Source organism: Wasmannia auropunctata, unplaced genomic scaffold (genome assembly GCF_000956235.1).
Source record: "Wasmannia auropunctata unplaced genomic scaffold, wasmannia.A_1.0 LD336057.1, whole genome shotgun sequence".
Lineage (NCBI taxonomy): Eukaryota > Metazoa > Arthropoda > Insecta > Hymenoptera > Formicidae > Wasmannia > Wasmannia auropunctata.
Window position 1 is genome coordinate 1,435,309 of NW_012026833.1, and position 53,632 is coordinate 1,488,940.

Here is a 53,632-nt window from a genome sequence, read left to right on the forward strand (position 1 = left end):
AAATGCATCTATATATGCATGCGGACCCGAGACGCGTGTGCGTATATATACGTGTGTGTGCGCGCGCGAGGGCGCAATTCACTCGTACGTTAACTCCGCGACCGCGTGCTCGCGCCGAAAGGCGCGCGCGTGTGCGGCCCACTACGCGCGCGTGTGTAGGTGCGTGCCCGCGTTTCAGAACGTGCGTGCATGGAGTGCCGGGGCGTGTATTCGTGCGTGTATGCCGCGCTCGAGAAGAGCGAGGGTGTCCCGGGTAGGGGAAACTAAACGCGTGTCTTCGGTTTTGGTTTTAGTTTCGTGGCAGTCGCTGCCGACGACGACGCCGACGACGACGACGATCGCACGCGATCATATAACGACGACGACGACGACGACGATCGACGACGTTGTCGAGCCTCCTCGAACGGTACCGATCTCGCCGTAGACGCGAGAGAACATGACGCCGTCGTTCTTATCAACGGTATCGTTTCCTCGATTAAATCGCGAGAGCGTGCACACGCGCGCGCCGAAGTGAGTGAACGAGTGAGATCCTTCGCAGCTTCGTAAGGTACCAGCTGCAAGTGCGGCTGAAACTAAATCCGAGAGTACGTGTCAGTGTCTCCGGTGTGTCGCACCGATTGCACCCCTGTGTGTAACGGAGGATTATCCCGAGAGATAAAGATTTATTGTCGGAGTAACGTCGGCGCACGTGCTCCGTTTTCCCCCGTTTTCGAAATACTCGAATAGAATTTGCGCGCGGCTCTCTGTGTGATGCGAGATTTAAATCTCCCTCGTATCGCGAGTGTGGTGCTATCGGACAGACCGTAAGTACTTTTCCCTCGAGCGCCGTTTCGCAAGTATCAACACGACGAGGTCTTCGCAAGTGCCATTTGTGGAGCTTCGCTGGCTAATGAAATAAATTTGCTCGTTGAGAGGCTAAAGTGTTAATTATTGGCGAATGCTCCCTTTCGAGAATCTGGAGTATTTCTCCTTTAATCTAAATCTTATTCTCCAGATTTTTACTCGGTTTAAGAGACTCCATTAATGATACATATATATTCTCCGAGAATATTCGATTTCTCGTAACACAAAATTCAAGACATCAGGCAACGAGATGGGATACAGACGATAATCATTAACGCTGCTAACAGAAAAGCGTGAAAGTGATGCGCGGTAGTGCCACCTGACTGCGTCTCTAAATTAAAACCGCGCGGCGCGCAAAAGGAGGACCACCTACCAAGAATAACATCAGAAGAGAAGTGAGGGGGGAGGTGAGGACCAGTGGTAAAAAGCGGCGTGTAAGAGGCACGCGTCCGAGACGTAGGATCAAAGTTGAAATTCTTCGAGAGGGCGGCGAAGGAGGAGGAGAAGAAGGAAGACGCGCGCGTACGGTCTCGGAGGAAGTCAAAGCGGACGAAGAGGACGACGACCAGATCGAATGGGAGAGTATCGACGGGAAGAAACGATCGTGCGGAAAGAAGGGGAGAACACAAAGGAAGAGGGGGGAAAAACGCGCCGACTGGTTTTGCTAATCAAAAGATTTCGAGACACGCGTCCGGCTTAATAACGAGCGAGGCGAGGAGGAAGAGCGGGCGTGAAAGGACTCGTCGGAGGATCTCCGGACTCGTGAATTGTGTCGCTGGCGCCTGTGTGCTTTTTGTACTCCCGGACTGAATAGGACTGACAAAGAATAAGGGATCCATCCTCAAATAAATGAATAAACATTATTGAACTGCCATCGAATGCAAATATGTTTGCGGAAGACTGGAAATCTTAAGAAGAGAAACCTAAAAATGTTTCGTGAAAATTAAATGTCCGCAGTTCGAAAAGAGAGTATACAGAGAAAATACAGGAAACTTCTTATTATATATTATTTTGAAGTGAGAGAAAGCGATAAAAAAAATTATAGGATTTAAATTGTAGATGCGTGTGGTGCAAAAAAATAATAATTATTTATTAATATATAAATACTAATTATTATAATATAATGTAAAAAGATTACTTAAGTGCAACGAGTTATATGTACGAGTGCAAAAGTTAAAAGCGAAATCGAAGGACGAGAACGTCGAGAATGCCTGGATTTTCCGAGTCCTTCGAGTGGTCGCGATCGATCGACGAAGCGGCGCGATCGAAATTGTTCTCGGATCCGCGTCTGTCTCGTGCGAAGGACTGTCGTTGAATCAACCCCGCGCTTATTTGGAAAACTCAATCGAGATCGATCGAGATCGAATGCTGCTCCCCGTGACGGGAGAACGGATCCGACGTGTTGAGTGCAGCCATCGCGACACCTGAGCCTCGATATACGCTATCGAAATGCGCTGCGCGTCGGGATACGTATTTCTGACGAGTTTGCTGATGGTGCTAAGGACCCGTCGAATGGGCGCGGCTGCGGAGGAGACGGAATTTCAGAACAAAGGTAGGTACGTGCCGGAGTTTCGAGTTCCCTCATCTCGAGGCGTTATCTGGAGTTCTCCTTAACATGTCATCTCCCGAACATCTTTTTATCGCTAAATTTTCGTTTCCGGATTACGCTAAAAGTCGTTGATTTGCAATACCTACTCTATTGTATGTAGTTGCGGTTTATTTTCGACCGTCAACCACCATCTTCGGTACAAGACGAAGGTATGCAAGCGCCTTAGTCCTCGTTTCCCGAAACTGTCAGAAGATTGACATCTAATTAACAGGTCAGATCCGTCAACGAGGCTATTAACGTGGTAGGTCCCTTGAAGCTCCACGCGCCCTCCAAGTTTACATTTAGTTTGGCTACGTTTACACGCTAACCCGTTGACTTTGAATCGACGTCATACGAGGATAAGACAAAAGATTTTTTGATAAATTCCCTTCAATATTAAAATTATTTCCAACTACATATTTTGATATTCTCACAACATTTTATCTATTGAGAGAGAGAAAGAAAAAGAGAGAAAGAGAGAGAGAAGCAAAGTTTTAACGAGCTAGTATCAAAATTTTGTGCATTTCAATGACGTATAGCTATTAACTATAATAGTATTTTTAATAATATTACATATATTATTATATATAATAATATTTTAAAAATAATTTATATATAAAAAAACAAGAAAAGAGGAAACTAAATATAATACAAAATAAATAATAGCTAATAATTAAAAAAAATTAAAGAGAGAGTATCGAATTAGAGAGACCATCGATGATTTTGTGTCATTTTAGTGTAACTTGTGAGGTGCCTTGGCACTTTTTGACTATCGAAACCAACCGGAAGGATTTAAATAAACCCGCAGACCCGCATGCGACCTACTGACGTTTTAGCGTTCGTATATAAAATTCAATCAAGGCTCCATTTGTGCGGCTCAATCTCTTAGCGCATTAACTGCAATCCCACACGATGCGTCGTTTCCTGTTTATATCTATTTCGATAAAATATCTTAATTTGCACAGGGGAGGAAGCAGATAAGATTGCATTCGCTAACGAATTCGCTAAGAAACGTGCGTACATGCGTGAACAGTTTAATTAATCGTGTCGCGAGGAAGAATCCGGTGAGTGCGGTAATAGCTGTGACACGACGGTAGACGGTAGACAGGTAGACAAAAATTGAAACAGCCGACTCTGAAATAGACGTCGCCAGTTTAATTTGGCGAGACTGCCGACGTTCGCCAGTATGCCAGAATAATTACGTTATTAGTCTCCGAGTCGCGGACACTCTCGGAAAATCGCGAAAACAGACGTAAAAAATAAAAATATATCACGCAGAATCCGGAAGGGAACTTCGGTTGTAAAACGTGTAACAAGTGAAATTAAATTCGTGGATTTTTGCTGGTTCCGACGCAGTCAATAATATTCGTCAGCGTCTCTCTACGTAATTCCCGTAGTTGCTTAATAATTGTGTAATTTAACAGTATTTAACGGGAATTTTATTAGCAAGAAATGCGGAAATTTAAAATACAGAATAATATATGAATAATTTAAAATACAGAATAATATATGAAAAAAATTATTTTAATTATATGCTTTAATGCAATTACATGCCTTTTTTAATTATGATGATTTTTTAAAATATTATAATTTCGATCAATTAAACGCGAGAGGAATATCGAGGAAAATTGAAATTAATAATATAATAAAATAATAACATCGACTAACGCTAATGCTCTCTAATTGCGTGAAGATATACTAATGTAATGAAAAAAGTACTGAACCGCAACCGTGTTAAGATAACGAGCGGCATAATGCTAGAGCGCGACTGCATTGCGACCGTTAAGATAAAGTAACCGCGTGCGATTTATCTATCCGCAAATTATATCCGCGTTACGATAATGTGTGCAGCAGGATCCTGCCACGTGGAAAACAGTCGATCGAAAATAGGAAACGCCATGACCGCGATTTGGCGAGTGGATATTTTCATTGACGAATTCCCTCCCGAACCCCGGACGAGAACGCGGGAAATTCATTTCGACAAGAGAATTCGCGCGACTTATTTCCACGCGGGTGGAAAGAAACCGTATCTTTGGCTCCGTCACTGTGAATTGCGATCAATTCATACACAATATACGACTGAAGGCATCACTATAAATTGCGTGAATTAACGTTGCCAACAAACACGACGTATTTCATAAATTTCGAGATGCAACAGCGAGATATATGAAAAATGTATCTTTTCGTCAAAATATGTACATTATTGAGAACGTAGCTAAATATACAGAAACATATATGTGTAAAACTACACCCAAGCTCGATGATGAAGCCCTGATAGTTTTACAATATCGACCGTTTGATGATCGTCCGATCATTTGCCTATACGTGAGACTAGATGATGGAATCTCGCCATTTATCATCACACGCTCATGTAGGTATCGCGAGAGCCTTTTACATGTTTGTCTAACAGTAAAAGTCATGCGGAACGGCCCGTTGCGAAAGCAACACTTTCTGCGAAATGAAAACACATAAAGCACTGCGGCGTGCTTTTCGCGCTCGCGAGATCATCCTTGCGCGTCGTTGCATCTCAACAACTCTCTCTCGATATAACGCATGCTAATCTCCTCATGCACAGTTCAATTTGCATCTTATCGATAAGATATACATACATGATAGATCAACGAGCCATTTTTATATGAAAGAAGGATCAGGTATCACGCGTAAAATAACATTAAAATTTAGCTCCAAAGAAAAAAGATTCCAAAACATAAGAACGAAATGGTAACGTTCATCTTATATTGTTTGGCAATGAATTTAACTTAAAATTCAGCAATTTAGAATATTAATATTAATACATAAATTTATATAAAAAAGCAAATAAGTAGAATATCGTTTAAATTTCGCGAAATTAATTAAGTATGAATTATATACCTTCAACATGTTGGTATGTGCTTTTAATTAGTGCGCATGCATTGTTGCAAGCATCAGAAATGATAAAGTAGAATAGGATAATTCCTCATTAAATGAAAACGGACCTTTGTGCATATCTATATTCCGGAGCGTTATTTCGCAGGTAATTATACGTTACTTTTAATGCCTAATTGAAAGCGTAATTAGCGTAGTCAGCGTGAATTGCGCTTCACAAATATTTCGCAGTATGATGTACATCGCCGTATTATTATATAATATGTATAGTCGCTTAGCCCTTATTGATCCGAATAATCGTTGATTCATCAAACAAGAACCGCGTTGTAATTAATTGCAGCGCGCATTTTGACATTTGTCCGACCGCTTACCGATTCTAAACTCGTTGTTGTGCGTGACACATGTCGCCGGCGTTACTGACCGGTGTATGGTTGATTATATGCACGAAAATTATATGTGGAAGATAGAGGTAATAATATATACAGACAACATCAAATATGTACGATGCAATATCATTGAAATAGTTAATAGATTAAATCTACTCGTTAATACGTCGAAATAATTGGCAATCTCGGATCGACAGCGATTAAATCTGGATTATCTGGTGGACATTTAACTGAGATTACGCGAGAGCATATTTTTATTTTTGAATTGACACAATTATAAATCCACGAGATTGGAGCGATTAATTCCACGAAATTATTCATGGACTACGGCTGTAATAAAATGCTAAAGTGTTTCACGTGTATTTTGTAAAAGATAAAATCGCAATCTGTTATCGTTCCGATGCTGATCGCGAAACATTGCGTCGTCAATGTTTCAACCCAAAGTGGTCAAGGGTCGAACGATAAAATAGCGAGGTGGAACGTGGAGAAAGGGTTGCCTTTTGAAAGCGGAACAGGTTCAACTAATGTAACGAGGGAACCACGCGGGATACGTGGGTCAGAGCATTGGTGAAATTATCATACAAAGTGGTCAAAGCTATCCCGGTATGTATGCCCCTTCCTTTCCATCCCTCGGGCGACCCTTGGGACGGACAGCTCGCAGGGAGGTCGAAAGGAACAGAAGGTGGTCGACCGAGAATATCGACATAATTGTCGGGTTGCGTGTGGCTCGTTATTTTGAAACAGATCCGGATAATTTAGGTAGGTTGGCCACATGCTCTTCGTAAATAATTACCCAACATCGACGTGAGATATATTGCCTATTTCTCAAACAAGAATTTCTAATTCGTTTCGGGCCTTCGTAACTCTTTATCGATTTAAATACGATAAATCAAGCTTTCACATTGGTCAATACTATTACTATTAATCATTTTATGTTTTGAATGAAATTTTCGTCTTTGTGTGTGTGTGTGTGTAAAGCTTGCCTCCCCAATTCATCATATAATTTTCGGAAAATCACCAGTAGATATTAGTATTATTTATAGATACTAGTACTAGTTTATGAATTGATTCACTTATTTGTGATTTTTTAATTTAAATTTGATTGTTTCTTTATATAAATATATTTTCTTATGTAAGCAAAGAATTTTCTCGAGTTTTTATATAAGTCTCATCTTTCGTAGCATTATTTTCTCGGTTATTTTCTTGAAGCCAACAATCTTCTACGCGCGCATGGAAAAACTTCATCGTGTCACAAGTACGGTCGCGAATTCGATCCGCGGGGTGATAGGTGCACAATCGAGTGAAAGAAAGGACAGAAAAAGAGGCCAGGCCCGCACGGAAATAGACGCGAATCGCCGGAAGCACGATTTCCCAACGAACACACGATACAAAAATAGCGGGGTTGTCCCTCTCTCGGCGGACTATTATTTACATAACCACCCGAGATGCGCGAGCGTCTTTTTTTCGATCTTCAGATCGGCCCTCCTGGAAGACGAGAGGAAAGAGGGGAAAAGAGAGAGGAAGGAGTTATCTCTATTTCTTACATCAAAACAAGGAAAAAAAGAGAGAAAAAGAACAAGAGGAACGTGCGCAGCGATCCACTTTGGGGTCCATGAACTATATTCATTTTTTCTTCTCGCCTGGAAGACAGGTGGATGCAGTAGTGGAGTAGCCGACCGCTTAAAAACAACAGATCTATTCTTTTTAACCGCAAGCTCTTACGTTCTTCTTTTTTTTGTGAGATTGAAATGAAAGGAATATATACTCATGCCATAAGAAGAGGAATAAAACAGAAAATGGCCGTTTTTGTTCGGAGAGAGGAACCGAAGCAGTAATGAAATACGGATGGACTGGTGTCATAAAGAGTTTATAATTTCTAGGTATTAAGAAACGTGAGTTGTTATATCCTTAAAATAAAAATAAAAATCGTAGGGAAGAAAACGTATTAAAATTTTTCCCAATTAATTACTGCTTGCTCGCAATTTCTTGTACACGACAAATGCACAAAAAAATATGATAAAATAATGTGTGTATAATATTTAATTGTCAAATCACTTCAAGTTGATTTAATATGACATTATACAACACCCTAAAGCTTCAAGATTCTCCCTTGAATGCCTTAACAGGTGCAAATGCGCCGCTGAGTGTACGGCAAGAATGCCTAACTATATACTAATGTAAAACTCGACAGGATGGTTAGTCGCAACCCCTCTCATCGGGTTCTTAAAGGCTCGTTGAGGGTGATGAAACATGTAGCGGCGTACTAATGAAGCGGTTCCTCGCGAGCGGCATCGTCGTTATGCTCGCGTCGTTATGGCCACGTGCACGATGCTGCGCACGGGAGAGATGCATCCGCTTTGCTAAACTCGGTCCGGTCTTACATGAATAAGTAGCGACATGAAAATTTAAATGTGACTTTTGTTTTCCTCATTGTCTCTCTCTCTCTCTCTCTCTTCTATACTTTCCACGATAGTCTGTAATGTACAGAAAATATCGTTTTTCGGTTATAGGTATAACATTCAAAGTATATTGTCATCTAATGGTTCGTCACGCAGGTCTGTTAGGTTTTGTCGAAAAAAAAAATGGGAACTCGATAAAATATCAGACGACAGACGTCTCGAGACGTGTGCGTTTACAATGGGAGAGTTATCAATGGCATACCTCGATGTGCATTAACAGCAGCGCGCCTCGTGCACGTGCGGCGACGGCTGTCCGGTCGGCGCGGCCGGTCGGTTTACGCTATATCGTTTCTATTTTCTGCACTGGTACTTCATAACGACGTGGCGAATCTAAGTTTAAATCGCACGCTGAGGACCGCGTAAAATCATGGACGATGGTGCATCGAACCGATGTCCACCGTCGCGGTTGCAATTGTGTGACGAGCTTACAAAGTTGAAACGATTGTGTTATGTGAAGAAACTTTCGACCTCCGCGGAGACAACAGGCAAAGAACATAGGATTTCTTAGCATTTCTTATAAGTTATATTTAATTTTTATTTTGTTTGCTCAAAATACGCTAATTTAAAACTCCAACATTACCATGTTGCAATTAAAAATTAGAAAAATTCATGTATGTTAAATAATAATTATACAGGGTGCCTTATTTTAATTAAAACAGCCAATTTACTCCAAAATTGTTGATTCAAAAAATTCAAAAAATGTTTGAGATGTGAAAGTGAAACAGTTTCGAAGAGGACATATTTTGATCAAGTTGTTTTTTTTCTAGGTGGAGGCGATAAAAAGATATGAAAGTCACCTCCATTTTTAAAAATAAAACTATTTAGTATTAATAGAATTTTTTTACATAATAGGATTCTTCTAATTATTCTGCATATAAAAATATTTCATATATCGGTTTTGTAACGTCTTCTAACGTTGTCCGGTTCTCTTACATATGACTGTGCAGGTGCGCACGCAGATTATACACCCGTCATATGGGACCTACATTTTTAACACTGGTTTCGAACGGCAAATTTTTCTGAGAGGTTTTTAAGCTAAAATACTCTCGTTGGCTCGCCAGGCCCACGCAGAGGAGCGTATGTAAATTTTGACTCTGCCTGAGATCAAACCCCGAGACTTCTAGCATAGCAAACCATTGTGCTATCTGCCACGCTACGCTCGCTCTCTAAAAGTATCCATATATTTTCAACGTAAAATATGAAATATCCCGTAAATTATTGATTTTTTGATAACCTTACCTTAATACTTTTATGCATAGAATAATGAGATGAATCGATTAGTGTAAACTGTAAAGAAAACATACAGCTGCCTTGCAAAAAAATTAAAAATTGTATATTTTTAAAAATAGTCAATTTTAATTTTTTCGGTATAGTTTTTTTTTACCGTATAGGATTCTCCTTTGGCTATAAAGCAAAAAATAAAAAATTGAGAGACAACATCACACGGTGTTCCCAAGCGGTCACCCATCCAAGTACTAACCGTGCTCAACGTTGTTTGACTTCAGTGATCGGACGAGAACTGGTAGTTTAAACGTGATTTGGAAGTTGTCCGATTGTTTAAGTTATTTGAAAAAAGTTTTGTTCTGTGATAGATAGATGAAAAACACATAGCTGTTTTAAAAAAAATTATGTAATTTGCAATATGTAACTACATTTAATTTTTTTAAGAGTAATCATATATTTTCTTTACACTAATTAACTCATCTCATTTTGTGCCTAAAAGTATTAAGAAACAATAATCAAGAAATTAGTAATTTACAAGGTATTTCATACTTTACCATGCCGTATTTCGACATAAAATATGAAATATCTCGTAAATTGATTTCTTGATAATTGTACTTTAATACTTTTAGGCACAGAATGAGATGAGTTGATTAGTGAAAAGAAAATATATAGTTGATCTTTAAAAATCTGCAATATGAGTTACATATTGCAAATTAGATAATTTTTAAAAAACCACTATGTGTTTTTCATCTCCATATCATAAACAACAAAACTTTTCCCATGCAATCGGACAACTTCCAAATCACGTTTAAACTACCAGTTCTCGTCCGATCACTGAAGTCAAACAACGTTGAGCACGGTTAGTACTTGGATGGGTGACCGCTTGGGAACACCGTGTGATGTTGTCCCTCGATTTTTTATTTTTGCTTCATAGGAGAATTCTATATACGGTGAAAAAAACTATACCGACAAAATTAAAATTGACTATTTTTAAAAATATGCAATTTTTACTTTTTTTACAAGGCAACTGTATGTTTTCTTTACACCAATCGATTCATCTCATTATTCTGTGCATAAAATATCAAGGTAAGGTTATCAAGAAATCAGTTGTTTGCGAGATATTTCATATTTCATTTTATGTCAAAAATATATGGCATGATAAAGTATGAAATACTTTTATATGCAGAATAATTAGATGAATCATACTTTTAGGCACAGAATGAGATGAGTTGATTGGTGAAAAAAAATATAAAATATAAAAATATTATGTAGAAAAATTACATTCTATTTAAAAAAGTAGAGATGACCCTCATATCTTTTTAGCGCTCCCCCCCCTCCCAAAAAACCACCTGACCAAAATACGTCTCTGTCGGAACCGTTCCACTTTCATTCGAAACATTTTTTAGTATTATAAATAATTTTGGAGAAAATTGGCTGTTTTAATTAAAATGGAACACTTTGTATATTACATATAGACTATAGATTGTATCAATATTTATAAAATGCATAATATTAAATTTATCTATTTATTATCTAATTTATATTTTAAAATAATAAACTATCGAAATTATAAATTAGAATTTTAAAACAACATTAGAACAGTATTTTCCTGTGTTCTTTTCGATTGTTGCTAACGTTTATACGATAATTCGCTGATTCATGTATTCTTCCGCCGGCCATTCGTGGGCGTAATCGCAAAAAAACGTGTGATTCATATATCACAGGAAAGATTTGTATCTCGACTTTTAACTAGGTTGATGTGCGATGGTTATTGATCATAATTTTGAACGGACTGAGTATTCCAATATTTTACTCTCTAAATCTCTTGGTGGAATCTCGTAGAATCAAGTGTCTAAAATCAGATAATAGACTGAAAAAAAAAAAAGATTTTAAAATAAAAAAAAATATGGTAGATGTTCTGGAGCGTAGTACTAGAAAACATGCGATTTTTCCTTTTTCAGTGCCCGTGAGGTTAGTCTGGGCCACCGAAGGCGACGATGTGGAGCTGCCATGCGACATCACACCGCCGACGCCGGGGGATTCGGTTAACATGGTTCTCTGGTTCAAGGACGACGGCGGGATACCGCTTTACAGGCAAGTCTTGGACTTTAAAAATAATCCTACCCCGTTCCGACTATTTTTACGTGGCGCTTAACGCCACAAAGCTAGGACGTCAACCCATCTGAATTTAACTTCGCGAAAGATGCCGCCATTAATTTCACGAATCACAAGCTACGACTTACTCGTCAAAAATTAGAAGGAGAAACGTAGAGAAGCCGTAGGAAGCCCAACGTCCGCAAATTTATATGCGGATCAGAATATATTTCTCAAAACACACAGCAGAAACTAAATTTTTTTTCTCATCCGAAAGCGCGCGACTTTAAAGATTAAAAATATTCTTTCTGCTGTCTGTTTCCTGTTTTCTAAGAACCCACGAGAAGTGATTCACGTGACTGAATTTCCGTCGAATACCGGCTAGGTCCGCTATTGGGGGATGGGATGCCATTGTTCTGAAGCCGCATCTCGAAATATCCCGGCACAAGCCTAGTGAGCATGAACTCTCATTATGGATACCTCCGACGTGCCCTGTTCGCGATATATAAATATCACGGGCTCATTAACAGTCGATGTAACTAAGCGCAACCTCTATATTTCAATGCTGAAGAATGTCTTTAATAATTGGATAACAATTTTATGTAAAACAGATTAATAATTAAGACGTCGATCTTAATTATTTCGAGCTAAAAAGACGTATTTAAAATAATAGGATCATCAAATTAAAACTTTTATATCTTAAAAATATTAATATATTATAGTTTTTGTAAAAAAAATTATGTATATATTTATATTTATATAATATTAATTTTTAACATTCGGAAATTAAGTAAATTTTAATTTGTAAGTAGAAGTACACGATTTTTACGGAACGTTCTGAAAATCATCATATTTATCATCTTGTCCATCTTATTTAAATACTCATTGCGTGGACGGTTATAGAAAACGGATGCATTGCGCATTGGTGTGTACACGAGGAAATTCAAGTTAAGCTAGATCAGGACTGTATAAATAATTCGACTGAATTTCCACGATCGGAAGTGTGGGATGATGGAATTTCATAACATCGACCGAGCTTCAGGAATAGCAGTCGATCGAAGACCCTTTTCGGCTGACATAGGCATTAAACAGAGCGCGAGGCTTATTTACGAAAACGGTCTCTGGGATCGTAAAGCAAGATGTTTCCTCATCAACTACCATTCGTTCGTCTATGAAAAATAAATGGAATAGTGTGTAAAAGTCACATGTGTTTGAAAGAATTTTTATCACTTTATTACGATCTGTTTTTCCAATTGTCGCATTGTTCATTTGCTAAAGAATTAAAAAATATAATATATTTACGTAATATATAGTATAGTAAATATACGCGAGTTTCTTTCATCTCATTTATTTTTATTTTTCTAATAAGACGTATTTTCCACTCAGATTTCAAAATCAGAATTTGAAGAAAAATATTATTTGAAAATGTTATGAAGCTTATCATTATAGAAAAAGGAATTATGAGAAATTGAGCGATATCAATAACACGTTTTTATTAAAAACTGAAACGTCTCGCTTCGAGATGAAAGTTTTATGCGAATCTCATAGAAATTCTTGGGACGAGCAAAAGAAAATACGAACAGCTAAAAGTGCAATGCGAAAGCGCATCGTGCAATGTGGACGATGCAGGAAACTGTCAGCGAGTGGTTATCAGAAACGTGATGGTTATAAGGCTCACAAGGGAGCATAGAGTTCCGGGTAATATCAAAGGACCTTCATAGAAGAAATGCAACAAGCAAAAGGGATCGTGGAGCGTCAAAGGGAAGCGCGAACGAGTTGCGAGGATGGAACATAAAGCAGGTCTCTGGTTATTTGCGCCTTCTGCTGGTGAAGCGTTTCTCACAGACTTTCCCGCGGACTCGCGCGCTTCCGATAGTCGCTGAAATGGTCGCGAAATGGCAGAAAAAAGAGAAAGAAAAAAACGAATCGCGCCGAGTCGGAGGGAACTCGCGCTGGCGGCGCTTCGAATCCGGCGACGAAAGGTTTTATCGCAATATTCATACCTTTCATTTCGATGCATAAAATGAGGAGAATTTCGTTTACCATCGACAGTCACTTGTCGATAAACGACGAGTGGGGATTTTAGAATCTTTTTAACAGTTTCATCGCGTCGACGTCGCGTCACGACTTGGTCCATTGAACGCACGTGATTTAAGCGAGGGGGTTAGTCCACCGGTTGCGCTTTTTGCGTTTTACGCCTCCGGATTCCTCGTAACGGAGGACATTTCGTGCGTTCGAAGAACCGTCATATTCTCGTTTCAACGAGGATAGGAGGATGGCTCTGCTCAATTTCACGGCACATAATCCGGGTTACATGAGATGGAACTTTCCGTTCTCCATCGCTTCCGAGTTTGACTTTGACGGCGTATTTGGCGAAGATCGTCGTCGCGAGCCCCGCGTATCATATCAACGGCGCGGGCTCGCGCGGACGTGCGGTAAACAGCTTTAATGTATCTCTTTTTCCGCTGCCAGCTGTCCGTTTTTCCACCGCGCCTCGCCGAAATAACGATTTCCTGTTCCCGTTATTGCGCAATAGTCACCGCCCTCTAAAGCTGAGAGGATCTAAATCCGCGAGCGGCGAGTTTGCCAACTGACCTTTTTTCCGGCCGCGAATAGACGACGCGCGCGATGCGCGTGAACTTAGTCACTAAGAGCCAATTGGCGAAAGCGTGATGTTTACCGAGCTTCCGTACCGGAAATGCGCGAGATTGCGATGGAGGAGTTTAGCTTAGAAAATTCCTCTTGATTGAATCAATGGCGCCTCGGCACGAGAGAGGCATACCTTGAATACGGTGCATAAACAAATATTTTTACCTTTTTTACCGAGAAAAAAAAAGCGAGAGTCTTTCTGATTAACTGAGAGAAACGTATCAAAGAGAGGAAGTAATATTTGACAACATTTCGTCCCAATTCAAATTTTTGTTAGACTATTTTGAAAATATTAGTAATACGACAACGCTTTTTTTCATTTCGCGAAGCTGTTTGCGCTCACTAAAACAAGTTTTTCACTCGAGTTCGTTTGCTTGGTCTGACTTGAGAGAAATTGCGTGCTTAAAAAATAGTTCGAATCAGCCGAAATACAAAATCCAGTTAATTATTATTCTTAATATAATATTATATAGAAATTATATTCTATATTTCTATAATAATATTGTATTATATGTATAAAAATTATTGTTTATATTCTTTTAATGTTATATTATACACTATAGCTTGATATATTTGTTCCTCTTTGCAGTTTGGACGCGAGAAATGGTAGTTTGAATAACGCCATTCACTGGGCGGTCAGCGACGACCTCGGGAAACGAACGTACTTCAAGATTGGCGACGGTCACCAGGCGAAATTAAAGATCACCGAGGTGACGTTGAAAGATCAGGGGGACTTCAGATGTAGAGTGGACTTCGTGGACTCGCCGACGCGAAACTTTCGCGTGAACTTAACTCTAGTTGGTAACTATCGCGTTTCAAAGAGTGACAAAAGGGTAACGAAACATCCGTTTTAATGTACCATCGCCGTTTGACTCTTTCAGAGCAGCCAAGTAAGCCTGTGATATACGATGCCCAAGGACGAGAGGTAACGGGGGTGGGCGGCCCCTTTCTCGAGGGTTACAACCTAGTTCTGATATGTCAAGTGGCTGGAGGTAACGCGCGATCTTATCTCCTTAAGTTTTATATAACGCATACTTGCGCGAACATCAACATTTTTTGTCATTATTCGGCGAAAAGTTATCGTTGTCTATATTCTCTTTTGGAAGCGATATTCGTCCACAGTGTGAGCTTGATCGATAAAAAAAAACCACGGACGTAATTGATTCACAGGTAGACCTAAGCCCTCAGTGACGTGGTGGATGGACGGCGAGCTCCTGGACGGTGTAGTCGATACCTCATCTATCGGATCGTCGAGCAAATTTACGGAGAATCACTTGTTCATCGACCAAGTCACCAGGTCACTGTGGGGAGCGAAACTCGAATGTAGGGCTCAGTCCGGACCGATGGAGCAACCTGTCGTCCGCGAAGTGCCTCTCGACATATATCGTAAGCGTCACATTTTACGTAAAACAAAATTATATATTTAGCTTGAAGAACCATTGAAATTGATCTCAGGAAGATTTTGAAAGACACAAGACGCAGTTCGCGAGTTATATTTTGAAAGCTGGTTTCCAATTTTGACCCTGATTACACAAGTTCGTAAATCTCTTGGCGATCACGCCCTACCGAGGATCTTCCGACGCTTCTTTTTTTTTTTAACTTCTTCAATGTTCGAGCGACGAAATGCAAAGGGCGGCATTACCAGGAAATAGATCATAAATGCCGCGTTAACGTGACATCTGCTTAAAATAAAATCGAAGAAACACACGCACACACTCTTCAAGGCCGTTGCCTAGATCCTAAGCACGTGCTAAAAGGCGATCTCAAGCGGCGCGTGTTAAAGGGCACTCTTGGCACGTTTTATTCGATCGACACGTTGCGCTTCCGTTCCTACGCCTTCCTCCCTAGTATTTATTTTTAGGTCGAGCTAAACAGGAAAATCGTTACACTTTGCATCCACGAGAGGCTGCTACGGGGAAAACACTTGTTGCAATCCTCGGAGAAGGGCGGCGATTCGAATCTAAACACTGACCTTACAAGATATTACAGAAAATATTACAGAAAGAGTAAATTATTTATCTAAAAAGATGAATTATTTCTTGACGTTTTCAATCAATCGATGAAACGTAAATATGGAAAAATTATTTAATACGTTACATATTTTTTCAATTAAACAGATATTATTTTCTATTTTATCGCATTACCCTAATTTTCTTCTTAAATCCACCTCTTATTCAAGATTCTTTTGCATCCCGACATACGTATTTCATAGCGAAGAAAGAAATATAAATAGTTGCAAGCAACTGACCCGCGGCGGAAGCGAGATGAATTCCAACCATTTCTCGCGGACCTTCTTAACTCCTTTGACGGTTATATTTCGCGGAATTGTCGTCCAAAAGTAAAAATACGCGGTTGTCGGGGCGGCGAGCATCTGGCCCTCCCTCTCGGACCGTTATTTTCGTGGCGCAACGCCGACGACGAAGTTCTCGGCTCGCTCGTAGTTTTTTGTATCCCGCAGGAATCATCCGTCGTGCCTACATCCGCAGATGTAAATTTTTGACGGCGAAGTATGTTGCTTGTTAGAGACCTCCACACGCTTTTTGCCTTCGTGTCTTCTTATATTAAAAACCCAAAGTCAATCAAGACGAAACAACAAAGTATTGTAGAAACGATATTTTTTTAACAGCTTAATATCATCCGCGTAATTTTATCTTTTACTATTAGCTGCTGTCGTATTTTCAGTTAAGCCGGCAAACGTGAAGATCGTTTTGAGCGAGGAGCAGATCTTCGCGGATCGTCCGATCGCCGCCAAATGCGAGACGTCGGGTAGTTTTCCAGCGGCTAGGATCATTTGGAGGCTCGGCGAACACGTGATAGGCGACCCCAATCCCTACGTGTCCACCACGCAGAAGAATAACAAGACAGTGAGCAAGCTGGAATTGGTCCTCAGCAAGGACGACGACGGCAAGGAACTGGTCTGCCGAGCCGAAAATCCGAGATTTCCCGGAGGAGTGTTCGAAGAAGTCAAAATACTTCGCATTTCTTGTGAGTCTTCGACTTTGCAACGTTTGTAACTTTCGAATTTGGCTTCTTAATAAATGTGTAATATTAAATGTACAAATCTATCGAAACATTTTTTTCCTATGTATTATTTGTAGAATTTTAGTACAAATAGCCATCATAAATAATATTTTTTGAAGAATCTTGCATGAAAAGAATGAAGAAATAGTTTTGCTGGATACAGATCTAAAAATAATTTTTGTTGGACCATCAAAATAAATTTGTTGGAAAGTCAAAAAAGATAAGCATTATTATAAAACGTTTTGAGATTCTAGCAATCAATTTGACTTTCCAACAAAATTATTTTGATGGTTTAACAAGAATTATTTTCAGATCTGTAGCCAGCAAAATCGATCTTTCCGTGTCTTTTACATTATTAGCCTCATTAATTGAAACGATAGCATTCGTTGCGAAATCAAATATTATAATAAATAATGACGCAATCTCTTTAAAATTACAAACAGATGCTCCGGTAGTTGTCGCTCGTTTGGCTAACGGCTACGTCTTGGACACTTTGAGGGAGGGCGACGATCTCAAGTTGATCTGCGACATTCAGAGCAATCCGCCACCGGCACAAGTGACTTGGTACCACGATGTGAGTAGAAAGAGAAGAAGGAAAGAAACGAGACTCATAATCCAACATGACTGACCACGGTTCAAATCCTCGTGTTCTTGTCTGTAGAATCAGCGACTGGAGCACGACGTAAACGCCGGAATTCTGCTGGCGTCCAACTCGCTGACCCTTCGCGTGCTCACGCTCGCACACGTCGGCGAGTACTCCTGCGTAGCCACGAACCACGTGGGACAAACCCATAGTTCGCCGCTTTTTATTCACATGAAATGTGAGTAATCGCGCCATATTTTTTAACATGTCGCGCGAGACTTATTTTTATTAAAACGGACCGTTTGTTGCGTCTCGGATAGCAATGTCTACGACAAACTAAACTAGCAATTAACTATAGAAAATTTAATAACTAAGAAAATACGTTAAAACAATTTTATAAAAAAAAATAACAATCATATAACATATAATATTTATAAATTAATATTCAATATAATATTTAATATAATTAAATAAGACAATATTTATAATATTTATTATTTAGTAGATTTTTGTATAAAACAGATTTTCGTGCCACACTTTTCTTATGTTTTCTTATGTTTTCCCTAACAATTCCAAATAATTCAATAGACGCACCGAGGTGCAGAGAAGATGGCAAGAGACGAGAGATCACCGTCGCTCGACACGACACGGTATGGCTGCAGTGCGTGGTGGAAGCGTTGCCTAACGACTACGTACGATTTTCATGGACCTACAACAGCACTGTCGGCGACGTTTTACCTATACCAAACTCAAGAATCGAGAGTCAAGGGCTTGTAAGCGTGTTAGAATACACCCCCAACACCGAAACCGATTACGGCACATTGGCTTGCTGGGCGAGCAACAGCATCGGACGGCAAAGGACACCCTGTATATTTAACATCGTACCTGCTAGTGGGTTATCAGCCATTAATTTTGTCTCTCACGTTCTCATTAACATTCGTAATGAAAGAAATTATACATCTCTAAAAAAAAAAAATTTCTAACAATTAAAATATAAATTTTTTACTAGCACACAAATTTTTAAAATCTTTTTAAAAGAGTTACATCTCTTCATTGCTTAAATGCTTGCTTTTTTTTTAATCGTCCAGAACCACCGCAACCACCACTGGACTGTGCGTTGCACAACGAGACCAGCTCGCTGGAGGTTAATTGCATCCCGGGATCGGATGGCGGGTCGCCGCAGCACTTTTTGCTGGAGGTACGAGGATCCCTCAGGAATTCCGGGATTGGCCATATCGGCCCTCACACTCTTCAAACGCCCCAAAGCGATCAGGGGATGGTCGGGGAATCTCCCCCCATATATCAGGACATGAATCCGACCCCGAACTTCCAGCTTCACGATCTTCAGCCGGGATACGATTACACGGTGTACATTTACGCCGTCAACGGACGTGGCATGAGCGAGCCCGTTCTTCTGGAACACGTCAGCGTCGTCGAACCCATCGGCGGAAAAATAGAGAGGAGCGGGATCTTTTTGGAAGATCTGAAAAAGGCGCTGCCGCAAGCCAGCTACGAGAACATGATCTTCGCCATTGCACTGACAGGTACAGGTAAAGTCGACGCTGCTGGCTTTTTCAGTTTCGCCCAATGCACTAATTTAACGCCTAATTACTTGGCAAGCCACGGTCTAGTTTGCCGCGAGTAAATCTAAATCGAAACGAAAATTCATTTCTTCACTCGTTCAAAATTTTTGTAAACTATATTTAAACATTTTATCGCTTTTACTTTAATATTATAATCAAGAGTCGTAGTAGCATATATTATTTTTTTTCATACCAACAAAAAGACTATTCCTGAAAGCAAAAGTCTGCCACATTTATGAATTTTTAGATTTCAAGTTTCTATTATGCTGTGATATTTTAATTTATTCTCTGTAATTAAATAATCTATTAATGTAATATATAAAAGATTTTATATTTATTCTCCCCGTGTACATAATGCAACTCTGAATTTGAAAGGCGCGGCAGCGTTAGTCCTCATCGGTATCGGTGTAATCATCGGTGTGGTGGTCTGCAGAAGGAGATCGAACGCTCCCGTAATAGAAGGCCCCGACGACTTCACCACACCGACCTACGTTCCGGCCCAAAGAATTGAGCCCAAAATCAGATATTCCAACGAGAACAGGCGTTCTCAAAGGGCGAGTCTCTACATTGAGGAAAATCGAAAAGGTATACCTATTATAAAAAAAAACAACGCATGCCGCTGGTTCGTGAAATTCCTAAAATTATTAAATCTTCTTTCAGAACCCGATTTACTGCATCGGGTGGAGCTAGATTTACAAGATTGAGTCACCTGATTCTGTACAGTTACGAATAATCAAGACAATGAAGTGCAATGTTAAGTAAAAATTCCATACGTAGAATTGCTCCTCGATATATTCGCGTCAATTTGTACGTTCCATCTATCGAATTTATATCACGTCGTAAAACTGGAAGCATCGTGGTTATCGGCTATAACGAATAGCCGTTAACCATGCGAATCGCTCATTTGACTCGATGGATTAGAGCGGTGGAACGACATGTGGTACTTTTTACGATCGAGTTGGGAAATCAATGCCGGTCTTCAACGCGAATTGAGGCGTTACAAAACATTCTATTAGTTATTTATGTTCGCCTTGCGCGAAACGTAAAATATTCGCAGCCGAAATTTTTACGTTAGGTTGTACAGGGCTAAAAGGGTTAAAATAATGTTATTATAAAATGTACAGCTATTTTTACAGCGTAGGAGGCTAAGGCGTACGGTGTATTTCCGTATACTTGCAAAGTATTAACGTATTATTAATGTCGATATAAAAAACGTGATTTTATGTACCTTTCTCGCTTAATGAAGACTGCTTCAAAAAGACTACGTTTTTTTTTAAACTAAATCTGAATTGTTTGAAACCTTCACAAATTTTAATCGCGCGCATTTTACGAATTTCATCCAATTATAAAAACGCAAATTTGTTATACTTCCGTTGAATCATACTCCACGATTTTACGTAATCGACATACATTTCGGATTTATGTTTTTTTTTTTTTGAAGCAGTCGGTAGTTTATAAATTATTATTAGTCATTAATTTGTATAATCTATGATCAGCGTAGCTCACGCTATTCCGTACGATGGTGTAAATACTGTACTCGTATTGAAATTGATAACTGATACACAGAATAAAAAAAATAAATGCCATGTTGTATTATTAGTAATTAATAAACTTAAAAAGACTATCATCAAAAATAGTGTTTTCTTCTTCTGGCTCTCTAAAATAGAGACAGAGTATGTATGTGTGAGCGACAGAGAGAGAGAGAGAGAGAGAGAGAGAGAGAGGGGAGAAAGAAGGGCGAAGAGAGAGTTCATTATATTCATAGTTATTTTATAATAAGTAACAATATAATAACGTTTGTTGTTAGTAATATGCTTCTATTACGTACAGCAATACGCAACAAACGCACCGAAATCTGCCATTGAAATCACTCATCTTGATATTTAATTGTCAATTAGCGACAATAAACCTGTTCCGGCAGCTGATTTAATTATATTTCACAAACGCGTCTGGCTTTATAATCGGCCATACTGCCGAATACAATATTCCATGATAAGTGAATCGGCATTTAACATGTCGCGATATGTCGTGGCATTCAATGAATTGCAGAAGCCGAGCGTGAACTTTCGCAAATTATTGCATTTATGTCCATTTCTGTCAACGCAGATTAACTTTAATCTCAGTTTAACTTGCTCTTTATCTTTTTCTATTTCTAAAAATCTACGTTGACATTGTATGTAGCATATATTGAATTTCGAGTGTCGATAAAGAAACCTTTTGTGCAATTTTTATAGGATAGATATTAAAAATTAATTTTAATCCTAAGAGATGGTGGATTGAAGTATTATTAAGCATTAATGAAGACAATAAAAGAATTTTAATATATAAAAGATTAAAACTACATATTACTGCTTCCTATTTTTTGAAAGCCAATGCGTGATCTACGTTATCAGCTATCAGTACAGAAACTGATTTATAGTACAGGTACGTCTCTATATAATCGTACGTTTGATAGCGCCACATGTACAAAGAAGCACTCTACATATCAATATTTATTAGTAACGTAATTATAAAATTAATTAATTGTTGTTAAATTATTTAAAGTTTTTTTTTCTATTTGTTCGATATCAAATTTTAGAGAGAAATAGAACGATCTATTTGCATTTAAAATTTTAATGCTCACTTTTTCCTCTCAGTTTTAATAAAATGTTTAGAAATTTTAGAATATTGATGTTATTATTTTTTATAAATTATTTTTAATAATTAACGCGATGTGACAGAAGATTTAAAAGAATTTTAAACGCAATGTCAACGCCAAGATTGAAGGCATATTGCGACGATATCGACTTATGCATGTTCGCTTTATATTCTCGGCCAGATCGAACACTTTTCCATGAATACCAACAATCCATTAATGAAAACTTCATCAACGTCGGAATAATTATGTCGCTGCACACGACAGCTGTCCCATTTCCGCAAATTGCCTAGCAGCGGTTGTGATTTAGAGCTATGAATTAAATATTGCGCGATATATATATATATATATATATATATATATATATATAGAGAGAGAGAGAGAGAGAGAGAGAGAAAGAAAGAGAGAGACACCGTTATAATCCTTCGCGAAACGTGTTAGAACACTTTCGTTCGCGTGCATCAGACATGTAAGATATATCAGCGAATTAAATTATCCGAGCTTTATTAAAATATAATTACATATTGGGGCTGTTAATATGGGGTTATTAAAATAATTATAGGTTTTAATATGCAATAACGGTACCGACCCACACGAGTGTATCTGTAATATAATCAAGAACACTCTCGTTACTCGATCGCAAAGAGTGGACGAATACATTTTACCATACGAATAATGAAATAAATATTATTTTAAAAATACTCATTAACGTTACCTTCGGCTCGGCTGCAAAATCAACGAAAAATGCGTGCAATAAACTCAGGAATGTGAGAGGCTGGACTAAAAAAATTATGACTATCAGCGTATAAGAGCATAATTAAAGCTAATTATAAAGAAATGTTTGTTACATTTTTTGTAAATTTACCGTCACGCGAGCGCGGCGTACGTGTGCACGTGTGTGAGATATAGAAAATAAATGATCGGTATTATTTCGAAAATCGCGCGCTACATATTATCGTTGCGTTTATATGGCAAACTTAAATGGTAGCAATCGACGATACGAGTACGGGAAACGAGTGGCGCGGGTATAAATGCATGCGCGGCCGTAATGAAGATGCAGCCGACGTGCGCCATACGTTGGATGCAATTGCGCATTACGCGACGTAGCGCAAAGCGCGCGTCCGGGGGAGGAGGGGGGATGGGGGGGAGGTCGGGACAGATAATTAGATTATACTTTGCAGTGCGCGTTGGGACCGGGCATTATCGTTATCGTCATGGGAGATGACGGCTGGTGTACGTCGCGGATAATCCCTGTTATTTTCAGTAACGCCGGCAATTCGTCCGGCATTATACTGAGTGCTTGCAAAATTAAAATCCCTGCTGTTGCCGTTAGGAACACTTGATGCCACCATATAAGTAGAGATATGACGGTCACATATGAGGAGAAAAGACACTTTACGCTGGACGCAGGATAAAAAAAAGAATATTAATATTAATAATTCACTTTCGATTGATTTAATACAGGAGTGCGAAAAGCGAAACAACAATTGAAATAAATAAAAATGACAAATATATGTACATTGATGATCACTTTTAATAGCGAGATGAAGCAAATTTTATTTTATATATAAAATGAGATTTATATAACGTGCAGCGTTAGAAAAATTCGGATTGAACTTAAAAAAAAAAAAAACTACAGTTTCCGGTGTAGATAAAAAAATATTAGCTTTCGAAGTTAAATAAAAATAAACATATAAAAACCTATTATTTTAAATAAAAATAATAAGACACGCACTATTTTATTTTGAAATTATCGATGTAGAAGCGACAGAAATTTACAGAGACTCTGTTAGAATTTCCAGAAATATTAGTTAAACCTTGGCTAACTTTAACTACTGCTTCGTGCTAAACTCCGTTTAACACGATGTTTACGCAAACTGTCGTCGCGTTTTAGTCAACAGATCAACTTGCTCAACGAACGAATTCATTTGATGCACGAAAGAGAGGAGCTCGAATGAAGCGAAAGTTTGCGTAACAATTTTATTTGAGTAACCTGTACCTGCCGAATATACACAGACGAGGGAGAGAATGAGAGACGGATGAGCCCAACGGCTTTGCGCGTCGTTGGGTGGAATCGCACGCAAGTAACACGAATCGTCGGGAAGATTCGACGGCGGGGAAAATGGTGGATTCTTTTCTCGGCTCTATCCAACCACCATCGTTCTCTTTCCCAGGAGATTGAACAGGAATGCTGAATCTCGCCCGAATGTCTGGGCAAAGGAAGCGGAGCGCCGCGGGGATTCGCAAATTCACCGTGAAATCTTCCGCAAACGGAAGTAAGGTAACTCATTTCCGTTTCATCGGGACTTTCTGCGGCATTAAAAGAGCTCGCCTTGCGAGAGAAGGGGGAGGGAGAGGACGCCGAGGGGTCAGACCGAAAAGCGAGCAAAGAAACCGACGGATTAATTAACGTAACGTAATTACGGCGCGCATTGTGCAGCACGTCGCGACGCTTCGGGGTTGCGGATGAAAGGATCAGAAAACTTCAACCCTTTTCATCTCTTCACGATTCCAATGTCTCGAGAATACATCTTCATTTTTTATTTGGAAACGTGAAAGTACTGCTGAATATAATTCTTTAAACTTATTTAAGATATTTATTTTCAATTCCATGATGTTTAATAACTCGGAATCAACTTTTTGCAGTCGTTTTATCAGTCGTATAATTGGTCCATTTATCCATATTATTTAAAAAGATCTCTTTGCAATCGTGAAGAATGAATTCGTGAAACGTCAAAATCTTTCTTTTAATAAAAAAAAATCCGCGAATCAAAAGAGTCGAATGAATAGGTAATGATTTTTTTCTCGAGTAGATGATAATCCATCGGTCAGATGAACATAACTGCTCGCAAATTATTATTAGATAACATAAATTTGATCGATAAATAAGATCTGAACTGATACAATTAAAAGTTGACATGACAAGATAATGATCATAAAATGTTCTGTTCGATATTAATCCTTTCTCGTTTCTCGTTTGACTTTGGAATGTAAAAAAAAATGTAAAACATTAAAAATGCTCGAATATTTCATAATTTTTATATGTAAAAATATTTTGTCTAAATTATTTAAAGTTATTACTTGAAAATAGTGTTGTTTGAAAACATATTTCATTTTTAAAAGCATAAAAAACATTTAATATTTAATATAACAGTATTAAAAAATAATGTTAGTATTGAAAGCATTACAATAATGTTTGAAAATTTTACACTGAATAATTTATTTCAATATTTGCAACGCGCGTTCATTCGAGCGAGCGAATGAGAAAAAGAGAGAAAAAAAATTAATTCCTTGTTCAAATGAATTTTATTCAATATTATTTCTCGATTATACGTATAAAATGTAACACTTTTTATAAATCGAGTTAAAATACCCGAAACTAACTTCCACCCTACAATTATCAAGAAAATTTTCTCGGACGTAAGTTTTAACTGCACGTCGTCGTGCTAGCGGCCGTGAAAGTAGGTTGCGGAAAATCGACGCGTATAACGAAGCGACGGTGCTATAACGAAGGTCGTTTACGGGAGTCGATGGCCGGTCTTGTATACACACAGCGATCCTTGTATCCGGTAACCGAGTTGAGTGCGAGTGCTCGAATTAAGCCGCGCCACCCCGGGACGCCCGATTTGTCGAGTGACACGGCGACGGGCGCCGAGGGCGCGCGAGCGCCGGAGCGCCTTTCTCCCTCGGGCTTGCGGTCCCCGACGAGCTTTATCGAGTGGACCTTTCTCACTTTTCGAGCCGGGGCGGATTTCCGTTCGAATGCGCCCGGAGGAAAGAAGATTTACCGAGGCGATCCGGAACCGGCTCGGCAGCGGCAGTGGCGGTAGCGGCGGCGGCGGCAGCGGCAGGCGGGCGGCGGCAGCGGTAGTGGCCTCTTCTTTCAGGGATTACGAAGTTGACTTTCGCCGCTCTCAGCGGCGGTTGTATAAAACCCACTTCGTGTTGGAAGAAGGGATTATTGATTGAAATAGGTCGCCCCGCCGGTGGCCTCCGCCCCCTCGATCCCACTTCTCCATTTGTACTCGCTACTCGCGGAAAGATCCCGCCGTTGTTGACCCGTTTTTGAAAAATCCGGCAGCTTGACTTTCTTTCTCGGTGGAATTCGCGGAGAAAACGTATAAAATCCCTTTGTCGTCTCTCTCTCTCTCTCTCTCTCTCTCTCTCTCTTGATGTGAGATATATTTATTTCTATAATACTCCCACATTTTTCTAAACCGATAAAGATCTTCTAGCTCCCTCTTTTTTTTCCTCGCTCCCAACAACGGTGCGCGTCTCATTGAAATTCATAATGTTACAACATCAGATAATACTTTCTAAAAGCAAAGGACTCGCATATTTTTCTTTGCAGATCACCACGCCTCTATTTCACCCCGGCGGGCAACAGAAATGAAAAGATCTACGAGGTGCACAATCTTATCTGGCGCACCGATAGATTTAATTCGCCGACAGGTGGATTAAACCGCAGTAAATCTCGGCCGTCCGACAGTCGAAATCAGACCGCTAAATGGATGAGCACTCGAGGGGGAGTATCGCTTGACATTATCTCTTTCGCGCGATCGGTATATATTTACGAAAACTTCCCTTTTCCGCGCTCCCTATTTTCGAAATTGGGGAGCAGCACGGTTTTCATTTACATGTCATTAATAATTTCTAACAAGATGCATCCATCATTAACGCGATGCCGTTGTGTGTCCATTATAATTTTAGGAGTGTAATAAATAAGATAATGTTACTAATTAGCTCCAAGTCCGTGGATACAAAATTCGTCAGATTAATGCACAAAGGAGAAATTAAATACCAGTCAATTTTCAACCGGTTTTCAAAGTGTTGACGTTCTATTCTCGTAAATATTGGAATTTCCGCGCTTACCGAGAGAGACGCGACGCGATATCGAAAACGAAATTATATACGATGCAACTTTATCCCGGCGTCACGAGTTAGGTTGGCGTTAAAAGACGGGAGGGTGCATCGAGGCGAAGCCGTAAAACCAACTGGAACTGCCATTAATAACTTCGAACGAGAGTGCCGAAGTTTTAATGGAATTAATGTGGCTCCGAGGACTGCTGCTGCTGCTGCTACTGCTGCTGCTACTACTATAGCAACGTGCCAACATTGGCCACGTGTGCCGCACGCACGCATTGTGCAACACGAGGAAGCACAATGTATCATTTACGTAATGTCGCTCAACAATGCCCCGAGCATATTTTTCACATCTCCCCTCGAAATATGAAAAAGTGCAATAATATAATAATAGCCCAAGCTACATCGTTTCGAGTGTCTTTAATATTTATGGATTCGAATTTCATGAAAATATTATGACAAACGCGAAATGCATGCTTAACACTCTATTGCACAATATCTTTTGCTTTTTTGATAACTCTCATACGCGATCTAGCGGCGTTTCTCTTGAACAAAGGCTAAATAAATTCAAAGTATTTCCGATATTTTCGATAATTTAGAAGATCGAAATTAATGCAATAATATAACTTTTAAAGAAGTGCACAATATATATATATACGTTCAATTACACGTTCTAATTAATTCAATGTTTTAATTAAACAACATGTTGCTAACACATAAAATTTGCCTCGAGAGACAATAGTTGCGTGCGGAGCACACGTAGCTTTTCGCTCGTGCGCTCGCCAAAGTTAACCGACGGAAACCTGATGAAAGGTCTAAATGCCTCGTCGTACGGGCCCGCGCGCGCGCGCGTACACGGCACAGACATTCGCCAGATATCAAAACGTAGTTTTCGGATCAAATTTGTCCGCGCGCGTCCCGGAGGAGCGCCACGTCGAAAGTAGGTACGGCACAGAACCGCCGGTTCTCGCAGCTGGGAAAAGTGGCTGAGACAAAAGTCCGAACAGTTGATCGAGCGACGACAGTGCAGCAGTGCCAGCAGCGCGCGGGAAATAATCCTGGATCAAATTTGCCGCGCGCTCTCTCTCCCCCGGGGGGAGAGAAAGGCGAAATCGCGTGGCGTAGCCGTGACGGAAATAAGTCGGGGAATGATTTTCGCACGGCGCGCGACAGGCGAACTTTGTTATTCTCGGCGAAACGCCGCCGCTGCCGCCGGTCTGGTGGATCGGCAGCCTGAGCGGCGGGGCGGACGGCTCTCGCCGCGCATCATTCCCGACGTGTCTCGCCTGCGGGCACGCGAACGAATTTACCCTACGAGCATTCAGGCGATGATTGTTAATATTAATGTTTGCGGAAATGTCCATATGCATCCGCACAATCGTACACACCGATAGACCGGAATTTACACGCCGAGGTGTATCGAGAGCGAATTGAAGCCCGCCTATCAAAAGCGAATCAGTCACCTAAATCTGTCCGTGTTGCAAAATTTAAATAGAGATTTAAATAGAACCGAATAAAAAATCGATTGTTGTGCCTATCCCCCTTTTATTGAAAGGTGGTTGCGAATGCATTGCGGAGATAGAGAGAGAGAGAGAGAGAGAGAGAGAGATGTCCAAAAAGTTTCAGAATTAATTCTGCCATATACAGAAATTTGGTTTTTTTTATATAGCTATCGAATATTCCGCGATATTTCAATGGCACAATCGAAATGCATTCACATTCAGATATCGAATTGTCTCACAAGATTGGCGTGTATCCGCAATTTCGTAGCTATTCCGTGTAAATACAGCGCTCCCAGATCGTGATCCGTCGCTGTTAGAGAATAGCGCGGCGCGGCGAAGCTTTTCAGAATATTTTTTTTTACTCCCGCGTTCATTGACGTGCACTTGTTCATGCCCGTTGCGTGCGGAGAATTGCTTTAGCGCGTACACATCGGGGCCGCGCTGCCATCATAATAACTCGAAATGGACGTTCGACCGAAATGGCACACGACCGACGGAAGTTTTCCCAACACTATGACCGCGCCGTTAGCAAATGAAATTTGTTGCTGCGTCGCCACGCTTGCCATTAAAATTATTGCGCACGTCGCGTTACCTCTCTCTCTCTCTCTCTCTCTCCGCCCGCGGAACGATCGGCGAACGATCGATCATAATATTCTCGGAGGGCGTAGCCCGCGAAAAGATTGCGAAGTTTCCTCTTCCTTGTATTTATAGTTTTCCTACAAACAGCTAGAAATCCTTCCGGAACTTTGGTAATTTATTTTCCTTCTGTTCTTTTATTTTCAGAATGAAAATTTTTTCAGAGTAAAAATTCAATAAGAACTGTTCAATTGATATCATTAATATTTCTTTTCGCACATTTGAATTTTTTATCATAATTAAATTATACTATTCAACGAAAAATGTTTTCCGAGCACTAAATATCTTATATAAGCTACAAAATATCTTTTTAATAATCGACACAAGAAGTTCTTTTTAAAAAACAAAAATCCTAACAATTTAATTTTGATTGCAATAAAACTTCTCCAACATATCGCATAGTACCGTAGGTAAATGTGCCAAAATACACTGAAATGGTTCTTTAATTTATGGATTTCTCAAAATTGAGGTACGAGCAATTTGATATCGTATTCAGTGTTCAAAAAGCTACGGGAAACAATTGCTTTCATTTTATTGCATTTTTTTTTGTGGAACAGCGTTATCAATACAATTCGAGAAGCAAGATAAATGCTAAATTAGTTATACGCTGTTCTTTGTGATATTTTTTGATACTTCTTATAAATCTCGCGGATTTATTCGTGGGAGAATTCGAGTGCGCCATAGATAGGTGGCCGTTCAATTCTACGGATTAATCGCGCTTGTACATCGTTTCGCCATGGAAGGGGGAGAGGGGGAGGGGAGGAGGGGAGGTGGGACGACAATGAATTTCCGATCGGACATACGTGGCGAGGTCGTAACCCTTTGCGCAATTGTTATTGCCGGCGTGGCGCCCGCATTGCATCCGCCACGCACGGTCGTGAAAGGGAAAAACTTTAGATAAGGGTGCCGGCTTTATGGGCGACATTAAAAACTGGGAATAGGGTTATTTCGTCTTGAAATAACGTCGGGAGAAAACTCCCGTTGCCGCCGCGACTTCGAATGATGTGCACGCGGCCGTAAAACTGCCAACGCAACGGCACAAACTACGTATATACGTACCGCCGCAAATATTCGACATCGGGCTCGACGTTTCCGATAAGTCTGAAACAATTTGAGTGTCGGATCGAGCACCGGGAAACGTCTGCGAATTGAGAAAGATCTTATCCGCCTAGCGAATAAAAGACGCGAGACCGATGTAAGCTCGTCGAGCTCGAGTTTCGACGCTGCAGATGTGGAAGGATGTATCTTACGCCAATTGTCACGCCTTTCTCGCAACGAAGAAATATAAAATTTACATTTGTACGTATTTGCAATAGCGGGAACTATTGAGCTTTTTTTCATGGTTACATCAGTATAATCACTAATTACTTCAAAAGAGAACATGAAGAAATTCTCACATTATAGGCTTCTAAAGTTGCGAAAGAAAATTAGATGAAATTTTTAACAGTAAAGTTTTACAGAATAATAAATCTAATATCAAATATCAAATAAATTTTATGACGAACAATAAATTTAATTTCGATTAATTTTCTTGTATCGCATTCGGATCTGTGTAATTTTCTAGTGAATGAAAATCTTAGAACTAATATGAAATCCATCAATCTTGAGATGTCAAGATGAACAGGGACCAACGTGACTTTCGTTAACGCGTCAAGTCACGCGTCCGTTTTCGGTATTGTTACGGTGTTGCGACCGTCGGGTGTCGCAGGAGATTATCGGCACGACCTCTCCAGTAAGAGGGCAGAAGTCATCCAATCTCCGAAAGGGAAACTAGTTATACCGTCCGACACGGGTTTGAACTTTGCCACTTCCTGCGAGATACCTCCGGGGACGTCCAAGGTGAGAGAGGGAGGGCCCGCCAAATGGACTGATTTGAAATTCCGCGTCGTGCTGCGCGACGCGAGACGCGACGAGGAACGAGAATAGATGTCGCGCGGGAATAAACAAATGTCCCGCGTCGCGCCTCCGATTCGTCTTGTCTGTAATCGACGCGAAAACCGCTCCAGAAAGCTAAACACAGATGCCCCGCCACTGGGTGTATTATAGCTTTATCTAGCATGCGACGGGAGTGCAAGGCACCCGGCGATCGATCTTTCGGTGACGAGGGCTTCTATTGGGGGGAGTCGCCCAATACAACTCGATATATATTCCCCGAATTGCACCCCCGACACTTCAAAGCTGGAGCATCCCACAAATTTCAATTTAATGTACAACGCGACATTTCAAAGTGGCTAAAACTATAATGACATATTAATTATAAAATTCACGGCAAACCCGAAAACGAAGCTAATTACGCACATGTCAGGGAATGCTAATTAGCACACCGCCACGTGAGAATGATAAGAGCCGCTCGCGATGTCGAGATCCGGTGACGCGGTTGTCACAAACAGATTGTCTGTATATTTATTTTAAAAATATTATACGCGCAGATGAAACGAATGACTACGGGGATTCCTAAATCAAGTGGAATTTGTTCAGTTCGCAAACGAATCTTCTCGTATCGCAATCAGTATTTGATAAGGGCGGTAGGGAGAGGGACGGGGGAAGGGAGGGGAGGAATGGGGCTTCATGTCGCGTGTACTTTTCAACCCCGCGTTCCCCGGGGTCGAAATATAAACCACGGTTTTAAATTCCACTTTTGTCAGCCGCGGAGAGTACAACGGGAACGTCACGGGAAATTCAATCCCGGCTCTTTATGCCGCATTGCATCGCGTCGACTAAAAGCATCCACCGCTCCGCGTGACGACGGTTTGTTTTACGAACGGGATCACTCAACCCCCTCCACTTCAACCCTCTCTCGGCGCTCAACGGCTGACATCCTTTCGTTTTTCCACCTCCCATTTAACCACCCCTCTAATGCGATCCGCGCAAATGCCGCTTGGCCGCATTAACCGCACGACGTCGTCGCTCACGCAGATCTTCGCGATCCCACAGCGACGGCCGTGAGCCAGAAAAATAAGGCCGACCCTCGTGGACGGACCTGGTAGCCCTCCGAGACGTGATGGGAAAGAAGAAATTGGAGCATTCGTATAGGTACAAGTTGACGTTGGGGACGGATGTCTTTGCGAACGATCGAGAGGGCATTCCACGTGAAGTAAATCGATACTGCGGACTTTTGGGGTAAACAACGTCGTTCCAGGAAGAAAAATACATATACGGAGTGTTTTGTGCCTTTGTGCGAATTGTCAAAATTCGACAGGCCGTTCTTCGAACTGGACGGCGAATCAGGCTCGAGAGGGAAACGATTGATCGTTGCGCAAAATAAAATCTTTTATAAAATGTCCCATGTAAGTCGGATACGAGAATGTCCTTTTCAACTCCCAAGTTGAAATTAATTACTCTATCAGAACACTGAAGCGAGTTCGTTCTGACTTTCGTTATTAAAGTGTGACCCGACAATTAATGGCAGGATGCGTTGAATTGGGTCTATTGGCAAGTTCTTTAGTCCGCTGGTCCGCGGTATTTTCTCTCATTTTCCGCGGGGACTCTAATTAACAGGTCTTCATCAAGATCCGAACCCGGCTAGTCGGTTCCAAACTTCGTCAATTGAAGCATAGTTATCAGATCTGAATTTTTCGAACGCGCTTGAATCGCGCGTCTTTCGATTCGCGAGAAATTTACGTTTTTTGTCTCCAAAACTTGGCCCGGTACCGGTAAACGTAATCAAAATTTTCGCGATTTCGCCATCAAACTCGTAAATGATTGACCAACAATTGCGTTTGTATTCGTATTCTATAATAAATAGGAATTATTCACAAAACTTCGTTAGCAGTGATTTAAATTTGTTATAACGCTCTGCCGATGCACAACGTTGTTTTGAAATAATTAATCCAATATCTACCCAATATTGCCGTAGAGCAAAGTATAGGCAAAATGGAGCTCGTCGCAATCGCTCGATAATGAGCGGCACGCTTCCATTATTTCCAACAAAATTATGTCGATCTAAATGCAAACATTTGAAACATCGGAACGGAATAAAGACTAAAATGAGGTCAATGCGAGACTAATTAATAATTTTGTCATTATATATTACAAATATGTACATTTCCAATGCAATATTGCTTTGTGCAATCCATTCCATTTTTAATAAATAATATAGATCAAACTGCATTCATATTTTTCTTCTCAATATTTTTTAATATTATAATTATCTAATTAACATAGACATTTTCTGTATTTTGAAAACGTTCAAGCATCTAATCGACACAATTACATTATACTAGTAATAATTAATCCATTTTACTGTACAAATTACCTGCGAAACGAATATTGAATTTCTTGCTCAAAGCAAAAATGTATGGTTTCAATTTGTTCGCACATCGGGAACATGCCTGTGTTCAGTTACACCTTCCAGTATTTTATCTTTATTTTGAAGAAAGAAGGAATACTCATATATTGTGTTTATTTTAAATCGCGACAAAGAGAGGAAGAGAGAGAGAGAGAGAGAGAGAGAGAGAGAGAGAGAGAGAGAGAGAGAAGGAGCGACTTCAGGTGTCGTCGTGCGTGAAAAGGGATGACGGCGGATCATATTTGCAATATGTATATACGCATGTTCGTCCGATAAAGACACCTTTCAAGGGCAGAGAAGAGCGTTATGATGAATTGCTTCACATAAAGTGGCCCCGAAGTGCAGCTGGCAACGTATATCCGGAACCGAAAAGGTACTCCGAAACGTGACTCCGCGCCGAGCAACATTTCACATCGGACAGAAGATGTTCCCGGCCATAAAGCCGTTACTAGCGTATTTACTACGGACTCTCCATTCTCACTTTCTCTCTCTCTCTCTCTCTCTCTCTCTCTCTCTCCCCCCCGCCCTTCTTCTCCCTCTCTGCGTTTAGCATGTAAAATCGGCCGTAACGCGGAAGTAGCTGAAACGCCGCTTTCTCGCTCCCTCGCTCGATCCCTCTCACACTTCCCTTTTTGTTTCATTTCCAGCCAAGTAGACAACGTTATTGCATGGCAGCGCGCATCTCTCACGATCACGGAGCGTATTCTCGCCTCGACTCAACGCTTCTATTTTAATGCTAATCGCCGCTATTTGATACCGAATCTGATTCTAGCCGTTAGTTGCAGTTCTCTCTACAGAGTGTGTACATCCGTGACGAAGGAAGTGTTAAATTCGTAATGGAATCTCCACCGGCGATGACGCGAATAAAATTTATGCGTACGTTTAAAATAAAAAGGCTTCCTTCGGATGTTGTCTCTCCTAACTGTGCTAATTTACTCCCCGGATCTACCAGGTAAAAGAGCGCGGTAACGTTCCCCGAACTAACAATCGGTGTGTATCTTTCCGAGTCTCGCAAAACTTTGTGGTACCTCTGGCCTGGGATTCCGTTCCCTTTTACGTTTGCAACGGGATCGCCGCGCGGCGAGTGCGGTCAAGTGTTCTCGCGCATAAATTAATGGGCGATTTTATCGCGGCCCAATTAAATCGGTATCGCAAATAATTAATTTACCGCGGAGTAGCGGACGATAATGAAATTGCTGTAAATTGATTAAACCGCTTGATTCCATAAACGCCTGCGCGTTTTGCGTCGGCATACGTTTCACGATAATGCGCTACGACGCGGGCGCATTTCCAAAGGATTAACTTGTACTAAAAGCGATTTAAACTATTAGTCTTGGTCTCGATATGTCATAGGTGTGCGCATAAATAAACGAGCTCAGTAATTATGCTAACGCGGTTATCTAATTACCAATGCAACAGCAACGTATTGATCCGGGCGTATATATTTGCGTATAATGTGGAATCGTTAGAGTCGTTAAATCCGATTTTTGTAAAAATACGTTACATAAATATATACAGGCTGTATCTTAAATAGCGCTCACTAATTATTATATATAACGTTAGTCTTTGTAAAAAGTTAAGTCGAAAAGTTCTGAACCATTTTTTTTTCTACAGTGCTAAAGCGATCACTACTACAGTAATTACTTCATTGAGCATTGTGGATAAAAATAGTTCCCATAAGTAGCGCTCATTAATCATATAGCGCTATTTCTTATAAAAAAAGATTGAGTCGAAAAGAACCATTTTTTTATACAATGCTTAATGAAGCAGTTAATTATTGCAATAGTGATCGCTTCATTGAGCATTACAGAAAAAAATTGTTCAGGAAAAGAATCGACTCAGTTTTTTGCAAAGACTAATGCTACATAATTAATGGACGCTATCGAAGAAACACCCTGTAATAATAAAATATATCATTTTAATTATATCATATGAATGTTTTTTATTATATATAAACTATGAAAATTTGTTTTGCGATAAATCTTCTTAATCATAAAATCATTATACTAATATTTTTTATGATAATTTTAACAAATTTTAATGTATCTAAGAATTACCGTTCTTAATTCTTTAGTTAAATAAAATTTTATACAGCTAAAAATGAAGATTTGTTACTTGCTGTAAATATGTAAACTCACAACCCCCTAATACACTTTCTGTAATAATGTTTGTACGGAGTTTTCTCACCTTCATCAACCGGATACGATATAGAAATATATGAAATCCTCAGGACTTTCGTTTCGAGCTTAAAGAAATTTGTTGAGATCTCAAATAATTTCGAGGATAACCGGCCGTTATGCTCCGCATAAACTCGAGGGCACGATCGCCGTTCGTGTGTTTGCGCGCACGTGTCCAAAAATCTTATCTCGCGTACGATTACGTCGCACTTCCGTTACCTCCCCTTCCCCCCCCTCCCCCTCCTCCTCGTGTGTAGATCGATGCGACTAATTGTTTGCCATCGGGAACTTTGCCGAGGCGGCATTCCGTAGTCGGGTCACGCGCCACCGACGCGAAATCCGCCGGCGGCAAAATGCAATTTAATTAATCGTACATTCGCGTTCAGGCGGCGTGGCGGTTGTAGCGCACGTGTAAACCGCAAAACGCTTACGGGCCGCGCCGCCTCGTAATAAAGTTTTTATCCATTTCGCCGTTATCCGCGTCGTTCCTGCCGACGATATCGCGACGTTACGGCGCACAAGTCGAGTTTCGGTCTGAGAAAAAAAGAAACGCGCGCGAGAGAAATTGACGTAAACTCTTACGAGCTCGCTCTGCAAAAAGCGCGCGGAGGGATCTGCCATTGTGCCAGTTAAGGGAGTGCCCTACTTTATCAAGTTAGAGAGGGGGAGGGGGGAGAGATGCTTGTATCAGACTACGTACTGGAGATTGAGGACTGCGAATTGAAGATTAAAATTTGATTAATCAAATAATTTTAATCCATTTTGTTCTATAATTGGTTAAATTCGAATCTCCAATTCTCCGATGTACAGTCCAGATACGGGCTTGTTGCTCTATAAAGACAGATTTATTCAATACCTTCGGATAGATTCTGCAGAGACAGTCGAGATGTACAGAGTACAGCTCGGCCAGCTTGTGGAAAAGGCTGTCGGAGAACTTCGACGGTAGATTCACTGTAATTCCCTATCCAAGTTCTAAGATTCTTCGAGAGAGAGACACGTGCGCCCGCCGTGACGTTAAACGGATCATTAATCGCCGAAGGGTGACGGGGAGGGGGGGTCCGAGTGGGGGGTAAGCCTACCTGGATTGAATCGTCGCATGTCGATACGGGGGATAAGTTACCGGGAGACGTCATGTTACCCCGTGTCGAGATTGTCTAACATGCACTTCCCGCTCTGTGATGCGGGGTACTATCGATACCATCGATTACTCACCGGAGCTATCCAATTGAACTTTGCTTGCCAAGGGCGTACACCGTAGTTCGTATCCCGGTACCTCGAAACTTGCCCCCTCCTCCCCACGTGCGAGCGTAAGGCAATTTCACCCCCGGGCTGTCCGACGCGCCCGGATGTATGGTAACTAGAGGGTTGGAAACTAGTCTTTCTTTGGCAGGAACACCTCCACGATCCTCCACGACGAAGTCAGGAGAACTCTTCGTTCTTCGAAGGGCATCTCATGCTCTCAGCTTCCGGGAGAACTTATGGACGGATAGTGCACGAGGATTGCCAATATACCTGTAACGAGATAATAGTGCGTGCTGAATATTAAAAATAAACAATCGATGAAAGAATGTAAAATATTGCCAATCGCGCATGCACAATTTTCGATAAATTTGATTTTATAAAGCGCTACAATATTTTTCAATCAAAGGTAAAATTATCTTTTATTCTTATGATGAAACGCCTTTGTCAACTGAGAAATAATATTTACGATCAATTTAATAGTTTTATCGTTGAAGTCTTTTTTTCGGAAATAAATGTTCTATTTTTTGTTTGCACAATAAATTTACTGGCGACGTCGCGCGTCGGTGCTTCGTATACACGAATCGAATACTTTGACATACGGGGGACCATTTTGGGATAGCTATATTTAATTTCTTCTCATATGTCCATAGGACATATGACACATGAGAAGAAACCGAATAAGCTCAGGGAAAAGCCCAAATGTTTGCGTAGACAATAAAGAAAGAGACAGATAAATTAGGCAGAGCATCGGTGAGCGATGTAAGAAAAACGAGAAAAGAATAGCAGAGACGGATGTTCCCCTCAGTGGCGGGATCATATGGAAAAACTCGAGAGGCAGAATATTTGTATACGAAAATAGATCGAAATAAAGTACCTAAATACCTAATATATTTTTTGATTTGTGTTTATGGATTTAAGAATAACACACACAATCTTTTGAAGCTGACAATATACATATTTTAATTAAATTAATTTTATATTTTTTATATTTAAATTAATTATATATTATATTTAAATCCTTAACCTTGTACTGCTGGATACAAAAAATATCTACATATTTTGAACATTATTCTAAAATATCTAAAGATCATGAAAATTGACAATCTCAACGAATTCATTGCGGAAAGCATACCGAGAAGGGCGAAACATTTTTCTTCGCGCCGGAAAAGTTTCTATTCCGTCACGAGTCCATGGGGAAGAGTCTAACGAGATCGCCGCCCTTTGTTCCCGTCGTTGTCCTTGGCTGCGGCGTCCGGAAGTCTCCATTTGTAACTTTAAATTCGCGACCGACAGCATATTTCAGACGGCGACATAGAATGAATGTAATACGATTACATCGTACGTAAGCGCGAGCGCGGGAAGGGTAGAGAACTCGAGACTCGAGACGGCGACGCGGGAACTTCTTCATAACTGTACCCACAGCTACCTTAACCATTGGACTGAATGGCTTATAGCCCCCGGGATTCAACGCTTAGAGCCGCCTGGGCGTCACTCTGATCTTTTTCCCCATCTGCCTGTTCGCTTAAAAAATGTATTCCAACAAAATTCGACTGTCTCGCCCGTCTCATTCAGAAGCATTTTTTAATATAAATTAACGAAAAATAGATTTATTAACTTTACAAAGCAGCTGTAATATATTCGTGAATTCCGCAATATTCCTTTTATATCAAGGATCAAAATTTTATATATATTCATCTCTTTTAAGCATCCCTTCTCGTCATTTACTTTAGAATGCGAATTATGCCACTGAAACAAATTTTGATCCTAATTGCGTCTGCTCTTTGACTATTCGAGACTTAACGCTGCGAAATTTTCTAACGTAAGGGCCGTTTTGTTTTTCAGCTATTTTCGTTGGGTTTCTCAACACGACCGTTGATTCAGCTACTTTCTATAAAAACTCCCGTCGAACAAATATTTTAAGAGACACCGTGTTTCACCTAAGAGATTTCTTCTAATTTCCATGTCTAAAACGTTTGTTTACGCGAGATATATTTTTATAAACTCTACATACACTCGGATAATATTACGCCGAGTTATATAAAATTTCAGTCATTGGAGGAATCTCGAAATAAAGATACTTATTTTACGAAACCACGGGAATTTTTTACCGCGAGCTGCCGCGAATCTGGTGAAATTACGCGAGTTATACGAGAATCAGGGGAAAAGCATACATCAACTGACGACTTATATATGACTCCTAGAGTTTTATGTTATTATTTTACAAGTCGAGAAAAGTTTTTAAAAACGTTCAAATCAGATAATATCCGTCCAATAAACTTGGCTGACTGAATCAACCAAGTTTCCTGTGAATTTCCCAATATACAGCCTGAATCGTTTGGCATGTTATGTCTCTACAGGAGACCGTGCTTTAAAGATATCAAATTCAATAAATGTAGCAGAAGTATTAGATATCGATAAGAGTAAGAGTGAGAAATATGAAGCATTGAGAGTGAAAAGTACCTATACAGCTTTACATCTTTTTACCTATGTATATATAAATGATACATGTCTGCAAGCGTGTGTGCTAAATCTATTATCTCAAATATACAATATCACAAATGACAGCATCAAGTCCACGTTCATATAAAGATTTTCAATTCGATATCATCTCGGGGATAAGATTAAAATTATGATGCAAAGACGGATATCCTGCAAATTCAGAGACGATTATTTCATACGCGTTCCCAGCCGACCGATCCGCCATACATGAGCGGATCAGTTGGCAAATACCTTCGCTGTCAGATATTTTTTCCCCTCGCTGACACATAGAGCGGCTTTTCGCATTGCCGCGCCTCTAGCGACAATTTTATTTGCACTTTCCGCGATCCATCTAACTAAATCGCTAATCTCCTGACCCCCCCCCCTCTCCCTCCACCCCGGCGCCGTCCGTCGTGTCGACTTTTTACGTCGAACGAACATCTCGTTTTAATCCGCGCCGCGCCGCGCCGCGTCGTGCGCGCCGCCAGATACTATTTCATCCGTCCGCCGAATTTGTCGTCGGAAGATTCTCTACACGACGTGCAAAATATGAACGAAGAACGAAAGGTTTGCGCTGCGGTCTGGATACGGTGGGACATTTTTCACCCCGGCTCGCGGCTCCCAGCCAGAATGAATAAGTGAACTAAAAATCTTGATATATATTTGATCCGTATATGATACTTTTAGGATTTTTCTTCTCAGCTAAATCGTACAAACGACTCACACATAATACTGTTTGCCTTTACCACGAAACGAAACAAATTCTCCAACATGAGAGTGACAATAATTTTTTTTATAGCTATAAGTACTTACTATAGATTCAGAATTTGCATACGCGTTTTTCGACAGATTTCGCATTATTACACGGCGCGTTAATATTCATACAATAAATATCCGCTCAAAATCGACGAGTTATCGATTCCGCGCTCGCTCGCGCGTGTTTGACAATTAAAGTCCTTTCCTTCGGCGCCGCTCGTCATAACAAACAAGGGAAAACAGGTGTCGCCATCATGTTTGCGTGATGTAACTCTAATAAATGTTGTTACTGGAGTGTCGCGCAAAATATGTATATATAAATAAACTTCGCATACATTTTGCACAGCGCGGCGCGCAAATTGCGCCCGCGCGCGCGGCGCACCCGCGCATAAATCATCTCACACAGTCGTTCGATTCGAGGTATACGCGCGACATACTGCGACACCGTAGAAAAGTCGTAAAACAATAGCGATAAAGCTCATCCGGCGAATCTAATCTCGAAGCAACAATAAATCGACTGGCATTTATGACCCTTTGCGCGTGTACACGGGGAAATCCATTAAACTCTCTAAAGCCTGATGCGTGCGCAAAACCCAGCGGTGGTCTCTCGCCTAGGAAATTTCCCGGCGGAAGGAAACGACGCAACTTAAAAATCGTCACTCTTATTATTAAATTTTGCAGCGGTAAAATAATCTCTGTGCGCAACCAGACAAACGTTCTCAGTTAACTTTTGTAATTTATGACCACGCGCGTGCACTCAACATGGCCTTCAGTACTATCGCATTACTTCTGTACAACGCAAGTGAGTCACCAGTGAAATTTCAGATGCTTGATAAATTATAGCGTGCTCCTTTTGGGAATATTGATTGAGTTTAATCGCTGCATGTGACAAAAGATACAGATTGTTAAATAAGATTGTTAATTAAGGAATTTCCGTTACACAGAAAAAACGATTTTGCTGAATTTTTATACACGAGGTGTATAAAAAAAAATTTAACCAGTTTTTAGCTAAATTTACAGATCTAAAACAATTTTGTTGGACTGTATACCAAAACAATTATGTAGAACGCTCATGCAGAAACGCTCACGATGAACAATGCATGCAAAAAGTTTTTGATATTCGAGCAACTAGCTTGAGCGTCCTACATAACTTTTTTGACGGTCCAACAAAATTATTTTCAAATCTGTGTATATACTTAGCTAAATGTTTTAATACTACTTCAGGAAAACCATTCTCTTTCCGTGTATGTAAATTCATAAATTTATTAACAATGTTGTAATTATTAGAAATTCTACTGTTAAAATTATATGCTGAAGTCATTAATAGACCCCTCATTAATAGACCAGAATACACCGCCGGAACATTATTCTTGCGAAAGAACGCGAAATTGCACCATTGACGACCAATGAGGCAGCTGATCGCCGCGCTGAGGGATGTTCCGCTACACGAAAGGGGCAAGTAAAGACAGACCGGATGGTAAGCGGGGAAAATCGTCGGTTGGCCCACGGGGAAATATTATGCAAAGTGGGAAACAGATGCACGACTCCCGCGGGCGCGATGCTCCTATTTTTCGTTGCCGTCGCGAGTCGAGGCGAGCCGTATCCTTTTTAGCCACAGCCGGCTACAAAGCGAGCGTACAAAAAAAAAACCGAGAAAAAGAAAAAAAACGGCGGAAGGGCCTTCGCGAGACACGCCTGGCCGACTTTTCGCGGCTGAGATTCTTGTGGCCCTTTCCCTGCCAAGATTTTCCTGGGAGAACTCGAGAGAATCTCGAAGGACGGCAGGAATTTCCGCGTCGAGACGTAAACAACGCGATTTTTGCCCGCATTGCTCTCCGCCGAGATTTCTGTCTCGCTTTTTTCCCATCTTTCCGCAATTCGCGCGGAATTTATAAATGTTAAAACGCACGTAATAGTATATTTCACAGCTTACGACCTTTTACCGATAATGTATGCCGCGCGAACATTAATCGTTGTTCTTGGTACACGTTGTTCGTGCGAATTCTCTTATCGCGAAACGCATAAATCCTCGTCGGAAAATGTTTCTCGCCGATTTGCAGTCTCGCTGCGAGTGCGCCGGCAATGCCGAACGTCTTGGCGCAGGCGGAATGTATTATACCGGCGAATCGGCACATTTTTTTTGCTGGGGAAAAACGAGACACTGAATTTAAATGCAATATGGCGGCATACAGATCTATTCGTATATTTATATGAAGTATACCTACAGATTTATATTAGAGAGACGACGTCCTAGCGCGTTTTATCCACGTAAAAGAGAGAGAGAGAGAGCGAGGAGAAGCGTCCTCTAAAATATTCATAACTCAAGATCATCCTTAACCCACTAATTGATATTCCGCGCATCTGGAACTCGCTGTGCTAACAGGTGTGCAAGTCTGAAGCTCCCTTTCACACCGTGCCCGCGTGTAATATCGATTCACCCTCCCTCCCACGTATATATCTATACGGCAATAATATGCGGCGCTGTCGATAACATTCCTCTCGAAGGCAATGCACGTCTTGCATACGGCTGCATACTAATCCGAAACAAATCCGGGAACAGACGCCTTGAACAAATATATCTTGTCCGCTCGTTCGAAAGTTCAGACAGCGATCCCAATCCTCTCTCTAACGCTTACAATGAGTTGACACAGATATATGCTAAAACGGAGTATTCTAGATTTATGGCGCTGTCAGTGTGTATCGTAATCGTGCATTCTTCGAGCGATTTGTAATATAATAAATAAAATTTTTCGATGACTGTAAGTTTCTTTTATATGTTTTTCTATCTCTTTAATATCCTGCTAATCTGCATTTGTACTTAGCAGCAAAAACTTGGTATACGTTATCCAACGGTAACTTCTTTCGAATCGTCTATTTACCGCCGAATCAGTTCCGCCAGCTGGAAAGTGAATCCAAACACTCGCTTTTTCATCTCAAACGCATATTTGACATTCGATATTCGAGCGATGACCCCGCGATTCGAGAGAACGTGAGCAAAATCTTTCTCGATGTTGTCGCGCATACGCGTACCAACGACTGAAAGTGAGGAGTGCGAATGAAAGAAAAAAAAAAAGAAAAAAAGAGAAAAAAGAGGAAGATAGGGAGCGAGCGAGCGAGCGAGAGAGAGAGAGAGAGAGAGAGAGAGAGAGAGAGAAAAGCCGAGAGGGAACAGAAGAATACGTCGGAGACAGGGGAATATGAGTAGATAACGAAAAATGTTCGTGCCATCTGCTCGAGCAGACTTCTGCGAGCGAGAGGGACTTGAAAATCACTTTCACGAGGGCCGACTCCGCAAGGCGGGTGGCCGCATTCGGCCTGGAAATTTCATTTTCATAACTTACAAGACGGCAGTTTGTCTCCTGATGTGTCGCGGGGATATACATCCTTTGCTCCTTTCCCGAGCACGATGATAGAGAATGTCGTTGGACGGAGGTAAATTTTTATCGCATTTTCCGGCGGCTCTCGTCGCGATTCGACGCGAATAAATTTCGTTTTAATGTACAATTCCGATGAAACTTATCAAAATCTAGAGATATGTATTAGTTATTTCATAGCGATGATAGCGTATTTTCTGCCATCGGTAACTGTCGTCAACGTTCTACAGGCTATCGCGCGGCTTCGAGCGGAAACGAAGAGAGATCTATGAAGACCATCTATCCATTATCATAAATTTCCGAACTGAATCTCTACAATTAGGTCTCTTCCGCGTTACTAACGGCAACGAGGACTGAAGCTGACGTAGTTTATATTCGAGGTCCAGCAATCCCTACGATCGTAATTACGAAAATCTATAAAGTTCTCTCTCGACAATGGTTTAACTTCTATGCATAAATCGTAGAGATCTCGTTTAAAATTGATCGCGGGCGAAATTAACGCGTGAAAGGATTTACAGTCGCGTAAAAATATGTATTTCACAGAAGAACGGAGAGATAAAAAATTCAGTATATATAATATAAACGCAAGCTATATGTCAGATTAAATATATCGAGTAAATGAGCTTTTTTCATTACGTGAAAATTTTCATTATACGTGCTTGCGCGAAGCTCAATTATCTGATATCCTAATCTCGACAACAACTTCGATCTGATACCCAACCAATCTCCTAACCGATCATTCATCCTCCTAATACCTTAATCCATCTGCAGCCAGATTAATATAGATACACAATTATGCCCGTTGGTAGTCTCGATCTCAAACAGTGCCGGCTAGTGAACCGTGTCAAACACCGCTTTCATCGCATCGCGTACATCGATTACGAGTCTACAATTTGACAAATGACGAAATGCAGTCGTCGGTATAAACCGCCTGATCGTCGTAAGAATCCGCACATCGGTCGCGGAAAAAGACAAAAGTCACTTGGTGCCACGACCAACGTAAAACCTTCGAGCGGGGAGGGGGAGGGGGGTGAGTTTTTCCACTTACAGCTAAAATCTGGGACGCGCTAGACGCGAGGGCTGTGCAGTTGCCGGAGAGACGGATGTGGGATAAAAGAGCGTGAGACGAAGGAAGAGAGAAAGAGAGAGAGAGAGAGAGAGAGAAATAACGAAAGTCGAAGAAAGGTTGCGCGATACGGAAAGAAAAAGGCGGGATAAGAACGAGGAGACGGAAAAAAGACGCGCAAGGAGCTTGAAAGATTTCACGTCGGTTTCCTCCTTTCTTCTATCCCCGCTGCCTCCCCCTCCCCCGCCGCTCTGACGGCGCAGCCTCGTGTGCCGGGATTATTTTCCACCTTCGAGCATCCCCGAAAGACCCCCTCCCGCGCACGCGGAAAATACTGTATCGCTTAGGAAGGAGAAAGAAGTAAGGAACGCCGAGCGCGCGACCGGCTTTAGACTTCGACTAGCGGCGGAATCAGTTTCTTTCCTCGAGGAGACGTTAAATAGCGGAAACGCGAGAGTCTCTCGAATGTATTTATTAGATAACGCACTTGACAGGATTTTTTCAGATTCGTTTTTTTTTTTTTAGAATCGTGATACTGGGACAATTGTTTCCCTGACAGAGCAAATAGTGATGAATAGCGTTGCGTTACTGAAAATATTTTCGCGTCACACCGATCTTATTTCTAAAACGACAAATGTGAATGTATTCCAGTTTCGCATTTGTACAACGCAATATATACATCAATCATATTTTACAAATTTTATATACTATATTAATTCGGAAGAACTAATCCCTTTTCAATTAATGTTGCAAAACCGACACAAATAGTTTCCCTACCGTGCATCGCGAGAGACAACGGAGCTTATAGCGTATTCAAGATTATAGAGATTTAGCGTTCCCAACGTTTCAGGCTTGACTCGAAATTGTAATGTCATTTTCGTGCACGCTTTGAAACGAAGGATCGTGTCTGCATAATGCCATGCAAGCTCGCCAAAGCTAACTCCACGAACATCAAAAGACTCAACTTAGCCTCCCACCTTTATGCACCTATTCTGTCGCAATATGCCAAATAACACGCCGCGGAGGAAATCACTCGGTGCATAATATTTCTAATGAACACTCGCTGTTCTCATGAAATATCATTTCTGTATCTCTCATGAATCTTTCGTTTCCAAATTTGTGTCAAAACTAAGCAATTCACGATTCTGTCACAACATAAAGGAAAAACAATTAAATTCATAAGTATCCTTTTCTATATCATATTCTTGTTCATAAAGAAATATAATAATTATCGAGAAATTCGAGAAATACAATAATTATTATCTAAAGATAAGTAGAAATATTGTATCTAAATTTAAAAAATTTTTAATTCATTATTTAAAAAAATTAATGTTAACCCTAAATATACACACTGGGGGGGAGGGGGGGAGGAGTCCCCGGGACCCCAGCGAAACTTTCTCGGTTTGGCATTTCTAAAATTGGAAGGGATGGGATTTGGGATATTGACGTAAAAAAAGTTTGGGATCTTCTCAGTTAGAAGACGTGTTAACGCGTGGCAATTGTCGCTCAACAACCGAGCAATGAACAGTTGAAGTGAGCGTGGGGTCCCCGGGACTGCTTGCAGTTTTGTTAAAAATTTAAATTTCGAATCACCAAATGTTTTTTATTACTATTTCAAGTATGCCCTTTCAGAATTTTCAAGGATTTTTCAAATCGGTCTTTAAACAAAAAAGATATTTTTTGAAAAAAGGTGCTAAATCGAGATTTTTTTGCGTTTTGAACTTTCTTTTTTTTTTGAACCTGTATATCTTGGAGCTCCTTAATTCTATCGACTTTTAAACATTATGGGCTTGTTCCTTGGTCGATTCTCTATTAATTGAAAAAAAAAATTAATTGAAATATGCATTTTTACTAGAGTTACAGTAATAAATATGGATGGGGTCCCCGTGACCTCATATCAGTGTGTATACGACGTCGTAAAAAAAAAAAAACAGTGTGTATACCTAGGGTTAATAAAGTATTAAATATTCTCTAAATAGAATCAAAGTTTTACTTTACACTTCAACTTTGTTTTTGTGTTTCTTTTAAATTCTGTACAATTTTATATTACCGTAAAATTAAAATCGTAATGTACCAACGTTAACAAATTCTCGAGAGGTGTCAACATTTTTGCGTGCAGTTTATCAGTGTGCAAATTTCGAGTTCCACATGCAAGGAGTATAATCCTTTTTATCAGATAGTTAAAAGTCGAGGTTAAAGGTCGTATAATCTCGAGTCTCGAGAAAATGTTTCACGAATGAGTACTCGGCGTTTCGCAAGCATAAAATCGTTTCAATTTGACGGAATGGATGGCCGTGACGTACGACGGTATTTCCGCGGATTAAGGTGGTAATTCGCGATCTGCACGCAGCGGCGGTCTGTCCGATCCGCGGGTAGATTTCCACTCGTTACTTATTCCGAATCTCGGTGCCCCAAACGCGCCTTGATTTTTCCAGATTTCGCGGGCGCGCGTCGTCGCACCCTGCGCGATCGAATAAAGCGACACGAATGAAAAATGTTTTTGCTTCGATGCCGGGCCGGGTCGAATCGCCCGCAGCGATTTGCCCTGAGAGGAGATAGCGGTATCTTTAAACTCTCGCGTCGAGCGACGTTGATCTTTTCGTGAAAATATTTTTGTAAAATTCACCGCGATGCATCCGCGCGCGTCTCGCAAATATTGTCACATCTCGTAAAATGCTTTCGCGAGGTCTTCCCATAACGGGCCGCGTAGCGACGAGAAATTTGTTATTGTTGCCATTGGCTTTTTCCGAGGAACAGGGAATTTAGTCTGGAATATAAGCTGCACTCGTGCGCCCGCAATATTGTTGACATGCACGGACAGTTTGTTGCGACGTCGCCGCGCCGTGAGAAGTAGGTATGTATTCTATCGTTTTTGCCATCTTACAAACGAGCACAATTCTCTGTCCTGCGCAAAATACGAGCGAGCGAAATTCGGCTTTACCGCGAGCACGATATTACGTCACTTGCAACGGGAAAATCAGAAACTTCATTATGATTCATGCTTGATTCTACCTCAATTTCCGGTAAACCTGCAAATATGTTGACCGAGAGGACAGCGACGACTATATAATGTCTACGTTTATCCACCACGTTTATCTTCTGTGAGGAGTAGACGATGAGAATATCATTGAGATAAATGCGCACGATAAACGCGATTTTAATAATGGATCTATCAGTCGCGCAATAATATCTGTCGCAAAGAAAATCTCGGTTTATTTGAACTCCAAATATAATATTATTACCGAAATGGTAAAAAGTTTACAGTATCTATCTACAGTAATTTACAATACATTTAACACGCCGCCAAATATCATACCGCTCAATTTAATTTTGTTTAACGAGAAATTTTTAAAACGTATACGGTCTACTTTCTCCGTGCTCGGAACTGTAATTACACGGCACAGGCTTACTGCAAGTCGTCTAAAAAGCGGTGAAAATAAATATGGGCCGTAGCTCGTGCGGACTTGTTCAACAGCAGTTTCGTCTGGCATATTTACGGTTTAAGTGAGCGCGTCAAAACGGGAAAATCACGGAAATCGGGTTAGAGTCGCCGGGAGTCTCGTTCGCCCGGATCGTCAATTATTAGTTCGGTAATCAAGCGGAGTGCGAATTTCCAATTTCGCCGCCGTTCGGAGGCAGACAACGCGGGCCCCGTTCCCCGGCTGCGAAAGCACCGACGAGAGAAGTAGCCATTAGTTTGATTAACTGTCATATTTTCCGCGCGTTTATCCCGCGAGGAACGTCGTCGTAATTGCATTCGCCCACATCTCGCGGCACATCGTGTCATACGCACTCGTACACCGGTCGTTCGTATACAATTCGCTAAGATGAGTTTGTTCGCTTCTGTACTCAGGCTATTCACTACAATACGTTTATATCGAATATTTCGAACCATCGTGAAGATTTGGTTAGACTCGAGAAGAAAAAGAGAGAGAGAGAAAAGCCAATTTTTAATTATTAAATTAAATTTCATGACAGTGATAATTAATGTGATCAAAACAAGTAAGATTTTGTTTCAAATTGTGTAAAAATAAGAAAAATAAAGATTTTTTCCTCAGAACAAGATATATACAAGATATACACTTATTTTTAAATTGGTCATTTTGTCGTAGAGCTTATTTTAAGAAAATTTTAGATTTTTTAAATAAATAACTGAAAAATATTGATACAATTATTTTTCGAAGAGATATATATTTTATGAGTAATATGGGAGTTATTTCTGAGAATACACTGACAGTGAAGAAGGAAACATAATTGTTACAGTCGCGCTAGCGAAGCTAAAACTGATTATAATAGAGAGACATGGTGCACGCGGCCTTATCGTGCACCATTATGTTTACTTTGTTGTTACTAATCACGTACCGCGCACGTTGACTTAATCCACGGACAATGACCTGGCAGACACGTGCCAATGATGAAACTACACACGCGTGTACACACTACGCTTTATTGACGACGAGAACCGCGAAATTAATTACACAGCTATACATAGTCGCACAAAAGTCGCTCTTTATGAATTTCGACGTGCACAGCGTATCGATCGTAAACGGAACATTTTATTTGGGACGCGTTAAATTTACGTTTGTTAAACAATACGTTGCAGTAACATCACTATTTTATTTCACCGAATAAATAGACTTGTTAAATTTCATACATTTCCTCAAAATGTGAATTAAACAGAAATTTATTTTGAATACATTTGTGCGTAAACTTATGATAAAATGCGAAGCGAGAGAGAGAGAGAGAGAGAGAGAGAGAGAGAGAGAGAGAACTTCACCATCCATGCAAAAGTATGCAATAAATAATGGAATATTGTTTCTCTTCCACACCACACAATTCAGAGTAAAATAAAATAAAATATAAAAAGTTGCAACTGCGAGAGCGCGAGTCGACCCTATTTGACGGCCCTATCACTAGGTTTATATCATACAATCGATAAGACACGTTTCAGAGTATGAGTTAACTTTTGGGTCGTGCGTTTTCCGAGCGTAACTAACTGTCGGCTAAATGGCTGTATTAGTCTCTGTCGATCACTCGTGATTAATGGTTGGAAAGTGTGTGTAATAAACGCCAGCACCGCGAACGTGCGAGAATTTCACTTTCATAGAGGTCTCATTATGCATTCTTCGCTATTCGCGCGGTACAAGCTTCAAAATTAGACAAAATATAATAATATGCCGCAAAATTCCTCACCGTTTCTGTATTATTATTATTATTATTAAAATAAGATAATATAAAAGTAAATAATTTCTTGCGTATCTTTTTTAGCATTACTCTGAGCATATGGGTTACACATTCGTATATTTATTTAAATTAATATCTTGACATTATATTAAATTGCACAAAGTTGTAGCATTAAATTATGTATTATTAAATATTCTATAGAATTTCAAATTCTGGATTAATAAAAAAAATGTAATTTTATAAAAAATTTTACTTGCGAAAAATATTTACATCATCTACACTTCATCGAGTATAAAATCATACCAATACTGCCTATATATTGCCTCATTCGCATTGTTAAATTTAATATTGCGATAAAAATATTAATGCATAAAGCGTATGAATTTTATAGACATATTATTGTGTGTACCTTATAAAGTGTATTATTGTAAATATTATGTAACACGAGTTTTGTAAAATTACATACCGTACGAAAAATATTCGTAATATGACATCACCCGCAGCAAAAATTCGTACATTTGTTTTGGTTACAGTAAACCAATACATGTGAAAGCAATGCTACCTACGGAAAAATGCACGTAATATTCCCCTTTCGAAAACGTGATATGCGAAACGAATTGTACTTTTTTTCATCGCGAAAGTTCGTAAAATTTTTGAATAAAATCCAACTCGTCGGCTCGTTTGCGCGTGCAATCTCGTAGAATCTTAATTATGATATATAATGTAGTTTGATTTCCACCGGCGATATTTTTACCGTGTACAATGCGCGGGGATAAAGTACAAAAATAGGTAAAAATGCTTAAAAGAATTTCAAAAGTGATAGCTAAACGAAATTACGAGCCGGCGATTGATTCGATTAACAGTGTTTAATCGGCTGAAAAATTATTCGAACGTAATCTCTATCATCGTATATAATTATCCATTAAGAAATTATTGTTTTTCCCTCCAATCTGTATAATAATATAACATAACAGTATTAAAATAAATATTGTATGGTCGGAGTACGTATTATGCAATAGGCTTTAATTCATAATGTTTGACAAGAAAGTTTGCTATCGGATTTACTAAGTACCTTACAAAGTTTGCCAAGTTAATATAGCATTAGCTATTACTCTTTACAGCCATTGGATTATTCATTGTCAGTCACCTCGTGCGAACAAGTGTACGATGGAACCGCCAAATAACGAATGAATCTCGTCGACGGCTGAAGATAAATTTGCATATGATAATGAATCGAAGATTGGCACGACCCGAATAATATACCGCGCGGAATTGGCGGAAACGATACCAGCGCGATTTATTTGCCATACGAGTCTCTCCTCGCTCGAATGCGCGCGAATCGATCGCGAAATAAAGTTGTCATTTTATTATAAACATCGTGCAGCAAAAATGGAGATAATATAATAAAGCATGATTAATTAGAAAATCACGGAAGTAATGTAAGTTGGTGCTGTTTCGCGGAAAGTTCTAACTGGAACTGCGACGCGACGACGTTATATTGAATAAAGTTTAATTAAATCAGATTAAATTAAACAAGCTGCGAGATGGGCGGCATACTCGCGCTAACGGCGCGACATATTTCCGAAACTTAAAATATTTGCAGACTCACGTCTGCTTAATTAAGTGAATTTCAAAATTCAGCGGGGAAATGATACATATCGCGCAAGTACCGCGAAAATTAAGTTCCACTAATTTTCACAATTCCGACTGTATATGCAGAGATTTTTTTTCCCCGTGAAAAAGAATATTATGAGTAAGTAAAAAGCATAAATCTGTAAGGTAATAAATATATGATTTAAGCAAAATAATCGTTCGAAAAATATGGAAAATAAGTAGAAAAAAGAGAATAAATCTGTAAAGTAATAAATATATAATTTAAGCAAAATAATTGTTCGAAAAATACAGAAAATATAATACCCGTGTAAATGTTGTTCATTTGATATTGTATGCTATAGAATATAGGAAATCAATAAATGTGTAAATTATACATATATACGTGCGCGTGCTTTTCCAAGCAATTACGTATTTATTATACATTAATCCCGGAATACGACCGGCAAAGCGTACGAATCACGTCGAAATTTTACTTCTCAATTGACAAAATTGTAAGGGATCCATCGTCCATTCCTCGATGCACGCTATTTGCAAACCGTCGTACAAATACGCCGCGGGGTAACGTCATACACGGTGAAGTGCGCCAAGATTGCTCACAGAAGAGAAAGAAACACAAAGATGAAGACGAATGGCGAGAGGAGAGTTGCCTGAGTAAACCCGGGGCTGCATAACCATCAGGCTAAATGGACTGTAGCTCTTGGCGTTTATTTTATTAAAATATCAATTTATATAGAAAAATGTACTTTATACGTATATAAAAATACCGATTCAATAAAATTTATATTCGCAATTTATTGCAAAATTCGTATCTCTGTTATCTTCGTACAAACCGTATCGTGTCATTCATGAATACTCAAACATTAATGTTCTCTTTACAGTTGGGAAAAAAATAACCGACATATTTGAAAAAATAACCGATTCGTATTCCGTAAAAAATTTTTTGAAACACTTTCTCGATTTGAAAGACTTATATGGAAGCTCGTTATGCTAAGGAATTAAGGCGGTCCTAAATGAACGAGGGTGCAGACCGGCGGGAACGGGAAACGAGCATATTGAGTCGGTTATAAGGACACGGCACGATTCTCCAGCCGTTTCTCCTCGGTTTCCACGCTTATCTAATATCATCCACTGTAAGTCAGGCTGCACGGAGTCTACGGGGGCGCGCGTCTCTCGTAAAACATAACCATCGCGAATCCCTCGTTACTAATATCTAGGCTCTCCGCGTTAGCGCGACGACACTCCAATTTCGTCGACGGTTCTTGCGACGTTCCCTGCGCGGCACGATTACGGAAGTAAATAATAAACAGCTGCAGTAAATACAAGCGCCAGGAATCTTAAATGAAGAGGGCTTAAAGCGATAAAAGAAGATTAATGCGAGCGAAGAATTTTCGGTGGAAATGCGAAACTTGATATACTTAATATGTATCTCGTGGAAAGCGACATGTGCACGAAATTCCTCCCTTGTATTAATATCAGTTTTGAGAAATCCTGAAATTCCTGCGCTACGATGTTCCGGAAGAAGATCGCTCCCCGGAAGAAGAACCTCGACGGGAAACGTGAAGCGCGGAATGCGTCGCAAAGTTTTGCGCTGTTGTGGCAGATGTTACGTCAGTTCGAAAGTGTTACACGTGTTCGGGCAGTTACGCGGACGCACCTATCGTGACTTTTCTGTCGACATGTACAATCATGCTTGCCATCCTCTGTGACTTCCGTCTGAAACTTCGACCTGAAGTCCGTGATTCGGATGAATGCTGTGGGAATGTTAGATGAACAACATTATCATTATTATTATCGAATTTTTCTAAAAAAATACAAATTATAAAATGGTAATAAAGACGATTTTTATTTAACGTTTGTAAGCTCAAAGCTTATCGTAATATTTTTATATAAAATTGATTATATAAAATACGAAAACTTTTCTTCTTAAAAGAAGAAGATAAAGAAATTTTGTAAAATACGTCATTTTCCTATTTCATCAAATCAAACTTTAAAGATAAAAGTATAAGAAAACATCGGCCAGACAAGAATATATTTTTCTAAAGATTATATAATTAATCATTTTTTAATTTTTCTATACTGTATATTATAATAGAATAGTAAAACTTTTGATATTAATTCTCTTTCAACTTTTTATAATGCATTATAAAATGCAAGACTGCTCTCTTTCTCTCTCTCTCTCTCTCTCTCTCTCCCCCCTCCCCCTCTTCCCCTCTCTGTCTGGATACAGCCATCCGCAGGGACGACGACTCGTCAGGCAAAAAACGTGGCCGGTCAAGCGACCAGCCCTGCGTCGGCATCGGCCTGGAACAGCTTCGCTCCTGAGATCGCACGACTTGAAGAATTCCGATTCCCAGGAACGTCATGTCCAGGAAATGAGCGTTAAATCAATCGCAACGCCGTGTCCGATGAGCAACAATTTCTAAATTCACTAAATAACTTTTAGATCATCGTACCATGACTACGCAATTTAGATCGGTAGTTACGTCAATTCTTCATCCTGTTCTCTTTTCAGAAAAAAAAAA

General features: G+C 40.1%; 1 protein-coding gene across 2 annotated transcripts; it reads left to right on the top strand.

Moving 5' to 3' along the window:
* Window positions 1–297: 297 nt before the first annotated feature.
* On the top strand, window positions 298–20,909 carry LOC105450734 (neural cell adhesion molecule 1-B). 2 transcript variants are annotated; one of them, XM_011690718.1, is made up of 12 exons: window positions 298–2,395; window positions 11,327–11,459; window positions 14,698–14,909; window positions 14,990–15,100; window positions 15,279–15,494; window positions 16,791–17,093; window positions 17,573–17,703; window positions 17,791–17,950; window positions 18,301–18,603; window positions 18,801–19,262; window positions 19,671–19,880; window positions 19,956–20,909. In XM_011690718.1, the coding sequence occupies exons 1-12, from the start codon at window positions 2,293–2,295 to the stop codon at window positions 19,997–19,999; spliced, it is 2,388 nt and encodes a 795-aa protein (XP_011689020.1). In that variant the 5' UTR covers window positions 298–2,292; the 3' UTR covers window positions 20,000–20,909. The 2 variants fall into 2 exon arrangements, with proteins under 2 accessions (XP_011689020.1, XP_011689021.1); XM_011690719.1 differs by having other exon boundaries at window positions 18,801–19,256.
* Window positions 20,910–53,632: the final 32,723 nt, after the last annotated feature.

What these genes read in the sequence shown, in the direction of transcription:
- LOC105450734 (XM_011690718.1), top strand. Translation starts at nt 2,293, where the DNA reads ATGCGCTGCGCGTCGGGATACGTATTTCTGACGAGTTTGCTGATGGTG. An exon ending in GGCGGGATACCGCTTTACAG is followed by an intron (nt 11,460 to 14,697) that starts GCAAGTCTTGGA and finishes TCCTCTTTGCAG; the next exon opens with TTTGGACGCGAGAAATGGTA. An exon ending in ATTTAACATCGTACCTGCTA is followed by an intron (nt 18,604 to 18,800) that starts GTGGGTTATCAG and finishes TTAATCGTCCAG; the next exon opens with AACCACCGCAACCACCACTG.